The sequence below is a fragment of the Lissotriton helveticus genome, chromosome 5_1 (genome assembly GCF_964261635.1).
Source record: "Lissotriton helveticus chromosome 5_1, aLisHel1.1, whole genome shotgun sequence".
In the NCBI taxonomy this organism is placed as follows: domain Eukaryota; kingdom Metazoa; phylum Chordata; class Amphibia; order Caudata; family Salamandridae; genus Lissotriton; species Lissotriton helveticus.
In genome coordinates, this window is record NC_136065.1 from 1311517942 (window position 1) to 1311590030 (window position 72089).

Genomic DNA, 72089 nt, shown 5'->3' on the forward strand with positions numbered 1-72089 from the left:
AGGAAGCGGCTCGGGTTGGGGGGTAAATCAGCCTCACTCCCCATCAGTGCATACTCAATAGTGGTTTTAAATCATGCCGCATTGCAATTCTTATTATGCATCCCAGTTAATGCACGGAGCCAATTGTATACTTCCATCTTCCATGGTGCTGTAAGGTGTTTAGGCATGTGGGGGCATATTACCAACAACTAGCGATAATTATCGCTATGTTGGCTTAGCGGCAATATTTTCATCGCCGAGCTGCGGCGATTTTTATCACTTAGGAACCTTGCTATTATCAAGGTTTATCTCCTAAGCGATAAAAATCGGCCGAAATGCATGAATATCGCTGAAAAGTCAGCGATATTCATGCATTACTGAGCTAATGCTCTTAGCCATGTTATCCACCTACCATTGGATAACATGGCTAAGAACTGCTCAGGGGCAGGTGTTAGCTTTTGGAGATATTCACGCTTAGCGCGAATATCTCCAAAAGTTGGTAATAGGAGATAGCGATGTTAGCGACTGTTTCCAGTCGCTAACATCTTGGCACGCCCACTTTGCATGTCATTAGTGATAAATTTCACTGACATGCAAAGCGGGGCCCAAGATGGTCGCTATCTCCTACTAGCTGTCGCTAACTGGTGTTAGCGACAGCTAGGTAATAGGGAGATAATTTTATCTCCGCTTTCTTGGCTTTTAAAGCCAAAAAAGCAGAGATAAACCCCCTTGATAATATGCCCCGTGGTTCCTCCCTTCGGCCAAGTTTCCTGGTTTCCTATTCGCCAACAGTGTTGATATTAAGGGCAAACCTTTGTTGGGATGTTTGTCACATTATTTTCACGTGCAACCACACAGCGCCTGCACTCAGGCAGTACAGCAACTAGAGGAGGTAGCCTGAGAAGAGATTTTAACATTGCATTGTCAGGATGGTGCGCCCTTTGGGGCGACACTAGCTGGGTTGGGCCTTAGGCATACAGGTGTGTCTTAGAGCCGAAGTACATTTAGCCACAGGCAAACTGTTTGCAGCTGCCTGGCTGATGGAATCAAAACTGGGACAGACTAATGCTTGGGCACAAACTCTTCATGCGGCATGGGCATACTGCTGGGAGAAGGGGAGTGCAGTCCAAATATATTTGACCGGATACTTCGCTGCTTGGTCAACTATTGGCTTGTGCCTCGTGAGTGACCAAACCTCGCGTCATCTACTTCGTTGAAGGAATGCTGCCACTGTGCAGATGGAACAAAACTTTAATCTGCTGTGGTCAGGAGGACCTGGTGAGAAGGGATGAATGTTTCTTGCAGTTGTGGTTATGACCCGTGATCAGGATTTGTGAAAGGATTAGGTTCAGACCCTTAATTTTATTTCAAGTAACACTGGCCTGGTAAGAAGGGATGAATGTTTTTTGGAGTTGTGGTTCTGACTGGCGATCAGGATTTGTGGAAGGATTAGTTTCAGACCCTTAATTTTATTTCAAGTAACATCAGTTTTAGCGATATTCAAGAGCACAGAAGTTAATAACTACTTTCCTCTTTCCATCAAAAGGACTGCAGAGTCCTTATGATGGTTACCTGGGCCTGACCCTACCAGTTTATGAGTCAGTTAGGTTAAACCCCAGGTTGTGTTACTAGGCGGGCAATACTGGTGCATAGGGAAACCCAGATAGAGCATGTGTAGATTAGTTGTCAGTAGGTCCACAGCTCTCCACCAGTCTGCACCCTAGCAATTTTAGTAAGTTAACACAAAGAACCCTCTGGGTTGTTGTTTGATACGATAGCGAGACAACATTATAGTAATTTCAAACGCAAGAGAAATGGTATGTATGGCCTCTAAACTCCAAGTCCAAGCAGGCAGCGTGTGCACACCTGGGGGCACTGTGCTCATTTCTGGCCCCACAATAGGAACATGGCTGGGCTAAGCCAATAGTTGGTATCTCACATAGCTGCGAAACCAAGCCATGACTAGATGTCTCCTTTATGCTGAAGCAACTGCAGAAAAGTCATAAAGGGTCCTGGCCATCGAAATGATAGCGCCAGGTGCAACAGGTTGTAGCCTCTCCTAGCTGCAGTGCTTCAAATGGTTGCTAGGTGTCTTTCTTGAGTGACAACCCATCCACATCAAGCTGATTGTTTCAGTTCATATACACAACACAGGGTTTCTTACCACAAATTACCACTAAGGGGGAGCAATTTAGGTACCCCAGCTAGCAGATCTGGCCAGCTACCAAAGCTGTAGAGGTCGAAGGGGAGTACATGCCCAGACAATTACTGCTTTAAATTTAATTTAATTTTAACATTAGGACTACAGCTGCTAACTCCGTTCATGGTACAGTCAGAGAAGGAAAAGGAAGTGTGTAGATACCGCAAGTTTTAATGTGGTTAAACTAAGGAAGGGACTGACTTGGTGATGCCCAAAAGGCAAGTACCCACTGGTACTGGATTATGACACAACATTGGTTCAACAGAGGTATCAATAATTCGGATGAGGTGCAAACCTACTGGCCAGTTAACGTGAATGTGCTCTCAGCCAACTCAGGGTACCACAGGACGCTTCACTTATAGTTGGAGACTGCCTGACCTATGGCTGGTCCAGCCAGGTGGGTAGGTGGGTAGGAGTGGTTGCCCTGTAAAGGGGGCAGGGTTCTCAAAGTGTGAGACATGAAAAGAAGCAGAAGTCTGTAAAGATGTCTGTGTCAGTCAGTCAGTCAGTCAAATCACTTTATTCGATTCATTAATATCATAAAATTACTGTACACATTGCAGAATATAATAAAATCATGTAACCCAATAAGACATATAAGTTATAAAAAAATAAAAAAGAATTAATACAGGAAGAATAATTTTCTAATACAAAAGAGCTTAAAACACAAGTAAGAATAATTTCATAAAACAATAAAGCAGAGGTTATCTATATGCTATAAGGTAATACAGATTTTAACATAGGCTTCCTTTTTTTTATTAAGACGAACCGCTGCCACTAGAAAACTGGCAATGTTAAAAATCACCCAAGGATCGTTAAGCAGTTGAAGATTAAGTAAGGCAGATCTGACCTGTTAGAAACCCTTTCCCCTTAACAGAGGAATTAAAAACCTCCAACGAATCTCACTATAGTAGTCACAAAACATTATGAGATGCATTGTGTCCTGTGCTGAAAAATTATCACTGGGCCATGGGCCTATATCCTCCGGTTTGCATCAGCCTTGCAGATTACCTAAGGAGAAATTGATTAAGATAAAACGGAATCTAGTTAAAAGCCAATGATGAAAGGGCTTGGTAACAATTCTTAGGGGCTCAATCAATAGGGAGGTTTTATCAGAAAGTGAGCCCTAACTGAGGGTTTCAATAACTCCCTCTCCTCACACTCTATCCTCAATAAATTCAAAAGTTGGGATTTAACCCATTTAACATCCTCTTTTATAATCATATCCGGAAAATCAAAAAGATCTGAGCGCCCCAATTAAAAAAAACTATGCTTGACGTAGTGCAGCCTCAGGATACTACTGGCTTTCTTCAGGTTAACACAGTCCTGAATGATCTGATGATTCAGGGTTAAGTCTGGGTTAAGCCATGTCCTAAGCCAGCATACTACCGGGGCCAACCTCATCGAGTCTGACATGTATCCGAGCCCCATTCCCTAATGAATAACAAAAGTTGGGGTTGATTGGGGGACCGACAAAAGGGTACGCAGAACTTTATTTTCAGCTATCTGCACCCCTTCCACATGCTTGTAGCCCCAGATGTCAGAGCCATAGAGAGCAATAGGCAAGCATTTAGATCTGTAAATATTAAGCATGGCTCGAAAGACCTAGCCCCAACATGCGGTGTGAATCCTTGAATAGCAGCCATTGATCATACCACTGCATTTCTTTTGATTTTCTGTAGGGGGACCCAGGAACCTCTTTCATCAAATAGAACCCCCAGATAGGTAAAAGAGGACACCATAGACACCTCAGCTCCATTGCAATAAAATGATTTTACTTTTCTATTTCTTCAACCCATAGACATAACGTGGGATTTTGCTACGTTCACTATTAAGTCCAAGGACTTCATATAGGCCCCAAAGGCATCCAATAGCCTCTGAAGGCCTATGGCTGTACGGGCTACTGACACAACGTCATCCACGTATAGGAGAACAGGAATACCCCTTTCTCCTACTTGCGGGATGTCCAAACTTGCCAAGTCTAAACACTTTTCTAAATTATTAATATAAAATGAAAAAAGAAGTGGCGCCCAAATACATCCTTGGCGGACACCTCTACCACATTTAAAGTTCCTTGTGCATTTTCCTTCACGAGTAACCCTAACTGTAGCTGAGAGATCCCTGTATAAATACACCAGGAAATAGACTAAACTTGGGTTAATGCCCATATCCAGCAGAATGGACCACAACTTTGATCTGTAAACCAGATCAAAAGCTGAGGAGAGTTCCATAAAGGCCAACTGTAAAGTGCCTTCTTTAGCTATGGTATGTTTACCTATTAATAAATGTAAGTTAAGGCACTGATCAATAGTACTCCTACCTTGTCTAAAACCATATTGTAGGTTCGATAAAACCTAATTTTCGTTCACCCAGTCCGTGACTTTGACTAGGATCACTCTAGCTAGGAATTTCACAGCAGAATGAATTAGAGATATCAGTCTATAACAACGTGGATCCCCTCTCTGGCCCTTTTTAAAAACTGGGATGATCATAGATAAAGACCATGATGTAGGGAAACCCTGGGAACTTGAGACATTAAAAACATCAGTTAGTATTTTGGCCCAAGATTTTCGATTGCGTTTATACAGATGAGCAGGGACAGCATCAGGGCCAGGAACTTTATTGCTATACATCTCTTTTATCGCCCTTTCTTCATCATCCTCCTTAAAGACCACTGGAGAAAAAACCCTATCAGCTTCTACGCTAGCGGGAGCAACCACAGTAACATTAGACTCATAAATTGTTTCAAAATGGGAAAGCCACTGGTCTTCTGTAATATTACATTCTAGAGAGCCATTCTCTGTACCAGAAAAAAAAAGTTTATTTGACAATGGCCCAAAATCTAGAACTGTCCTTAAGAACTTCAACTGTTAGAAGTGCGTTCCAAGCCTCCTCTTTAATCTTGTTTTTCCATGTAGAAACAGCAATCTTATACTGCTTCCTTAACATGGCTATTCTGCGATGTCTGTGAGTAAAGGGTTACTGTAATTAAGCGCGAAAAAAATTACTCTTTAGCCAAGTGGCTTGCGTTAATTTGTCATTCCAAAAGTGTGCTGTGGCTTCAGGAATGCTGAGAAATATGTGTTTGGAGCACTAATGCGAACAATGACAAGAACACACTTGCACTCTTATTTAGGAAGGGGCAGGCAAATTTGTTGTAGGTTTTAATCCAGGTTTTCAATATCCAAAAGCTTTGGCATCTGTTTGGCACACTGGTATACCTTTAGCAAGAGTAGGGTTATGGGCTACATACGCAAGCCACCAGTCAGCCAGGTCAGTTGCGTTGGTGTGTAATTCCGAAATGTGGGCTGTTACTCGAATAGTGTTGAAAATATAGGTTTGGGGCGCAAATGCTTACAATTAACAGAACACATTTTGAAGTCAAGTTTAAGAAGGTGCAGGTATATTTACTCACATGTTTTACTCCATGTCTTCAGAGACAAAAGCAAGGCAAACCTTTTTTGGCTCTCTGGTATACCTTTAGCGTAAGCTGTTAATGGGCTACATACGCTGGGGTGGGGACACCAGTATGTTGACACAGCACCTGAAGATAGCAGTCACACTGATGGGTTTTGCAGGCCATAAGGATATGAAATGTGGCAGAATATTAGGAGTAACCTTAAAGGACCTCAGGCCTCATACCGGGTGGTTAGATCTACCTTTGTCTTGGTTTAGGTGAGGAGGTCACCGGACATCTTCATAAGGACATGAAACTGTTTAATTTGAGACATGTCACACAACTCCTTTGATGCAAAGGTTCTGATGAGGCACATGGTTATCAGTTTGAACCCTCGAATTGGTCGAAGGGCATGGTTCAACTCCAATTCAAGTTAAAATAAGAAGAGCTGGCTAAATTAGTTGTGGCCTCTTAGTATAACACCACATGGTATTGATGCGACGGGGTACACCTGTCAAAAGTAGATAAGGAATTGGTCTACCTACTAGGGCTAACGGTAGGTTGCAGGTGGTTACGGAGCACGCCCTGGTGGGGCCACATCCTGGGCATTGGCGGAGATATAGGGTGATCCGGAGGTGGAAGGGTACCAAAGGGTACCTCTTTAGGAGCACAATAGGGGTGCCTGCACCAAACCCCTGGAGTCTTCACGGCAGGACCCTGGAGAAAAAATTGTCAGTGCCCCACTAGTCCTTTGGGCGGTTGGAAGCCTGAGCAACCGGGGGCTTGCCTTGCAATGCTCTGCCCTAGAAAGGGCATGAGTAAAGTGGTGGACCAATGGTTCATGGTAGTCAAGGGGGGAATCTCCTCATAACTGGTAGCACCGATTGGATTGGCCATGGTCCAATTTGGCTCTTCAGGCAGGCAGGGCAGCGTATGTCAGTCACCGCTGCCTGCCCTTGGATCACCTGTAAGTTGACCTACCACGTTGCATACTTTTGTATAGAATAAACCTACAGCAAACATTTCCCAACAAAATTGTATTGTGATGTATTTATTCCAATTGCATGTTAGGTTCTGCAAAGGTGGGGGAGGGTTGCCTCTATAGGCACTATGAGGCGTCCCGCGGCTCACGCAGTGGGCACCTAAAAGAACAGCCACCTTAATGCCACTTAGGCACATCGCCACCCCTCTAGTTGAGGGGACCCCATGGAGGTGTCCCCCAACCCAGGTTGCCAGCTGTGTCACTTACGGTACGCAGAGGGTAGGGGCAAGGTATTTATACTTGCCCCTACCCATCTGGTGCCCCCTTTGGCACTGGACACGCCGTCTCCCACCTTACCACATACCTGGCATGTCGGCTGGTGAGCACGGCTAGGTAGGACTGTTTAATGTTTTTCATTTGTGTTGCAGGCGGATTTACGGGCGATCCGGAGGTGGAAGGGTACGGAAGTGTACCTCATCAGGAGCAAAATAGGGGTGCCTGTGCCAAATCACAGGAGTCTTTACGGCAGGACCCTGGAGAAAAAATCATCATCCCCCCCACTAGTCCTTCGGGTGGTTGGAAGCCTGAGCAACTGGGGGCTTGCCTTGCAACGCTCCACCCTAAAAAGGGCGTGAGTAAAGTGGTGGATGCAAAAAACAGTAGAGGGACCCTGAGAACCTAAAGTTGATAAAGGCAAGGGGAACAACCCACCAGGGAGAATTAAATATTCAACAACATGAAAAGGGGCATCCCCAATAGTATAAAGCCAACCAAAAACACCCACAGAACAGCTGTTTTACTTTTCAGAATTTATTTTTAAAGTCATTTTAAGTAATACTCACATTATGACAAACACAGAAAAATTCATTTTGATCATCTTATTACATATAAAATTTCATTAGGTTAAATGGGTACAATAGGAAAAGAACATCAGCCCAGAACCATATTAAGCAATAAAAAAATGACGCACAAATCAATCAACCACTAACTCACTACCACATAATGCATACACTCAAACTCAAACAGAGCATCATTTCATCATACATGTGAAGAAAAGCGCCTAAAGTGGTGAACCAGTGGTTCACTGTAGTCATGGGGGGAATCCCCTCATAACTGGTAGCACCGATTGGATTGACGACAGTGCAATTTGGATCTTCAGGCGAGTAGGGCAGCATAGGTTAGTCACCTCTGCCTGACCTTGGATCGCCCGTAAGTTAACCCACTACATTGCATACTTTTGTATGGAATAAACCTGCAACAAACTTTTCCCAACAAAATTGTGTTTTGTGATTTATTTATTCCAATTGCATGCTAGATTCTGCAAAAGTAGGGAGGGTTGCTTATATAGGCACTATAGTCATCACATTTTGGAGTAGCATTTAGCACAGAGGTACCAGAACCAAGAGCAGGAATAAGTGGTTTCTGATAACCCCTTCATGTGGTGTGGATCTGTTTTCGATGAATTAGCGCCTGCCCACAACACACATGTGTGCTGCTCAAGAGGGCGGACACCTTAGTGCTGCATTCAGGCACATCTCCATGCACCATTCACTGGGACCTTATCCCACGGTGTCCCCAATGTCCGGTGCCTCGGCAGGGTCATTTCCGGTGCTAAGTGGGCTGGGGACAGGTATTTATACCTGCCTCCACCCACTGGCCATCCTCTTTGTTCCCCGCTGGACACACAGCCAGCACACCTTGTTCCTCGCTGGACACGCAGTCAGCCGTGTTGCATCGTGTTCCCTGGACCAAGTGGCGTTCATCGTTTTATTGCAGTGAGTTTTGAGGATGAGCAAGCCTTGCGGGCCTGTTTTGGCTGCTGTCCCTCATCTTTGGGAATGGTTGCACGGCCTCCAGCCTGGCGGTGGGAGGGGTGGTGCCCGTTGCTGCTGGCTGCTCTCCCTCATCTTTGGGGCTTGTTGCTTGACCTACAGGCTGGTGGTGTTAGGGGCGGTGCGTTCAGGGGTAGCAATTGAACAGGATTGTGGGTGGCTTGTGGCCCATCAGGTGCACAGGCACGATGCAGTCACAGGTTTGACCTGTGCAGGCATCAGGCCATCATTGAGGGTGGGAGCCGCATTGAGCAGAGAACGGGTATGGCCACAGAGTGTCATGAATAACTATTCTATATGCACATCCTGATTCTGCACGTCTAAAAAGAGCACAGGAATCAATATTCTTATTGATAACGAAAACCCACCCCTTTCCCGTGCACCAGCACTCCTTAATGTTAGTGTGTTTAGTGGTGTATAATTTGATGTGTAATTCGCTTGTAAGAACCATTCTAAATACTCAGCATGTTTTGTATTCGGTGAATTTACTTTATGCTTTTACTTCTGAACCTCTCATACGCACATAGCGCTGCGCGTTAGAAGCGGGCTGCTACCGCCTATTTGCAATTTTAAACCGCCCGTTTTGTCGTTTGCTTTGTTTTACCTTGTCCGCTTCTCCCCTGGTTTTAAATTTAGCTAGAACTGTTAAATATTTGTATAGTCCCCCCTACCTGTGTCCTTCTGCCACGGATCGCATTCCTGCACTGTGGCACCTTGCCACTCTCACTGCCACTTGGGCAGCCTGGTCCCAGCGCTCTGTTGACCTGGGGGCCATTTTGGGTGGGGCGAGCTAGTCGCTCTTCAGCTATTGGCTGAAGCATAGCACGTGGACTTGTTAGAGCCCTCTATAAATTGTAAGGATATGACGCGCAGCGTGTACGCGCATCGTGGGCGCCGCAGTGACGCCGGAGTCACGCCAGAGTCCAGCCCGTCTGCGCCCGTCCGCGCTGAGGACGCGCTGGGCGGCTGGACTCTGAACCATGACTCTTACAGACCTCCCCCCCATAGTTATTCCCTTCAGGAAATGCTGCGCCTAAAACCTCGCATTTTGGGATGTATGCATACTTTTGAACCTGCTGACTTTCTCACCCCTCTACATTGTGGCTGTTATCTTAACCCTAGGTCCATCAATCCCCTCCAACACTCTTCCTCTGATCACTTGGACTCTAGCAGACCTAGGAGCAAGGGAGTAGAAGGCATTCTGATTAATGCCCGCTCCCTTGTTAAAAATAAGATACTGTTTAGGGAGATGGTTTCGGATAGAACGCCTGACCTTGTTTTTGTCACCGAAACATGGGCTAAGGAGTCGTCTGGTCCTGATTTAATTGAAGCAGTCCCGGAGGGGTACTGCTTGGCTAGACTTGATAGACAGGGCCGAGTGGGAGGGGGCATAGCGATCCTTTATAAAGATCATCTACAATGTCATATTGTACCCATCCCTGACTTCCCAGAGTGTTTTCAAGCACTTCATTTTACTATCAAGGAAGTACAGCGCCCTTTCCTCAATGGTATTCTATTATATCGACCACCAGGCCCGCGAACTGGCTTTATTTCCAGTCTCCTGCAGGTTCTGGAACCATACTTTGGTCGGGAGAATTTTACCATCCTTGGCGATTTTAATTATCACCTAGAACGACATGATGTTTCCGATACTTTAAATCTTACTGAAGGGCTGGCATCCTGTGGACTTGTGCAGTTAGTCCAAGGGGCTACTCATCGGGCGGGCCATTTGTTGGACGGAATTTTTTCAAATGACGTCCGCCTTACCACGAAGGATCCACTGCACTTGTCCTGGTCTGACCATCTTGCAGTACCATTTCACCTGCAGTATGATGGGGAGGAAGGAGGCAAAAAGGGAAATCACGTTGTGGAAACGGCGAGAAACTTCAGGAATATTCACAGTCACTCGTTTGAGCCCTGGGCTGTTAACCTTTCCACCACCGGCATGGATAATGTACAGACCGCAGTTGGTCATTTTGAGTATGTTATCACTGAGGCTCTGAATGAACTGGCCCCTATACTGACCCGCCGTCGAGCTAGGAAGAAGCCATCCGCCCCGTGGTTCTCCGACTCCCTCAGGCTTCTCAGACAAGAGGTAAGGAGGAAGGAGAGGCTGTGGCACTCCAGCTGGGACCTTAAAAATAAGGAGGCCCACAAACTCCTTATTAAGAAATATAAGGCTGAGATTGTGCAGGCTAAACAGGATTACTTTGTGACCCTGACAGCCTCACTTTCCTCACCAAAGGAGCTTTTTAAAATTGTTGATTCCCTCGTCAATTTACAGGCCCCTGACCCTGTCGTACCTTCGCAGGACTTATGCGATAGGATTGCCTCTTTTTTCCATACGAAGATAGAGGACATCCACCTAGCTCTTGAAAAACAAAGAGCCTGCATCAGTGTGTCTACTGTTACGGCTGAGATAAACACGCCAACCCCTGACTCCTCCTCATTGGGTTCCTTGGATTCTTTTCCACCTCTTATTCTTGAGGATCTTGAATTCTTGACCAATAAAATCAAATCCGGTTCCCCTATGGATACTTGCCCACTAAAAATCATTAAGCAGTGTCAGGAGACCCTTTTACCACCGCTGCTGGAGATAATGAATCTAGCTATAAGAAATGGTGTCTTCCCGTTGGAGTGGAAGAAGGCAGTGGTAAAACCACTGCTAAAAAAGGCCTCCCTTGACCCGGAGGTCTTAAAAAACTTCCGCCCAATTTCGCTGCTCCCCGCTCCGGCTAAGATGCTTGAAGTTCATCTGAACAAGCACCTTGCGGCCTTCGTGGAATGTTCGGGCTGTTTGGACTCCTCTCAGCATGGATTCAGGAGGGAACATAGTACCGAGTCGGCCCTCACCATTGTCCTCGATAACATCCGTAGGACGGTGGACGGGGGTCAGACCACCCTCCTGGTCCTTTTGGATCTGACTGCGGCCTTCGACACCCTCTCTCCCTCAGTACTTACATCTCGTCTGAGGGATGCGGGGGTGGGGGGGGCTGCTTTGGATCTACTGACCTCCTTCCTTGCTGGGAGGGAGCAAAGAGTCAAACTGGGTGAGTTTCTATCTCCATCCCGACCTGTGCTATGTGGGGTCCCTCAAGGGTCGGCTCTTAGTCCGACCCTATTTAACATCTATGTGACTCCACTGGCCAGACTTATAAGATCTTTCGGGATGGAGGTAGTTTCCTACGCTGATGACACCCAAATCCTCGTCTCTCTCTCCCATTCAGATGTGCAGACCGCCTCCAAGTTTAGATCTTGTATGGAGGCGGTTGGTCACTGGATGATCCAGAACTCCCTTAAACTGAATGGAGAGAAGACTGAGGTAATGGTGTTTGGAGGGAACAACAACATCTGGTCAGATAGTTGGTGGCCTAACTCACTTGGAGCTTGTCCTTCCCCCACCATTTCGGCCAAGAACTTGGGGGTGATGATTGATCCAGCTCTGGACATGAATGGACAGGTGAGCAGAACCATCTCCACCTGTTGGGGCCTAATACACACCCTGCGGAGGATCAGGAAATATCTTTCGCTCCAATCCAGAAAGCAGGTAGCTGTGGCTCTAATAGGCTCGCGGCTAGACTACTGTAATGCGCTGTATGCGGGGCTGAATAAGAGCCTGCTGCAGCGCTTACAGGTGGTCCAAAACGCCACGGCAAGATTTGTCCTGGATGCCCCCAGACGTACATCGGCTACGTTAGCCAGGAAAACATTGCACTGGCTTCCGGTAGAACACCGTGTACGGTTTAAGGTCCTGTGTATGACATATAGAGCCATCACAAATAACAGTGACCTGGGAGTAAGCTCCATCGTTTCCAACTACATCCCTGGAAGGAACTTGCGTTCCTCCGGGAAACTGCTTCTGTCAGCCCCTCGCATAAGAAAAGCCAAATGGGGTGGCAGGGCTTTTTCCACCCTTGCCCCCAAATGGTGGAATGAACTCCCTCTCGACCTTAGGTCCCTACCCACTTTACAGGCATTTCGTGGTGCACTTAAAACTCGCCTCTTTCTGCAAGCTTATGTGTAGTGGATGAATGGTTTTATTTTCTGATTTTATTGTTAGGCGCCTTGATACCTTCGGGTTATTGTTTTGCGCGTTATAAATTATTTTCATTCATTCATTCATTCATTCTGATTGAGGAACTTGTGTCACCTATTTATTCATGGTCATGTGGCATAGAATATGTATTCGGTTTTGAAACTTGAAGAGCTGCAAAGGACAAACACAGAACTTGAAAGTTCACCGCAGTGGATCTCTGCGGTGCTTTGTTGACATCTAATCCTAAGCGCCTATTCACGCACCGTCCCGTTAATACATGACGGTATGTGTTAGGCTTTTCCGGGTGTGGTCGGTCATAAAGACAGCACCCACCTTCGAGAAGACTCTTTGCCTTCAGCCTGTTTCCCGGACCAGAGCTGATTCGGGACTCACTCGACTAACCTGATTTTTCCACGCAGTATTCCTCTGTGGTTTCGATCCTCAGCATCGGAATTCTTCTCTCATCACAACCTGGAAAGGAGGAACAAGAAAAGGAGATAAGTAATATTTAAGCATTTAGGCGCCCTCCACAAGAAAGGTCAAGAAACTAAAAGGCACATTTTTGGAACTTCTGCAAAATAAGAAGGACTTTACCTTTCAAGTTATTTTTGGATGCCACAACTAAAGTCAGAAAATCGGACTTGCAAGTTTGTTACCAAGACTAATTGTGTTTGTTAATGCAAAAATTACCAATTAACAAGTAAAGGGAAAGCATTAGTGATTTAGTGTATAATTTCTGAAGCTGTCATATCAGAATTGTTTATTAGGATGGTTTTGGAGTATATTTCTTTTCTTCTAAAAGTAGGTAAAGTGTATAAAGAAGCGCAAGAAAAGTCACAACACTTCAAAAGTAAGTTTCTTAGTTAAATTGCAGAAATAAGGTGTGAAAAAACTTAAAGGGACAGTGAAACTTACTTATTTCTATTTTTGTAGCTGACTTTGCGCAACATAAGACTTCTGACATGTTATCAATCAAAAAATCAACACAAAAAATGAGAGGGCGCACGACGCGTTTGACAAGATGGCCGCTCCCCCTTGAGGTCCGCGATTTCGGCGGCGCTTCCTTTAAGAAGGACCCGTTTTCAGCTAGGGTTTCTGGGCAGAAACGGCTGTTTTCGGCATTGGAACTACCCCCCTGCTGATGGGTGTGTTTGTAGATTGCAAACTGCATTTTTTCATGTAGAAAAATGCGAAAACGATGAATCTTCAAGAACGGCCGCCATTTTGTTTTTCCTTTTTCACTCGTTTAAAAAAAATATATATATATATCGCCTCTGCTCCCTGGACTTGGCCTTCTATTCATCTTTTCTTCAATAATCATTGCTTTTATGAGGCATTTTCCCTATTATTCTTCCATGGCTGTGTCCTGAACTCATTTTTTACCTCAGGCTTCTCTCTTCCATTGTTAGTCACTGGCTTCAGGACTCATTTTGCGACCCTCCTATATGTGACATCATCTCTACGCTGTTTCCTGCCTCCTGATGCATTTCACCCTTTTTTAAGGTATTTTTGCTTCATTGTTGTGGACTTCATAGCCCAAGCCTCAGGCCGAGCTGTCTTTTCTCTTACACCACGCTGGTCTTTTCAGCATTGCAGCAATGGAACACGCACATAACTCGAAAGCCTCAAACGCAGCTTCTGCCACACGCAAAGACCCGGCCTCTGCTGGTAAACACCTCAAGAAAGACCCCCCCTTCCCCTTCAAAATCTCCACCTCCTGTTACCCTAGAAGATATTATGGAGGAATTACGCCTCATTCGCCCTTTTATGGCGAATACTACCACCACCTTACAGAGATTGGATGATAAATGGTCTAACCTGGACAAAAGGGTATCGGATGTTGAACAAAAAATTAGTGATGCTCAAGATGTTGCTGCCAAGGTTGATAGCCTCACTAAGGCTGTGGAAATGCTCAAGAAAACCTCTGACGATTTGGAAAACCAAAATAGGCGCAATAATTTGCGCATTTATGGTGTTCCAGAGAATTCAGAGGGGTCGGACATTATCCAATTTTTGAAGTCTCAAGTCGTACCTATCGTTGGGTTGCCTAAGCATGTGGATGTGAACATTCAAAGGGCGCACCGTCTTGGCCCCAAAAATTCTTCTCCCTCTTCAAAGCCCAGAGGCATCATTGCTTATTTTCTTCTTTATTCCGACCTCATGGCTATCCTACATTCTGCCAAACAGCACAAGCAGCTATTATTGTCGGGCCACAAACTCTTTTTCTCTCAGGATGTTTCAAAGCAGACTACTGCACGCCGCAAGGAATTTTTGGACTTACGACCTACGCTTCGATCCATGAACGCTAGATACAGCCTCATTCATCCTTGTTTTTTCAAGGTTACATATAAAGACAGATCATTTATCTTCGACGACCCGGCTGATCTTCGCAAATTCATCCACTCTCATAGAGAAGACTCCATGGATCACAGCAGTTCTTAATCTCTCAATGTCTTTTGTTTACTGTAATTCGTTTCTTGTTTTCTAATTTCACGTCTTACTGTTCCTCCTTGTAATCTTCCTTTGTTCTGCTACCTTGCTTTCTAGGTCTCCTCTTCAAGTGTGTTGGTTCTCTGCTCTCCCCAATGTACTATGCTGTTGTTCGTCTTAGTCCCCCCAGTTCGCTGCCTTCCCTTCACAAATGTTTGGTAAGTCTCCTTCATTTATTTTATATCGTTGTGTTTGGTCTCCCATCCTATTTGTATCTTATTTTTCATTCTTTTATTTCATGTTTTTGTGGCCATGCATTTGACATCATCTTCTTTTATTGAGCGGTCGTCTTCTTCTGTTGCACCCGCTCTCACTCTGCTGATCTTCACTTTATTTGTCGTGTATGGCTGGAACCTTTCTGTTTTTTTGCCATCCTTCTCTCGTCTTTCTTTCTCAGGGGAGCTGTCATCTCCCAGTCCTCTTTTTCTCCGCCATCTCTTTCTTCTTTTCTTTTTCTCTCTTCATAGCATTTTTCATGTACTTATGCTTCCCTTTCCTCTCTTATATTTTCCATATGTTCTCTCTCCGTATATTGTGGTAATGGCTTATTATCTCCTATTCGGTTTCCCTTTCTCCTTTCAGATTTTTCTTTTCTGCTCCGTTCTAGACTATCTCTCTATTGCTCATGTCTATCTTCTCTTTCCTCAATTTTTTCTATCTTTATGCTTACTTTTATTTATTTTTATTTTTAAATGAATAGTCTTCGTGTGATTTCTTGGAATGTCAAAGGTCTTCGTAATCCGATTAAAAAACAACGGGTTTTATCCCATTTAGCCAGACTGAAATGTCAAGTTGCTCTGTTGCAAGAAACCCACCTCTCCCAAAAAGACCTCTCCTCTCTGCGTAAACAATGGGTGGGTGATGTTTTCTGTTCACGTCTGTTAATAATAAGAATGGTGTTCTTATTTAGTTCCATAAGTCGTTGTCTATTCAGTTATAAAATGAGGTTTAGACTCCGATGGTAGATGGTTATACTTAGATGTTAATGTTAATAATACTGATTTATCCTTTTGTAATGTTTATGGTACAAATTGTATTGACCCTACTTTTTGGACTGATTTTTCCATGCTCCTTTCCTCTCATACTAGTGTTGATTTAATTGTTGGAGGTGATTGTAATCAGTTAATGGACCCTTTTCTGGATCGTAAATCTCAGACCAGGTATATTCCCAATAAAATGCAAAAATCCTTTTACCGAGCAATTTCCTCTAGAGGCTTACTTGACTCCTGGAGACTTTCTCACCCTGATACCTTGGAATTTTCCTTTATTTCCCCTGTCCACGCTTCACACTCCCGGATAGATTACATCTTTCTCACTCAACACACTTTTCAATTTATGACTAATGTTGAAATTGGCTCTATTCTCATCTCAGATCATGCCCCTGTCATCCTAGACATTGATTTACCCTCACCTGCTCCCAGTTCTCGCCAGTGGCGTTTCAATAATTCTCTTCTTTTGGACCCTCAGTTCGTCGATCAATTCACTCTTTTTATGGATGATTTCTTTCATACTAATCTTAATTCCACTTCCCAATTCCATTTTGTTTGGGACACTTTTAAAGCTTCGGCCAGAGGCTTTATTATTGATTTTGTTTCGCGTAAAAAGAAACTGACCCTTTCCAAATCCTCTCTTTTTCTCAAACAAATTAAGGATCTAGAACACATTTTTTATACCTCCAACTATCCTGAAGCTCTCTCTTCTCTCATCAAGGCTAAACTTCAATTTAATAAATTTCCTGCGACTCCGCCTGCAATCATCTTTTAAAATTCAACTCCAAGATATATGGGGCGTAATAAAGCGGGTAGGTCTCTTGCAAATTATCTTAAAATTAAGAAACAAAAATTTAAGATAGCTGTTATTTCTGACGCCGCTGGGATCTGTCACTGCACGGACGATAAGATTCTTGATTGTTTTGTTCAGTATTACTCCTCTTTATACACCCCTGAATCTACCCCAACTCCTTCTCAAATAGATTCCTTTTTTTCAATATACCCAAATCCTCATCCGTTGACCTCGATTTCTCTTCTTTGGATGCTCCCATTTCTGAGAAAGAGATATTACAAGCTATTACTCTCCTGCCCAAGGACAAATCTCCCGGTCCAGACGGTTTTACTGTTCTTTTTTATTTTCAGTTCAAAAATTGTCTAATACCACATTTATCCTTCTTGATATCTTCTTTTCTTTCCGCGGGCAAATCTAAAGGCTCTTTTACCCAAGCTATGTTATGTTTACTCCCCAAAAAAGATAAAGATCCTTCCCTTTGTAAGAATTATCGGCCCATTTCCTTAATCAATACAGACTGCAAAATTTATGCAAAAATCTTAGCTTCCCGTTTACCTACTTTTGTTCCGGACCTCATCAACATTTATCAGTCCGGCTTTGTTAAGGGCAGGTCTATCACGAATAATTCTAGAGCTCTCCTTAATATTATTCACTTAGCTTCTAAAATGACAACCCCTCTCGCTGTTATCACCCTTGATTCTGAGAAAGCTTTCGATAGGGTTAATTGGGATTTCATGTTTGGGGCCCTTCGCTGGCATGGTTTTAGTCCTCATATTATTAAACTTATCCAATTATTATATTCGTCCCCCTCTACTTCTATTTGGGTTAATGGTGCTCAGTCATCTTATTTTCCTCTACACAGAGGCACTAGACAAGGTTGTCCCCTGTCTCCCCTTCTTTTTATTTTAGCATTAGAACCTTTCCGGTTTTGTTTATAAATCATTAGACATCAAATTCACAGCATATGCGGACGATATTTTACTTTATATCTCCAACCCTTCTACCTCTTTACCGGCACTTTTTTCTTTACTTACTGAATATTCTTCAGTCTCTGGCTACAAGTTAAATATCGATAAATCTGAAGTCTTACCTCTTAATAAATACTGTCTTACGCATATGTTTCAAGGTTCTGGTTTTGCATGGAATCCTCACAGCATTAAATGTTTGGGTGTCCTATATTCTTCTTCCATTAAGGACACCGTTAAAATTAATCATAAAGATATTCTCTCCGAGCTTTCTGCCCTGATAGAGCGATGGTCCCCCTTATTCCTATCCTGGTGGGGTCAATTGGCAACTGTTAAGATGATGCTTCTCCCCATTATTAACTTTTACCTTTCTATGTTACCTATTTCTCTTCCTGCCTATTTTTTTACTCAGATTAATCATATCTTCACTCGTTTCCTCTGGAATAACCGCAAATCCAGGATATCCATATCTCACCTTCAGCAACCAAAGAATTTAGGTGGCGTTAATTTTCCCAACCTTGTCCGTTTTCACTCTTCTTTTACTTTAAAGCAAATCTGGCCTTTCCTTGCAGATTCGCCTCCTCCCTCTCCCACTGCGTGGAGTGCTGTGGAGCAAGCCCAGCTTTTGCCTTTAACTTTTCTCGCTGCTATCCATTTATCTCAACCCCCAACACATTTTCTTTCCCCCACTTTTAAGCTCTCTAGGGCACTTTCCCTCTCATTGTTTCGCTCCTCTTATTCTCAAGCACATTTACACTCCCTTATCCCGTTATGGTACAATCACTCTCTGAAGATTAACAACAAGGCTCTTTTCTTGAAGGAATGCATTGACAAGGGCATTATGTATATCGATGAGCTCTTTGTTGATGGTTCCTTATCGGATTTCCCTACCATATGCTCCTCGTTTCAAATTTCCAATATACATTCTCCCCAGTTTCCTGCTCTCAAAATGGCCCTCTCTACCCTCTTCTCATACCACACTACCTTATCCGATGATGTTCCACCTGATTCCATTCCCTTAGCTTTTACCACCCCACACAAAGCGGCTACCATTTATAAGATCCTCTCCCGCTCTATTTCTGATCGCCCCAAATCCAAACCTGAACTTGCATGGGAAAAGGATCTAGCACAGGATTTTTCCTTTCCTATTTGGGAATCCATCTGGTCTAAAATTCACACCGTTTCTCGTTCATCTAGCACCACTCAGACTCTTTATTTCTTTTATAATTGACTTTTTCTTACCCCAAATGACCTTTTTAAGTTCAAAGTCCTAGACTCCAGACATTTTTGGTCATGCTCTCATCCTGATGCACTTTGGGCTAGATGTAGGTAATTCTATTTTACCGACTCATAAATACCGAATTTTACCGATTCGGTATTTATGAATCGGTAAAATAGAAGGAGGGAGATTTAGGTAAATTCGGTAATTGAATTGCCGAATCTGTAAAAATCGGTATTTACCGAATTGGTAAATACCGATTCGGTATTGCCCATTGATTCCTATGGGCCTTGAAGCCCATAGGAATCAATGGGCAATACCGAATCGGTATTTACCGATTCGGTAAATACCGATTTCAGCAAGGGTGCAGGGGGTGTCACTTTGACACCCTCTAGCACCCCAAATACAGGCAGACATGCCCTAGGGGCATGTCTGTCTGTCATATGGCATAGGTGTGCATGCACACATGTGCATGCACACCTGGATTCGGTATTTTACCACTCAATTGGATTAGGTAGTAAAATACCGAATCTGTAAGGCCTTTGGGACTCAGAAGAGTCCCACCTACATCTAGAATTTACCGAATTGGTAAAAATACCGATTCGGTATTTTACAGATTCGGTAATTTTACCGAATCGGTAAAATAGGGCCCCTACATCACAAATACCCATTTACCGGTCGGTAATGGCCGAAATTGGCCGTTAGCGGTCGGTAAATGGCCACCTACATCTGGCCCTTTGTTTCATATGTTTTTTCAATGTCCCTTGGTAGCATCCCTTTGGCAACATATATGGTGCAAGCTGAATGAGATTTTAAACTCTAATCATATCTTTGATATTGTTCACATTTTTCTAGGTGGTTCCTCTCCTATTTGGAATGTTTCACGCAATGTTCGTAATTTTATAGATTTGTTTATAGCCATTTCTTTGCAGATTATTACTTCAAACTGGAAAGATACCTCAAAGATCTCTTCTACTGCCTGGTGGAATTGATTATGTCATCATCACAGACTTGATCGTGCACATGCTACGTCTACCTCTCTTTTAATTAAAAGAGATTTGTTATGGTTACCCTTAACCGATTTTCTTTCCAGACATCTGCCCTAATTTGCAACATCCTTCTCTTTTATCTTTCTTTCCTTCCCTCTACCTTCTTACTTTCTGTTCCCCTTTCTTCTACCTTTCTTTCACTCTTTTTCTTTTTCTTTTCGTTTTCCCCTACTTCTCTCCTTTCCCAACTCCATAAAACTTTAAAAAAGCATTTTCTCTCAGTATATTCTTTATATTTCCCCTTTTGGGGTTCTTGTTTTTTGTATTTCACATTCATATTGTATTATCCCATTTCCCCCCTTATTTTTCTTTCTCTTATTGATTGTGTTTCTGTACTGATGTTTTACTTGGCATATTTGATTCAATAAAGCTTTCTAAACTCAACAAAAAAAAAACAACACAAGGAATACTGGAACATAGGCCTTTCAACCACTGATCGCAGGTAGGCTAATTGTCAAAACCTATATTAAGAATCCTAATTGTGTAATAATTCTTGTAGCTTGTTTGAATTACTAGGAGTTACTTTTGATCAAAACCTTCACTTATTGCCTCGCAGGTCGACAGCAAGAATCCAGTCATGTCCAGTTTCTGGCCCTCCTCCCTAATTGCTAGTTTTAACTTAGTAGTGAGTTTTAAATCACAAGTTACTAATAGTGATTTGGGAAGTTGGTCCCTTGCATCCCTTCGAAATTCCTACGCCATCACAAGCAAGACAAGGTAAGGGACGGCGTAGTCCTTGACAGAAGGCAAAGCCCACGTAGATCATTTCGCCTGGACGCAATAGATGCTACTTCACAAATTTCTCTACAGGACATTGCCACTATGCTAAATGACATAAAAGCAGAAAATGTGGCCTTACGTAGAGATTTGTTGACTCTACAAGGAGTAATACAAAACCAGTTCTCAAACCAGCAACCTTCCCGAGTCCTGCATCTTCTTCTTCAACAAGTAACCCAATGCAAATTCAGGTAATCACTCCAGTACCAGTCCCTCTTTCCCAACTAGAAAGGTTTTATGGTGACTGTAGCAAGTTCACCATTTTCATGAGCCAATGTCACTTAAATATTTGGCAAAGACATCAGCCTTTCCAGACGACTCATCCAAAGTGGCCTTTATTTTGTCATATTTAGAAGGAGAAGCGGCTCTCTGGTCAGTCCCTCTTGTAGAAAGAGACAATCCAATTTGATATAATTTCAGAGAATTTGAATGTTGTATGAAGAAGATATTTGCAAAGCACGTATTCGTGCAATCAGCAGATAATGAACTGCTGAATCTATAACAGGGGTCTTCTGTCTTACTTCATTACATTTCTGTTTTCAATCGTCTGGTCTTAGAAGCTCGTTGGCCTTATAACAAAAGAGTTTCAATCTTTTATAGAGGACTAAGAGAGGATTTAAAAGACATGGTTATGCAGATTCTAGAACCCCCAGAAGATATTAATGAGTTTATTGATCAGATTGTAAAACAAAATCATAGATTGTCAAAACGAAAAGGACAGCGAGGAAAATCAGACCATAAACTACTATTGTTTAAAGATAAACCCTATACTCACAAAGAAGTAACTATAAAAATAGATGCAGTAGAACCTATGCAAATTGACACAATTCAAGGTCTTCTTTCAAAAGAAGAGTAAGAGAAAAGACGAAAGCTAATTCAATGCCTCTATTGTGGCAAGACTGTGCACTTTGTTGAGGAATGCCCAACGCGTCCAAATAAAATCAAACAAAAGACTTCAAAAGTAGCTATCACACAAGCTGAATCTGACAACTAGAATACTCGATAAAAGATGAGGTCAGTTTGTCGAGTGCTTATTTTAGTTTGGCCTCCATAGTCCCACCCATAGGGTGTAGGCACTTAAGTATTCAAGTAAAACTAAAAGCCTCTATCGGTCCTATGCTCCCTTGGATAGATGATGCTCTCATTGATTCAGGAGCCGCAGGCAATTTTATTGATACCCAATTTTCGAGTACTTTAGGTTTAAAGACTGAGATCAAGAGTCATCCTGAAATTGTAAGCGCGGTCGATGGAAAAGAACTTACGTCCGGAACCATACGAAGGCAGACAGAATCTTTAGAACTGGATTGTTCACCTATCCATAGAGAACACATAACCTTTGATGTCATTGATGCTCCTCAGTTTAGGCTGATTTTAGAATTCCATGGTTAATACATCATAATCCTAGTATAGATTGGAAAACTATAACATTTAATTCTTCTCAGTGCCATACCCAATGTTTTCAGGAACAAATAACAGAAAACATAGTTCAAGGATTCAATTTTCCAAAAGAATTACAGGGTGTTTTACTGCTTGAAGGAGTTCCAATTGGATATTCAGATTTAACAGATGTTTTTGACAAGAAAAGAGCAAATACTCTTCCCCCCTCATAGGGATTTTGATTTTAGAAAATATCTAGTTCCTGGCGCAACCTTGTCGTGCAGTAGAATATACGCACTCACAGAAAAAGAAAACGAACACCTAAGAACCTATCTGGATGAATATCGTGCAAACGGGTTTATTCATCACTCTAAGTCTCCAGTCTCATCTTCTTTATTTTTTATACCGAAGAAGGGAGCAGAATTGCGCTCATGTATAGATTATAGCGCCTTAAACAACGGTCCAATTAAAAATAGGTATCCTTTGCCACTCATACCTACATTATTGGATCAAGTCAAAGGAGCTACCATTTATCTAAAATTGGATTTGCGCAGAGCATACCATCTTCTGAGAGTTTGTGAGGGCGACGAGTGGAAGACGGCATTTCGAACCAAATTTGATCTTTTTGAATATCAAGTAATGCTCCTGCTGGTTTCCAATTTTTAGGTCTCGCCTGATGCAGCGCATGCGCTGGCCTGGCCGAGACATTTAGTAGGTGAGTTTTCATAGTGCAACTGGTTGGCTACTCGCTTGCGTTCACGCGAGCGTGCACGCGCGCAGCCACCATCTGTCTCCTCCGTCACGGGTCATTAAGTTGCTTGTTTTTATTTCCTGTGCTTTCCCCTCTGCCTCCGTCTGATCACTTTCAATTTCATTTGAATCCAAATGTGAATTATCATGGTGTGCAAACTTTTTCGAGTTGCATCAAAATAGTCTTATTATTATTAGTCTTATGAATAAACTTATTGGTTGCAAACTTTGTAGTCTCTTCCGTGCACAACCACGTATTTACTCTGCTCGTCAATGCCTAGCAACTATACAAATTGGTATCGGCCCTAATTTAATTGCTCCCAACATGCAACTTGCATGAATTATAGTACGCACACACACACACACAACCACACACACACAACACACACACAACAACACACACACAATCATACCCACACACACAACCACACACACAGCCACAGACACACAACCACACAAAACCACACACACAACCCCACCCACAACCACACACACATCCACACACAACCACACAAAACCACACACACACACAACCACACACCCACAACCACACACACAACCACAACCACACACACAACCACAATCACACACAACCGCACACATACAACTACACACACACAACCACACACACAACTACAACCACACACACACACACACAACTACACAACCACACACACAAACACAACCACACACACAATCACACACACCACACACAACCACACACATACAACCACACGCACAACCACACAAACACACAACCACGCACACAACCACATACCCACACAACCACACACACACACAACCACACACACAACCACACACAAACACAATGACACACACACAAACACACACACACACAATCACACACACAACCACACTCAACCACACAACCACACACACAACAACACACACAATTACACTCAAACACAATCACACATACAACCACATACACAACCATGCTGAACCACACACACATACACAACCACACACACACACAACCACACACACACCCACAACCACACAAAATCACACACAACCACACACACAACCACACACACACAACCAGACACAACCACACACCCACAACCACACACACGACACCCAAACCTGCAATCACACAAACACACACACAACCACACACACACAACCACACACACAATACCACACACACTCAACCACACACACACACAACCACACACAACCAACCACACACACACAACCACACACAACAACAGCCGCACACACACACACAGCCACACACATAACCACACACACTTAACCACACATACAACCACAACCACATACACACAACCACACACACACAACCAACACCACACACACAAACACACAACCACAACCACCACCACAAACACAACCACACACACACAACCACACACACACAACCACACACACACACAACCACACCCGCAACCACACACACAACCACACACACCACCAAACAACCACACACACAACCTCATACACACAACCACCCACACCCACAACCACACCCACACACATAACCACACCCAAACCCACAACCACACACACACAACCACACACACACACAGCCACACACACACCCACACACACACACAGCTACACACACAACAGCCACACACACACAACCACACACAACCACGTACACACAACCACACACACACACACACAACCACACACACACACATCCACAGGCATACAACCTCACATACAACTACAACCACACACACAACCACACACACACACAACCACACCCACACAACCACAACCACACACACATCCACATACACAACCACACACATGCACACAACCACATGCACAACCACACACACAACACACACATCCACACACAAAACCACACACACAACCACACACACAATCACACACACAGAAATAACCACACACACACACAAAACCACACACAACGACACCTACAACCACACACACAACCACACACAACCACACATACAACCACCCACACGACAACACACAACCACACACACGCACACACACACACCACACAACCACACACACACACACACAACCACACACACATACACAACCCCACCCCACACACACAACCACACCCACACAACTACACACACAAACTCACATACACACACAACCACACCCACTACCACACACAAATAATCACACACAACCCCACCCACACCCACAACAACACGCACAACCACACACACCCACAACCACACACAACGACACCCAAACCCACAACCATACACAACCACACACACACACACAACCACACACACAACCACAAACACACACCCACACACACTCAACCACACACACACACACAGCCACACACACACAACCACACACACATAGCCACACACACAACCACACACACAACAGCCGCACACACAAAACCACACACACACTTAACCACACCTACAACCACATACACATACACACACACACAACCACACAGACACAACTAAAACCACACACACACACACACACAAACACACACACAACCACAACCACACACACAACCACGCACACACACAAAAGCACACACACATAACCACACACACACATAATCACACACAAACCACACACACAACTACAGCCGCCCACACAACCACACACACACTTAACCACACATACAACCACATACACATACACACAACCACACACACACAACCAAATCCACACACACAATTACAACCACACACACAACCACGCACACACACAAAACCACACACCCACAACCACACACACACAACCATACACATACAACCACATACACACACAACCACACCCACAACCACACACACACACACAACCACACACACACACAACCACACACACACACAACCACACACACACAATCACACACATACATAACCACACACAGACAACCACACACACAACAGCCGCACATGCACAGCCACACACACAACCACACACACTTAACCACACATACAACCACAACCACATACACATACACACACACAACCAAAACCACACACACACAAACACACATACACACACAAAACCACACAAACACAACCACACACTCACAACCACACACACACAACCACACACACACACAACCACACCCACAACCACACACACAACTACACCCACACGCACAACCACACCCAAACCCACAACCACACACACAACCACACAACCACACACACGCACACCCACACAACCACACACACAACAGCTGCACACACACAACCACACACACTTAACCACACATACAACCACAACAACACACACAAACACAACCACACACAACCACACTCACACAACCACACTCACACAACCACACACACACAACCACACACAGACAACCACAGCCACACAACAGAGCCACCTACCCAAACACACACACACAACCACACACCCACAACCACAAACACACAACCACACACACACAACAACACACACACCCACACACACCACCACACCCACACAACCACTTACACAACCACATACACACACAACCGCACACACAACCACACACATACAACCACACCCAACCACACCCAACCACACAACCACACACAAAACTACAACCACATACATACACAACCACACACACAACCACACACACAACCACACCTATACACATACACAACCACACACACACACAACCACACACACCCACAACCACACCCACACAACCACAACCACACCCCCAACCACACACACACAACCACACTCAACCATACCTGCAACAACACACACACAACCACACACTCAACCTCATACACACAACCCCCCCTCACACACACACACACACAATCACACACACAGCCACAACCACAACAACACACACAACCACACACACATAACCACAACCACACACACACCGACCACAACCACACACACACAACCATACACACAACCACACACACACACACAACTACACAATCACACACACAAACACAACCACACACACAACCACACACACAACCACACACACAACCACACACATACAACCACACGCACAACCACACAAACACAACCACGCACACAACCACATACCCACACAACCACACACACACACAACCACACACACAACCACACACAAACACAATGACACACACACAAACACACACACACACAATCACACACACAACCACACCCAACCACACAACCACACACACAACAACACACACAATTACACTCAAACACAATCACACATACAACCACATACACAACCATGCTGAACCACACACACATACACAACCACACACACACACAACCACACACACACCCACAACCACACAAAATCACACACAACCACACACACAACCACACACACACAACCAGACACAACCACACACCCACAACCACACACACGACACCCAAACCTGCAATCACACAAACACACACACAACCACACACACACAACCACACACACAATACCACACACACTCAACCACACGCACACACACAACCACACACAACCAACCACACACACACAACCACACACAACAACAGCCGCACACACACACAGCCACACACATAACCACACACACTTAACCACACATACAACCACAACCACATACACACAACCACATACACACAACCAACACCACACACACACAAACACACAACCACCGCCAGAAACACAACCACACACACACAACCACACACACACAACCACACACACACACAACCACACCCGCAACCACACACAACCACACACACCACCAAACAACCACACACACAACCTCATACACACAACCACCCACACCCACAACCACACCCACACACATAACCACACCCAAACCCACAACCACACACACACAACCACACACACACACAGCCACACACACACCCACACACACACACAACTACACACACAACAGCCACACACACACAACCACACACAACCACGTACACACACCCACACACACACACACACAACCACACACACATCCACAGGCATACAACCTCACATACAACTACAACCACACACACAACCACACACACACACAACCACACCCACACAACCACAACCACACACACATCCACATACACAACCACACACATGCACACAACCACATGCACAACCACACACACAACACACACATCCACACACAAAACCACACACACAACCACACACACAATCACACACACAGAAATAACCACACACACACACAAAACCACACACAACGACACCTACAACCACACACACAACCACACACAACCACACATACAACCACCCACACGACAACACACAACCACACACACGCACACACACACACCACACAACCACACACACACACACACAACCACACACACATACACAACCCCACCCCACACACACAACCACACCCACACAACTACACACACAAACTCACATACACACACAACCACACCCACTACCACACACAAATAATCACACACAACCCCACCCACACCCACAACAACACGCACAACCACACACACCCACAACCACACACAACGACACCCAAACCCACAACCATACACAACCACACACACACACACACAACCACACACACAACCACAAACACACACCCACACACACTCAACCACACACACACACACAGCCACACACACACAACCACACACACATAGCCACACACACAACCACACACACAACAGCCGCACACACAAAACCACACACACACTTAACCACACCTACAACCACATACACATACACACACACACAACCACACAGACACAACTAAAACCACACACACACACACACACAAACACACACACAACCACAACCACACACACAACCACGCACACACACAAAAGCACACACACATAACCACACACACACATAATCACACACAAACCACACACACAACTACAGCCGCCCACACAACCACACACACACTTAACCACACATACAACCACATACACATACACACAACCACACACACACAACCAAATCCACACACACAATTACAACCACACACACAACCACGCACACACACAAAACCACACACCCACAACCACACACACACAACCACACACATACAACCACATACACACACAACCACACCCACAACCACACACACACACACAACCACACACACACACAACCACACACACACACAACCACACACACACAATCACACACATACATAACCACACACAGACAACCACACACACAACAGCCGCACATGCACAGCCACACACACAACCACACACACTTAACCACACATACAACCACAACCACATACACATACACACACACAACCAAAACCACACACACACAAACACACACACACACACAAAACCACACAAACACAACCACACACTCACAACCACACACACACAACCACACACACACACAACCACACCCACAACCACACACACAACTACACCCACACGCACAACCACACCCAAACCCACAACCACACACACAACCACACAACCACACACACGCACACCCACAAAACCACACACACAACAGCTGCACACACACAACCACACACACTTAACCACACATACAACCACAACAACACACACAAACACAACCACACACAACCACACTCACACAACCACACTCACACAACCACACACACACAACCACACACAGACAACCACAGCCACACAACAGAGCCACCTACCCAAACACACACACACAACCACACACCCACAACCACACACACACAACCACACACACACAACAACACACACACCCACACACACCACCACACCCACACAACCACTTACACAACCACATACACACACAACCGCACACACAACCACACACATACAACCACACCCAACCACACCCAACCACACAACCACACACAAAACTACAACCACATACATACACAACCACACACACAACCACACACACAACCACACCTATACACATACACAACCACACACACACACAACCACACACACCCACAACCACACCCACACAACCACAACCACACCCCCAACCACACACACACAACCACACTCAACCATACCTGCAACAACACACACACAACCACACACTCAACCTCATACACACAACCCCCCCTCACACACACACACACACAATCACACACACAGCCACAACCACAACAACACACACAACCACACACACATAACCACAACCACACACACACCGACCACAACCACACACACACAACCATACACACAACCACACACACACACACAACTACACAACCACACACACAAACACAACCACACACACAACCACACACACAACCACACACACAACCACACACATATAACCACACGCACAACCACACAAACACACAACCACGCACACAACCACATACCCACACAACCACACACACATACAACCACACACACAACCACACACAAACACAATGACACACACACAAACACACACACACACAATCACACACACAACCACACCCAACCACACAACCACACACACAACAACACACACAATTACACTCAAACACAATCACACATACAACCACATACACAACCATGCTGAACCACACACACATACACAACCACACACACACACAACCACACACACACCCACAACCACACAAAATCACACACAACCACACACACAACCACACACACACAACCAGACACAACCACACACCCACAACCACACACACGACACCCAAACCTGCAATCACACAAACACACACACAACCACACACACACAACCACACACACAATACCACACACACTCAACCACACACACACACACAACCACACACAACCAACCACACACACACAACCACACACAACAACAGCCGCACACACACACAGCCACACACATAACCACACACACTTAACCACACATACAACCACAACCACATACACACAACCACATACACACAACCAACACCACACACACACAAACACACAACCACCACCACAAACACAACCACACACACACAACCACACACACACAACCACACACACACACAACCACACCCGCAACCACACACAACCACACACACCACCAAACAACCACACACACAACCTCATACACACAACCACCCACACCCACAACCACACCCACACACATAACCACACCCAAACCCACAACCACACACACACAACCACACACACACACAGCCACACACACACCCACACACACAACTACACACACAACAGCCACACACACACAACCACACACAACCACGTACACACACCCACACACACACACACACACACAACCACACACACACACACACATCCACAGGCATACAACCTCACATACAACTACAACCACACACACAACCACACACACACACACAACCACACCCACACAACCACAACCACACACACATCCACATACACAACCACACACATGCACACAACCACATGCACAACCACACACACAACACACACATCCACACACAAAACCACACACACAACCACACACACAATCACACACACAGAAATAACCACACACACACACAAAACCACACACAACGACACCTACAACCACACACACAACCACACACAACCACACATACAACCACCCACACGACAACACACAACCACACACACGCACACACACACACCACACAACCACACACACACACAACCACACACACATACACAACCCCACCCCACACACACAACCACACCCACACAACTACACACACAAACTCACATACACACACAACCACACCCACTACCACACACAAATAATCACACACAACCCCACCCACACCCACAACAACACGCACAACCACACACACCCACAACCACACACAACGACACCCAAACCCACAACCATACACAACCACACACACACACACAACCACACACACAACCACAAACACACACCCACACACACTCAACCACACACACACACACAGCCACACACACACAACCACACACACATAGCCACACACACAACCACACACACAACAGCCGCACACACAAAACCACACACACACTTAACCACACCTACAACCACATACACATACACACACACACAACCACACAGACACAACTAAAACCACACACACACACACACACACAAACACACACACAACCACAACCACACACACAACCACGCACACACACAAAAGCACACACATATAACCACACACACACAAAACCACACACACATAATCACACACAAACCACACACACAACTACAGCCGCCCACACAACCACACACACACTTAACCACACATACAACCACATACACATACACACACACAACCACACACACACAACCAAATCCACACACACAACCACAACCACACACACAACCACGCACACACACAAAACCACACACACAACCACACACCCACAACCACACACACACAACCACACACATACAACCACATACACACACAACCACACCCACAACCACACACACACACACAACTACACACACACACACACAACCACACACACACACAACCACACACACACAAGCACACACATACATAACCACACACAGACAACCACACACACAACAGCCGCACACGCACAGCCACACACACAACCACACACACTTAACCACACAAACAACCACAACCACATACACATACACACACACAACCAAAACCACACACACACAAACACACACACACACACAAAACCACACAAACACAACCACACACTCACAACCACACACACACAACCACACACATACACAACCACACCCACAACCACACACACAACTACACACATTACCACACAACCACACACACACAACCACAACCACAACCACACCCACACGCACAACCACACCCAAACCCACAACCACACACACAACCACACAACCACACACACGCACACCCACACAACCACACACACAACAGCTGCACACACACAACCACACACACTTAACCACACATACAACCACAACAACACACACAAACACAACCACACACAACCACACTCACACAACCACACTCACACAACCACACACACACAACCACACACAGACAACCACAGCCACACACACAGCCACCTACCCAACCACACACACACAACCACACACCCACAACCACACACACACAACCACACACACACAACAACACACACACCCACACACACCACCACACCCACACAACCACTTACACAACCACATACGCACACAACCGCACACACAACCACACACATACAACCACACCCAACCACACCCAACCACACAACCACACACAAAACTACAACCACACACATACACAACCACACACACAACCACACACACAACCACACCTATACACATACACAACCACACACACACACAACCACACACACCCACAACCACACCCACACAACCACAACCACACCCCCAACCACACACACACAACCACACTCAACCATACCTGCAACAACACACACACAACCACACACTCAACCTCATACACACAACCCCCCTCACACACACACACACACAATCACACACACAGCCACAACCACAACAACACACACAACCACACACACATAACCACAACCACACACACACCGACCACAACCACACACACACAACCATACACACAACCACACACACACACAACTACACAACCACACACACAAACACAACCACACACACAACCACACACACAACCACACACATACAACCACACGCACAACCACACCTAACCACACAACCACACACACAAAGCCACAACCAGACACACAACCACAAGCACCCACAACCACACACACAACCACACCAGAATCCTAGTCCTCCACAACACCCTGTTTTTTTGGCTGTCAGCTGTGAAAAGGAGACCAATATAGCCCCCATTTTTATTATTCTGCATCCTCCGTTCAATTCTGGGGTGCTTTTTTAACTTGTCTCTAGTACGTTGCAAATCTTACCATTACTAATTCAAATTGTGTTAGCTTTGGCTTATTTGCAATGCAAACTTTGTCTCAAAAAGTTGCTGTAACAAGCTACAAGTCCGCTACGGAAGCCCATTCATTTGCTAATTATTTTCCACAAAAGGTTGTAAGACCTTAAAGTGGAGTATTCAGGATTTTTAATAGTTTCTTGTTTGAAGATGTTACTCTCTCCTGTGCACCCCACTACTGTACTAAGGGTACGAGTGACCTGGCACCCGCCTTTCAGAGGTTCTTGCATCCATCCAAGTCTGGCCTGGCACTGGTGCATCCCAACCTGGCACACACTGGGTGATGATCTCCACACCTCCTTCTAGACCCCAGCTCACTACTGTTTGCAGTCTGTCACTCACCCCTCACCTCCCTGGCACTCACCCTTCACCCCTCAGGCCTGGCTGTCACTCCATGCACCTGGCACTCACCTTTCTCCCTCTCTGGCACACAGCATTGACACTCAACTGTCACCTTCCTGACACTTACCCATGTCCCTCCTGGCATTCACTACTCAACCCCTTGGCACTCACCCTTCACCTCCATGGCACAAGCCCTTCATCCCCCTGGCCTGGCAGCTACCCTTCACCCCTTGCACTCACCCTTCCCCTCCCTGGCACTCACCCTTGACCCTCCTGACTCTTACATCTCACCTCCATGGCACTCAACCTTCATCTCCCTGGCACTCACCCTTCATCCCCCTGACCTGGCACTCAACCTTCACCTGCATGGCACTAGCCCTTCACCCCCCTGGCCTGGCAGCTACCCCTCACCCCTGGCACTCATACTTCCCCCTTCTCGGCACTCACCCTTCCCCTCCCTGACACTCACCCTTGACCCTCCTGACTCTTACGTCTCATCACCCTGACACTCACTCCTCACCTCTCTGGCACTCACCCTTCACCCCCATGGCCTGACAGTCACCCTTGTCCCTCCTGGCATTCACTCCTCACCTCCCTGCCACTCACCCTTGACCCTCCTGGCACTAGCCCAGTTTCCCCAAAGAACAACAAATAACAAGCATTGGCATAGCAGATAGGTCTCGCCTTTGGGACCGTATAAGTGTTTAGCCACGCAACAGTTGATGTTGTTGCACCAAGGATATTGTGCTGCATAACTAAATACTTAGAAGGTCCCAGAAGCGAGAAATATTGGCTATGCCAATGCTTGTTTATAAATGAAGTATTGCATAAGTTCATTGATGTTTGTTATGTTGTTTATGTAAACGATATACTTATTGATTCAAATTCAAAAGAAGAGCATGTGAAACAAGTACGCGCCATCCTTCAGAAATTGCTTTTAAATTCTCTTTATGTCAAATTGGAAAAAAGCATGTTTCATGTCTCTTGGGTGGACTTTTTAGGGTATGTCATTATTCCTTCCGGAATAGAGATGGGTCCGAAGAAAATAGAAGCAGTAAGTACTTGGCTGAGCCCTGCATCTGTAAATCAAGTACAAAGTATTTTAGGTTTTGCAAACTTTTATCGGCGCTTTAATCAGAATTGTTTTACAAACAATAACTCCCATCACCAAACTCCTTCGTAAAGGGGTCAAATTTGAATGGACAGAGACTGCTGAAAAAGCCTGTCATGATTTAAAAGAGAAATTTACCTCAGCACCCATTTTAAGTCATCCTAATCCAACACAATATTTCATTGCTGAAGCAGATGCTTCTCAGTTCGCCTTAGTAGGAATCTTGTCACAAAGAAATAAAGATTCAGGTCAAAGGCACCCCATAGCTTCCTATTCAAAAACTATCTGCAGCAGAATTAAAGTATGCTATTGTAGACAAAGAATTATTGGCCATCATAGCAGTTTTTTAGGAATGGCATCATTATTTGTTAGGAGCACATCATCCAATTACTATCTATACTGACCACAGAAACTTACAAGCTCTAAGATCTGTTAAAGCTTTATCTGCCAGACAATTGCGATGATCGATATTTTTTAACAATCATAATTTTGTAATCACTTTCCGGCCCGGAAAATAAAATCAGAAAGCAGATGCTTTATCTCAAATTGGTGAAAAAGATTTTGACTATAGTGTACTTACAAAATATGTTTTACCAACAACTTGTTTTCAAGCTAGTCTTTCAATCTGTGATATATTTAAGGACATCGCAAGAGAAATTGAGTCAAAAGACATGGATGAATGGAAGAAGAAATACTCATTCTCACAAGAAAAAGAGAAACTGTTGTTCGTCATTGATCAGATCATTGTACCTTCACCAGAAATTCAGAAGACTATTATGCACTTATATGATATCTGTTATCAGCTCACCCAGGGGTCACTAAAACCTATGAAGTCATTAAGAGAAAATGTTGGTGGCCTTCCATGTTCAAAGATATCCAAACTTTTTATGAAGACTTGTGGTGTGTCTATTCAAAATAAATCATCACATCAAGCCCCTAGTGGTCTCTTACAACCCCTAACCATTCCACCTCAACCGTGGCATACCATCTCTTTAGATTTCATAGTTGAACTTCCACCAACAAAAAAGGTTTTACAGCCATTTTAACAGTAGTAGACCAATTCACACGAAAGAGCCACTGCATACCATTAAAAAACTTCCACCCGCTATGGATTTAGCACAACTTTTAATGATCAATGTTATACGTTTACATGGAATTCGATCTATTGTTATCTCAGATAGGGGTTCCCAATTTATCTCTCACGTCTGGCAAAATTTGAATAAATTATTGAACATGGAAGTACGTTTGTCATCAAGTTATCATCCACAATCTGACTGTTTAACTGAATGCACCAATCAAACTGTAGAACAATATTTACAATGCATGTTCACTAATATATATGATGAATGGTTAGATATCTTATGTGCATTAGAGTTTGCATATAACAATTTTGAACATTCTTCTATCAAAATATCTCCGTTCTTTTGTAATTATGCACGATTATATCTCTAAATTAAGTTCTATCCATCTAGAAGCTCAGTTCAACCTGGCTAGAGCAAAACAAACCCAAAAGACACTGCAGATAAGCATCGTTCAGTTCAACCTTCATATGCCAAAGGGGACAAGGTTTGGTTATGCACAGAAAATGTATGACAAAAAGGAAATAGGAAATTCAGTCCTCGTTTTATAGGTCCCTTTCCTATAGAAAAAGTGATGAACCCAGTCAGTGTAAGATTGATACTCCCAAATCGATATCGCTTCCATCCAGTCTTCCACGTGTCCTTACTGAAACCTTACAATCCTAAGACACGGATAAACCGCCCCCCTCCTCCAATTAACATTGAAGGAAGTCCTGAATTTAAAGAAAAGGCCATTTTGGATGCCAAAAGAATTCGAGAACAGCTTTTTTACTTGATTGATTAGAAAGGTTATGGTCCCGAAGAAAGGTCCTGGGAACCATTAGCCCATCTAAAAAATGCACACAGATTAGTAAGAGCTTTCCATACCAGATACCCAACTAAACCAAAACGTATCCCAAAGGTTTTAGGGGGGATCTTGAGAGGGGAGTACCGTCATGAATAACTATTCTATATGCACATCCTGATTCTGCACGTCTAAAAAGAGCACAGGAATCAATATTCTTATTGATAAGATAAAAACCCACCCCTTTCCCGTGCACCAGCACTCCTTAATGTTAGTGTGTTTAGTGGTGTATAATTTTTTGTATAATTCGCTTGTAAGAACCATTCTAAATGCTCAGCATGTTTTGTACTCAGTGAATTTACTTTATGATGTTACTTCTGATTGAGGAACTTGTGTCACCTATTTATTCATGGTTATGTGGCATAGAATATTTATTCGGTTTTGAAACTTGAAGAGCTGCAAAGGACAAACACAGAACTTGAAAGTTCACCGCTGCCGATCTCTGCGGTGCTTTGTTCACATCTAATCTTAAGCGCCTATCCACGCACCACCCCGTTAATACGTGACGGTACGTGTTAGGCATTTCCGGGTGTGGTCGGTTATGAAGACCGCACCCACCTTCAAGAAGGCGCTTTGCCTTCTGTTTTTTTCCCTTACCGGAGCTGATTGGGGACTTTCTCGACTTACCTGATTTTCCACGCAGTATTCCTCTGCCGTTTTGATCCTCAGCATCGGAATTCTTTTCTCATCACAACGGCAGGACCTGGAAGGGAGAAACAAGAAAAGGAGATAAGTAATATTTAGGCGCCGTTCACAAGAAAGGTCAAGAGACTAAAGGCACATTTTTGGAACTATTAAGAAGGACTTTAACTTTCAAGTTTTTTTCGGATGCCACAACTAAAGTCAGAAAATCGGACTTGCAAGTTTGTTACCAAGACTAATTGTGTTTGTTAATGCAAAAATTATCAATTAACAAGCAAAGGGAAAGTATTAGAGTGTATAATTTTGGAAGCCGTCATATCAGAATTGTTTATTAGGATGTTTTTTGGAGTATATTTCTTTTCTTCTAAAAGTAGGTAAAGTGTATAAAGAAGCGCAAGAAAAGCCACAACACTTCAAAAGTAAGTATTTTAGTTAGGTTTTAGAAGTAAGGTGTGAAAGAACTTAAAGGGACAGTGACATTTACATTTATTTCTATTTTTTAGCTGAATACTTTGCGGAACATAAGACTTTGCCTGATTCTTACATTTCATCAATCAAAAATCTAACACAAGAAATACGGGGACGTAGGCCTTTCAACCACTGATCGCAGGTAGGCTAATTGTCAAAACCTAAATTAAGAATTCTAATTGTGTAATAATTCTTGTAGCTTGTTTGAATTACTAGGAGTTAAGTTTGATCAAAACCTTCACTTGTTGCCTCGCAGGTCGACAGCAAGAATCCAGTCACGTCCAGTATCCGGCCCTCCTCCCTAATTGCTAGTTTTAACTTAGTAGTGAGTTTTAAATCACAAGTTACTAATAGTGATTTGGGAAGTTGGTCCCTTGCGTCCCTGCAAAATTCCTATGCCATCACAAGCAAGACAAGGTAAGGGACGGCGTAGTCCTTGACACAGACTGGTTGTGTTGGCAGTTGTGTGAGGTATTCTGGTTGCACTGCCATGGGTTCACTAGTGGGAGAATTTCCCAGCCTGGCAGACGGGAACAGCAAACATAGACTAGGATGGACGCCCTGTTTGCGCCTCTCACTCTTCTCAACTTAATATTGCGCGGCATATGGTTGTGACCGGTGCAGATTGTGCCCCAGTGTGGGACAGTACGGACTTGCCTTCCTATGTTGGAGATTGGATTGTAGACGCAGGCCCCATCCTACAAGGTGCCGGATGGGCATGCAGGGGTTGTTCGGCCCAACAAAGCACTCCAGGTTGTGCGCGCCCTCTGCCTACATGGAGAAGGTTTAGGCTGACTGTTAAGAACCTGGTTGCTTTAACAGAGTGGAAATAGTGCCCGAGCGCCAGCTTCAGGATATGCATCTTATGTCCATCGTTTACGCTGCGGATACTGACGCTCTGTAAAGGTAAAAGCAAAAGAAGTATAGCTCTTAATAACGAAAAGGAAAAAATTATTATTTAAAGGAGTTAAACGTATTGTTTCTTTAAAACAGGCTGCCTCTAATATGAACAGCTGTGTGCTTCAGTGACGAACCGACGAAACCTCTTTAAAGTCATTTCTAAAGAATAAAGATTGGGCAATCCAGAACTAAAATTATGTGCGTTTTATATATAAAAATATTAAAGCAAGCATTAGAGTTGGCTATGTTTCAAACATGTTAACAAGTATCTTTAGCTAATGGCTGATTAAACCTCATTTCAGAACCATTTGTGTATAAAGAATACTGCCAGGAAGACTATCGAAGGTGGAAGTGAGATGGAAGCAGTGAATTATGTTTGAACAGGTAAAAAAACACGGGATTATGCAAATGAGGCATGTATAGAATAGGAAATGAGGCTCGCGAAAACGCTATCGTGATATAATAGAATAATATCTTTCTCGCCACAGAGATTTCACATACCTACTACAAAATATAAAGAAAGGTGCCTCACTCCCTCCAACCAAGCTTTTAAGTGTGTTTAGAAAATAACCAATCTAGGTAAAACATGTTTCTGTCATTAAAGCTATAAATGAACAAAGGGTAAAATGACAATCAGTTTAAAGATAGAGAGTACCATACTATGTAAATCCTGACAAAAAAGGTTTTCACCTTCTATTTAGTTTAGGCAACAAAGTTTGAAGATAAAGTTTATCGCAAGCTGTTTCAAATTAGACTATAAGCGAATCAAAAATCCCCACTTAAGCATTTAAGATGAAGAAACGAAAAATATAAGATGTGGTCTGTGATTAGGCTAATAAAGAAAAATATAGATAATCCTTTTTGTTTTTCCAGCCAGCCCCACCAGAGAGCTAAGCTGTTAGAAAGGCGAACCCGGGGGAGGCAGAAGGTGTCTGACTGACCACCCCTAGGTCTACCCCTCCTTCAGAGAAGGGACCGAGCGAGGTCGAGAGGCCTCCGATGGGAGGGCCCTCTCCTAGAATCGTACAGCAGAGTAACCACACCACTACAAATATACACCACACGTAGATAGAGTTTTCAATCTTTTTCTGGCAATAAGTATCGTTTCAATCTATACAGCAGATCCCGAGATCTGGAAAGTCTCGTGACAAAGGGGCAAGGTAGCGGGACAGTCTTATAGATGGTCGGTTGCAAGGAGACTCTACGCACAGCTCTCAATCCTCGAGCTGGGGAGTTCCGGGAGGTTGGGCCGCGCCAGCAGGCTCCAAGATGGTTCAGCGAGTGTGGACCGCGGCAGCGCCAGCAGGTTCCAAGATGGTTCAGCGAGTGTGGACCGCGGCAGCGCCAGCAGGTTCCAAGATGGTTCAGCGAGTGTGGACCGCGGCAGCGCCAGCAGGTTCCAAGATGGTTCAGCGAGTGTGGACCGCGACAGCGCCAGCAGGCTCCAAGATGGTTACAGCAAAGATGGACCGCGGCAGCGCCAGCAGGCTCCAAACTGGTTACAGCGAAGATGGACCGCGGCAGCGCCAGCAGGTTCCAGGTAGAACAGCAAGGGGAGTTTGTCTCAGGGTCAGCCGCGACAGCATCAGCAGGGCTTCTCGACTCCGGGATACAACTGCCGTCCTACTCCGGGGCTGGCCCAGATATAGGTCTGGAGTCCTTTGATGTCCGGACCCTCTCGCCTGGGGGTCAGAGGGGCCGGGATGATGGTGTCCAGACACCCAGCAGGGGGGTGGAGCCAGAGCCCAGGGAGGCCGGAGGGCGATCGAAACCAGGCATCCGGGGACGGTTGGAGAGCCATCGAAACTCCCCTCTCCTTGTCTCTGGTGGAGTGGCCACTCTACCACCCGGAGGGTTCTTGGTGCCTCGATGGCGGGCTCGCTGGGGCCGTGGCCGCGGCTGGTCCAGGACCACATGTCTGTGACGTGATGGGCCCAAGATGGCGTCGGGCCTGGAATGAGGGTCCGGGGTGGGCACCGGACCGGTAATGCTGGGGCGGCCCGAGGGTGCCGTGTCAGTGGTTGTGGGCCGCCGGGTGGCGGATCTGGTGGTTTGGAGGGCGTGCAGAGGTGTGCCCGAGGCCGACCTGGGCTGGATGGAGGGCCGATGTCGTCCGGGGCCCGCCATGCGGGAGGGGTAGGACCACGCCACGAGGCCGGGTCCAACATAAGCTTTGGCTTTTTCTATACTACAGAAACATATAGAAATTTGTTTTACTCGGTTGATTTGAGGTAAGTGATAGCTATTAGGCTAAATAATTAGAGTAAATATATGGAGAACGCACTGAGCTTAGGGGAAAAGTGAGTGACTTACTTGAGCGATAAAATTCTGTAAATTGAACAAAAAACAATGCGTATGCAGATAGATAGCTCACTAAAGAATGTGTAATATAACCAATGAATAGATAAATAGGAAACTAATTTAGAAAAAGAAAAGAAAATAATAAAAATGAAGTTACTTTAAAGGTAACTTAAAATGTTACGCCTGTATCTACATGAAAGCATATCTATATGTGTTTTATCTTTTATTCGCTCTCCTATGTTTTAGAATTATCATGAATTATCTAAACATCCATTTTTAAGAAACTACTGAATGAAATAGAAAACTGAACATATCACAATAAATACATTGGTTGAAGATATTTTAATAGTAATCTTGTACTATAGGCAAGATAAAAAGAAAATGTTTCCAGCTTTATAGATTTAGCAGCCCTCTCAAAAAAATGTACAAGTCTGGCTATAATGTTTTTTATTAGGGAAAAAAGGTATCTAACCAAAACTGCTGATGTATGAATTCAACAAAACGCAATGCACTGTATGCTGAATGTAAACTAAACAATGTTTTGTTCTGTTTAGAAAAGTGGCTGAATATTTATTGTCCTGATGAAGACAAAAAATATTGTCGAAACGCGTTGACAGAAACAGCCCAGTCCACCAGGATCAGGAATAATCACATTCCTGATTTTTGACCAAATTTCCCCCTTTTTTTAAAGAAATATATCAGGAACTAACAGATTTTATTGTGTAAACATATCATGTATACAGGATTATATGTATTTATTAATTTTTATTAATATAATTACAATTTATTTTATATATCATTACAGTTCATTGCGCTATTTTCTTGTTTGGTTTTGCATAATGTGTTTTTAAATAGCCAGTTCTTGTTATGTAAGTCTGCCTGGGCGTATACCTTTGCATTAAAATATGCATCTTATGTACGCACTCGCACTGGAGCTTCTTGCAGCTCGGATGCCCTGTGCTTGGTCCTCTGGGGGGCTCCTGCTGCCATCATGTCTCCCGCCCGCTCTCCCCATCGCTTGTCCGTTAATCGTGGAAATACCTGGTGGGGCAGGGGTGGTGAGCTATGGGTCGGGCACGGCTCCTGGTTTTTTTCGGGTGCCCGGGCCCTGACTGACAGGCACTCTGCCTGGTGGCTCCAGCTGCTGGGTGGGGGGGCAGAAGGATAAGGATATCCCACTGAGGTTGTACCCGGGCCTGAGTTGCAGCGGTGACTGCGGATGTCTGATCCTTTCCCTCACCAAAGACCCCAACACCGCCAAAACCAATCTTCACGAAGGCATGAAAGAAGTAGCCGTTTGGATGAAAAACAGCCGCCTAAAACTTAACTCAGACAAAACGGAAGTGCTCATCCTAGGACCATCCCCCTCTGCCTGGGACGACTCATGGTGGCCTTCGGATCTGAGCTCAGCACCCATACCCACAGACCACGCACGTAACCTTGGCTTCATCCTAGACTCCTCACTCTCGATGACCAAACAAGTCAACGCCGTCTCATCCTCCTGCTTCAACATACTTCGTATGCTCAAAAAATCTTCCATTGGATCCCCGCCGAAACAAGAAAGACTGTCACCCATGCACTGGTTACGAGTCGACTAGACTACGGAAACACCCTCTACGCCGGAATCACAGCCAAATTACAGAAAAAACTCCAACGCATCCAAAACGCATCAGCGAGACTCATTCTGGACATCCCTCGCCAAAATCACATTACCAGCCACCTGAAAGACCTCCACTGGCTTCCCGTCAACAAGAGAATAACATTCCGTCTCCTCACCCACGCACACAAGGCCCTCTACAAACTAGGATCCGAATGCCTCAACACTCGACTATCCTTCTACTCACCCAGCCGCCAACTAAGATCCTCCAATCAAGGCCTCGCCGCAGTTCCGCGTATCCAAAGATCCACCATGGGAGGTAGATCCTTCTCCTACTTGGCGGCCAAGACCTGGAACTCACTCCCCACTCACCTCCGCCTTACACAGAACCACATCCCCTTCAGAAAAGAACTCAAAACCTGGCTATTCGATAAATAATAATCCCCCTCCCCAAGCGCCTTGAGACCCTCTGGGTGAGTAGTGCGCTATATAAATCCTTGAACTTGAACATGTCTGGTGAGGCGAGCTCCAGGCATCGGTCATGGGGCATGGGCGAGGGTCCTTCCTGAGGCGTTCCCAGGGGGCTCGGTTGCTTGGCTACGTGGTTGAAGGCACATCCGGATTGGTGGGCTGGCCTAGCAAAAGTAGGCTGAAGCATTGCTGCCGTGTGGGCGGGTCAAGCCACCTGAGGGACTTCCGGCCTTGCAGTTTCATGAGTGCAGGCTAGGCTTTACAGAGCCAGTTCTGAAAAGTGCTGCACGTATAAAAGTCAATGAAAATTAGGAATGCATTCAGAAACCACAAAGGACAAATGGCCTCTCTAATGCAATGAATGGTTATATGCAGGTTTAATTAATTCAACATAGAATGATCATGGCATTCACATTCTCACACATCAGCTCAGGTTTGTTGAGGCATGTGAAATGTTATACTTTTCCACATTTTTACCACAGCTGGCAGCACAATGGCAATAGGAGGCCAACTGGACAGATATTTGGGGCCGCAAGTCACATCAGTGGTCCGAGCAGGTATGATCTAGAGGCCACAAGGTGGCACTGCCGCATAACCGAGTGGGGATCAATTATAACACCAAGGCACTTAGGGGTCAATTAGGATGGCGGGTGGACTTACGTCCGCACGCCACCCTTGCGGTGCTGGAACCGGCCACCAGTGGTGTGGCGGTCCCGCACTGGCAATTAGGATGCCACCACCAAGGTGGCATCCCCCATCCACATCATTGTGGTGGGTGGTGCACACAGCACCGCCCGCCACAATGCTGTGGCGGCACTGTGTGCATTGGCATGCACTACATGGCAGGCACCGTGCGGTGCCTGCCATGTTATGCAAATGCTGGGGGGTACCATATGTACTCCCCGTGTGCACCCCCAAACTCCCTAATACCCTAGGGGCCCGCAACAGGCCCCCAACAGCGTAATCCGCATGACTTTCCGGGGCGGCAACACCACCATGGAAAGGCAGATCCCCGCATGCATAGTAATATGGATGGCGGTGTCGAACAGACACCGCCACCATATTGAAGCCTTTTCCGCCCGGTCGACTCATCGACCGGGCAAAAAAGCGGCGGATGGTCTTCCCATGCGCCGCAGTACCCCCGCCAACATAATCAGGCAGGGGTAAATTGCTGTGGGCGGAGGAGAATGTCGGGCCGATCGCCACTACCATGCGGGCGGTGGCGATCCACCCGACATTTTACCAGACCCCTCAGTGTGGGAAAGGGTCCCGTAGATGTTAAAATAAGGGCAAAACTGATATGCAACTGTCTAACCTCACAATGAATTGTTTTCTTTACTATGCAGGGGTCTACAGGGCATTCTGACTGATGACTGAGAGGGATAAGGTGTGTTTGGGGGACAACACCATGGGGCATTGGGAGGTACATTATACTGCCAGATGGTGGGTAGTTAGGAGGTTTGAGAGCAAACTAGATTTGGGTAATGCGAAGAGGGCTGCAGAGCATGGGTTGTCAGGACTAAGAGCATGAGACCTACGCAATAACAGCATGGCAGGCCGCTTGGTGGGGCAGGCCAAAGTAAGGGGCATAATTAAGGCTCTGCAAGGACCTATTGAGGCACAGGTCCGGTACTTACAGCTGTCTCATACCCCATCCAACCTTTTTTCCAGGGTTACCACGCTGTCTTATGGATAGTCTGAGATTGGCCACGCTGCCTCATGACACAGCTGGTTTTGGAAGAGGAGCCCAAGGGTAAGTCATGAGGGCACGTGCAGGAGCCCAGGGTACCAGGTAGCATGCAGGGAAAGAGTCCAGGGTAGCCGGCAGTGTCCAGTTGATGGCTTTGTATAGCCAGCGTCTTTCTTTCAGTATGCAAGTTTGAGCTGTAAAGTAACCACGTTCTTGGAGCATTGGGCCTGGCGGCAGCGACCAGAGTCAAGATATCTTATCAAGCGTACGCTGTGTCATGCACTGTTTAAGTAAATATAACAGAGGACGTGGTCAGCAGCCGGTGGACCAGAATAAGGAAACATGGGCAGGAGCAGCAGTTAATTTCAAACACATTTCCTTCCTTCTACAGGGCCGAGCTAGAAGGCTTGATTCAACGGCAAGGCATGGATAGCCAGGGCATGCCTTCCCTTTCTCTCAGATGACAACAGTCGGTGATTCTCAGCCCAGCACATCTCAGGATGCTGACTGGGTGGCGTTCATGGACATGGCCAAAGAAAGAGGATTAGAGTGGGCATCGGTAACTATGAATGTGCAAGAGCCCAAGCACTCTGGGGTTAAAGAGAACCGACCCGGTGTCCAACCGCCTGTGCCAGCAGATGTAGAGCCTACAAGGCTGAAGAGGGCCCGCAGTCCCCCGAACAGGGAAGTCCCAGCTGAAGCTCCGGTGAGAAAAGCTAGAGCCTCAGTGAGACAGCACAAGATAGCACTAGTGGCGCCGACAACTGACAATAGCAATGTGGTGCCAGCTAGTTCAGAAGCCTGGGACAGAATGGGTAAGCTAATGGATACTATAGTGAGCTTCATGGTGGACTTTAAAACCATGTTTGCCAGCTCAAGTGCACAGCACCATCACGAGGATACAACCAATGGGGAGTGAGCTGAACCGGCAACAGAAAGGGTGTGGGGGGAACAAGTGGGCAACAAGCAGGCAACCGGTGCTGCCAACACCCCACCCACGGGGACCCTAACTCCAACAGAGAGTCAGTCTCTGGGGGGCCAGGCTGCAGGCAATAACGCCGCTAGGAGCAGTAGGGCACCTAACAACCAGGTCCCTACCATGGGGGACACAACCCCACAACCCTCAATGGCAAAGGACAACCCACCAAGCATGAGCTTAGAGCTTCCCCCCAAAGGGGGTGAGGCACTGAAGGAAATGTTTCAGGTGGCGGACAAGCTGCCACTGATCACAGTTCCACTTTGGTATCTAGTCGATGCTCGCTGGTGTGGCAGGTGCCATTAGCTGCGAAGGAGGGACATATTTACACTGCTTATGCATGGGAAGGATGGAGTGGACACTAGGCGGATGGGCAATAAGAAGGAGGACTAGAAAGGGAGATACCATGCATGGCCAGAGATGACAATTGAAAACTGGCTGGTTTTGTGTCTTAAACTTGTGGTTTTCCCTGCCCATGATTGTTTGCATTTAACGCGTTGAATTGTGAGATTTGCAGCCCAACCTCTGTAGTTTGTCCCTCTCATTCCTTGGTGACAAATCTGTTTTCCCTCCAAATTTCTCCTTTGCTCTGTGCTAAGACCTGTGTGTTAAAACAGTGCACCCCCAGCCACCATTTTGTGTTCACAAGCCAGTGAGGCTAGCCCCCCTGCCCCCTCCCCCCCAGCAACAGGGATATTCTACATCAGATGGTACTTCTGTGAGCTGTTTAAACTGTATTTACTGGGGCCTGTGCACTTCGTTTTTTGGCCAGCAGGGGGAGTAAAGTTTTATTCAAACAGTATTGTTAGATTTCGAGTTAGTGAAGCCTTTACCTGCAGAAGTCCAAAGTGTGGATTGACCCTGTCTGTCTCCTAGGAGATTCTGAACAGGAGAAGCAGCTTCCAACTCCCTGGCCAGCAAACCTTGTCTGAGGTCGCTGGGACCTTATATAGTCTGCTAGTGGTTGGCACATGTGTAAGTATGGGCGCAAAATATGTTCCGCTCGCGACATTTGCTAATTTTCGGCAATTTCACGATCCGTGAATCTCGCGAAATTGCCGAAAAATTCGCAAATTCGCTCGCGGGCGGATTTGTTTGCACATGCCACAGTTGAAGCTCAAATAATCAGCCCAAACAACTAGTGAGCACGGTCTAGGCTAGGCAGGTGTGCTTCCTCCCCAAATCTACCACCTACAATTAGCATCCACGAGTTTCTCGAGCGCAATCCCCATGTACTTCCAGTGACCAGGAGGCTGCTTTCTCCTCATCTGGTGCTCAGATCAGTCTCTGACCCTTTATAAACAAGAGGCATGTGAACTCGCATAGAAGCCCCGCCCCACACACACTAGGGTATGCAACGTTTTCCCGCCCTTTCCTCACTATGATGGACAGCTCACTCGAGGGACCTCGGCGCCCAAACAACTAGTGAGCACGGTCGAGGCTAGGCAGGTGTGCTTCCTTCCCATATCTACCACCTACAATTAGATGTAATCCTTGATGGGGGTCTTTGCATCCACAAGTTTCCCTAGCGCAATCCCCGTGTACTTCCAGTGACCACGAGGCTGCTTTCTCCTCATCTGGTGCTCTGATCGGTCTCTGACTCTTTATAAACAAGAGGCATGTGAACTCGCATAGAAGCCCCGCCCCACACACACTAGGGTATGCAATGTTTTCCCGCCCTTTCCTCACTATGATGGACAGCTCACTCGAGGGACCTCGACGCCTTTCGGCGCGGTGGCAAAGTTATAGGCACACGTGGTCAAATTTGTGCAAATAGCAAAAAAATCCGCAAGTTCGCGGGAAAATCCGCGAACTCGCAGATTTTTTTGCCATTACGCGCAAATTCGCGGACGGCGAATCCGCAAAATTCGCCCATACTTACACATGTGTAACTGATTGATGGTTGTATCTGCTGTTTCTATTGGGTTAGGGTTAATGTCCTCATTGGTTGGGTATTTGTGGGTTCTTATTGGTTTCTGGGTCTGTGATTCAATCATTGTAGGGATGGGACTAGGGCTAGGGTTAGACCTTTAATTGGAAGTAGCTATTTAGGGTTTCTGGTGTGATTGGTTGTTGGACTAGTTGTGGGACTAAGAGTAGGATTAGGCTTTCATTGGAAGTAGGTACTAGGGCTACCTGTACCATTGGCTGCTTGGACTTGGGTTGGGACTACTGGCAGGGCTAAGTCCTTTATTGGACGTAGAGATCAGGGTTTTTGAACTGATTGGGTGCTTGGACTAGGGCTAAGATTGGCTGTAAGGTCCTGGTCTCCTATTGGTTCTAGATTTTAGGGCTAGTGTTGTGATTGGATAATGTTAGGGCTAGGGTTCCCATTGGCTGAAAGGGTCACCTGATTACTAGTACTATAAAAGGCCAGGCTTAGGGCGTCTCAGCCCGGGCGTCGAGGCTAAGGGTGGAGAGGACAAGGGTAGTTGCCTGTTTGAGACTGGTCGGGACAAGGGCCAGAAATGCTGCCCTTTTTCACATTTAGCAATACCCAGCCCACACCATCCACATCCAAAAACAAAGCAATACACTCACACCAAATGTACACCACGCACAACACTATGCACAGATTAATGTACCAGCATGCACCACCAACCAAACCACATCTACACACCCTACTGTCCCAACTACCACACATATCCACCATCACCCACAAACAGTACACAACTCTATCCTATACCACTAACTAATACACTCATCACTAGCACAACGCCAATCAACACCATACATAACTACATCCCATTCAGACACACTCTCCCCGCTGTAATTACACCTAGCAGACCACCTTGTATCTCCTACTCTACACCTCCTTGCATCATCTGACACCGCTTTTACTATACCGGTCCCCTAAAACAAACCTTTCTAAACACTTTCCTCTGAGTCCTCCCCTCCAAAACTCCTTTTTACTCATCCAAAAGCCTCCTCCTATTGCTAAGACCTAAAAAAAAAAAATCTTTCACTCTTTTAACCCTCCACTATCCTTTTCAATTGAAATTAACAGACTAACATGTTCACTTCTCAAATTCCATAATAAACTATACTAATATACTACCCAAATAACTGAATATCATATCCACTACTCAAATTACTTCATATTTTTTACTATACTAATTTTCAACAGTAATCCTTTATGGGTTCCGGAGTGGCGTGCTACTCCCCAGAAAAGCGCTTCAACACCCTTCAGGGGTAACAAGTGCTATATGAATGCAAATCTTTCTTCCTCTTTTATCCCTCCGTTATCCTTCTCACTCCAAGTAACAGACTAATATCCACCACTGAAATTACCTCATATTTCACCATATTAATTCACCACTAATCCTTTATAGGCTTCCTGAATAGCGTGCGTCAACAAGCGATAAATACATACAGACCTTTGTCCTCCTCTATCCTTCTACTATCATTCCAAATCCAAATAACTGACTAACCTATCCACCACTTAAAATGTACTTGCATGTTTCACTATACTAATTCAACACTAATCCTCTATGGGTCCCGGCGTAGCGTGCTACCCGCTGAAAAAGCGCTTTGACGCCTCGTCAGGGGTAGTAAGCGCTATATAAATGCAATTACAATACAATACAATACAATGACAAGGCTATCAAATCAGGGGGCATTGGCTGATATAACTTTAATAAGGAATTCAGAAAAAAGATGGCCAGGTGCCCCTAATTGGGCTGTGACCAGAAAGAGGTCCACTTTGGATGCAGCACATGTGCAAATTTACCCTCCCCAGAAGGATTCATTCAACAGGAATATGAACTGGAATGCATTTAATTCACAGAGCCTGCAAGGGAGTCTCCCTTATTGTCAGCCCTTTCGAGGGGTGTGGGGGATCAGGAGATCTCCTCTGGGTACATGCAGACTATTCAATGCATGGTCCTGCTACTGAGGGAAAGCATGCAAATTCGACAACAACTGTGGCAAGTGTGGTAGATCACACCCAGCAGCTTCATGCACAGGAACACACAGGGCCACACCCTCTCCCAACAAAGGTAGGAGAATTGAGAACCTATAAGCCCACAAGGCCCTCCCCCTTGAACCTATCCCACCCAACCCAGATAATAGCGCAGTAGCCACCAGGACAAGGAAGGGCCCATCACCGTTAATCCTCCACACACTTCTCCTTCGCTCAGGAAATACCCCAACACCAAAGACAGACTACTGCTAGCGAATGGATTTGTGGAAGGCTTCAGGATATCCTACGCAGGTCCCCTGGTAAGAAAGGATGCAGAAAACCTAAGGTCTACCCGGAAGCTTCTGTTAGAGGTTCAGGCAAACATTTTGAAGGAACTAGCATTGGGTGTGGTGGTGGACCCATTTCTCCCCCTCGCTGGATAATTTTGTCATCTCACCCCTGGAAGTGGTCCCTAAAGAGGAACCGGGCAAATTTACACCTATCCACCACTTTGCATACCTCCAGGGTAATTCAGTTAACCATTGGTTGGAAGGGGGCATTTCTTCATTCACATACTGCTTCTTTCATTTGGCGGTGGACATGGTAGGGAGAGCTGGGAAATGGGTGGTTGGCAAAGGTGGATATTGAATCAACCTTCCGCCTGCTGCCAGTGCATGCATGGAGACAGCCACCACTAATTAGGTTTCAAGTGGTAGGCCAAGTTCTATTATGACATGTGCATACCTATGGGCTGCTCATTGTCTTGCGCCTACTTTGAAGCCTTCAGCTGTTTTCTGCAATGGGCACTGCAATGGTCACATGGTGTGAAGGAGGTGACACGCTACTTGGATGATTTCCTGTTTATTGGGGGGGGGGGGTGGGACACAGAACTACATGGTGGCAATACAAAGTTTTCCGGGCCTGATTGGCCAGCTTGTTGATCCACGGGCGACCTGCAAGATGGAGGGCTCTGCGCAGGTTCTGACATTTCTGGGCATAGAACTAGATACTTTGAAAGGCATGTTCAGACTCCCGTTGGACAAGGGTGGGCACTGATTCAGGATATTCAGACAGTGTTGGTGAAAGACTAAGCCACCTTGGGCACCATTCAGAGTCTCCAGGGCAAACTGAATTTTGCAGTGAGGGTGATACCAGCAGGTAGGGTGTTTGCCAGAAGGCTGGTCAGGGCTACAGCTAATGTGACAAGGAAACTACACATAGTCAGACTCAGCAAAGGATTAAAACAAGACCTCAAAATGTGGGCAGACTTTTTGGCCAACTTCAATGGGGCATTACTAAGATTACTAAGGAGATCCCCTGAGGGGGGCATCCCGGAACTGTACCTTTTCACTGACACATCAGGCAAGGAGAGTTTTGGCGCTATAATGGGGAGTGAGTGGTGTGCACAGAAATGGCCCAACTCTTGACAGAAGAGAAAGATCACAGCCAATGTCAGAGTCTTGGAATTATTTCCCATAATAGCAGCATTGAACCTATGGCCAGGGTCATTGTCTGCAAAAAGGGTTTTTGTTTTGGTCGGACAACATGGCGGTGGTGCAGGCCATAAATTTGCAATCCGCACAATGCCCACTGGTGCTCTGTCTGCTGAGGGAACTAATGCCAGCTTGCTTGCAGAACAATGTGGAATTTCAGGCATGGCACATTCCAGGGGTAAAGAATATGGTCGCTGACACACACTCATTTTCAGTGGCTCCGATTCTGGAAAGCATGGCCGCTTGCGAGAGCCGAGATGACACCATTCCACCCGCACCTTTGGTACCTATTGCAGTGAACCAATGAATAATGGACCTGGCTGAACTGTTGCTCGCCCCGGGACAAAGAGAGGGTACAGCACCTGCGTCTCAACATTCTGCAAGGTGGCAGGGGCATGAGGTGGGGAAACAGGACCACTTGAACACAAGGTTGTCATGTAGCGGCGTCTTGCCATTCCAGGGTGGCCACTGAACACATACAGGAGATCGGGATACTCACTTCCGGGCGGAAGTCGAGTCCCGGTCTAGTCTTCTGTGACCCGCCTCCCTCCACCGAAGCGCTTCCGGGGGAGACGCTTAAACGCTGCGTTTCCCGACGGCTCTGCGCTTCGGATTCTTCCCCGATTCCTGGATACGCCTGGTACCTGTCGGAGCCCCAACAACAGGTAGATTACGGACGCCATCACCCTTCGTTCCGGTGTTTCCGGGTAAGCAGAACCCTAAACCGTGCAGGACTGCTACCAGTTTCCTGCGTGTGGTTTCCCGTATTATGCCCGCAGGAGTGCTTGCAGCCGCAGAACATTAGGCAATGCATGAAACGCTGTTGTTGGGTCTGTGTCCGTGCAGGAGCGCTATTCTTTGTTTGTTCATTTCTGCGCAGGAGCGCTATTCCTTGTTCGTTCATTTCCGCGCAGGAGCGCTATTCTTTGTTGTTCATTTTCAGCAGGAGCGCTACTTGGATTACTTTAGTACAGCGCTGGGGCGCTATTCATGACTTGGTTGTGGCAGCGCAGGAGTGCTTGTGGTTGTTTCCTTAGTAGCGCAGGAGCGCTACACTTGCATGACAGTTTGGCATCGGAGCACTACTTATGCTTTGGCTGTGTTCACGCAGGAGCGCTTACCTTGGTTTCCTTTCCTTCATCGGAGCACCCATGATTTCCTTGGTTCAGAGGTCTACATGAACCCTGGTGAGTTTGTAAATAAGGACATTCTTTCTGTATGTGTTTGGGGGTCTACCCTGGAAGCGGGAGGTGTGGTCTCTTTCTAATTGGGTCTTTCTTGTCTCCCCAGTTCGGTACCAAAGATCCTACCCAAGCTCGACTACCACCAGTGCCTCTCCATTCCTTTTCTGGCTCCCTTCCCTGGTTCCATCTCATCCCTGCTGGGTGCACTCTCCGCACGGGTCAGGTGGGTACAGGGGCGGTGGCTCTTGTCGTCTCTGCGGAATCGCTTCACAAGCAAAGGTAAGACCTGTGGGGCATCCGACAAGGGTGCAACAATTTATAACACGAACCAGGGATCAGGGCAAGAGTCACTCATGGATCACGGGACACTTAGCAGCAGTCAGCTACCATACTAGAATGGGAGGTCACCATGTCCTGACCAGAGTGTTCCCCCTAAGAGCTGCACTTAAACGCTGTGCCAGAGGAGAAGCATGGGCACCAGACAACAGGGCACACATTGAATTCCACATCCTACAAGGGATGATAAACTGGTTGCACAGGGCAACATTTTCTGTTTATGAGGCCACCCTGTTTGTGACAGCTTTCAGCTTGGCATTGTTTGGGGCCTTCAGAGTCAGCGAGTTGGTAGCTAGGTCAAAGAGGGATGAGTCAATGGATGCCATAAGCATACAGGATACCAGCAGAATAGGGGGTGCCTTAAGAATAGTGTTAAGAAGATCCATGACCAACCAGGTAGGGCTCAGAAAAAGCTTGGAGCTCCAGCCCCTGGGCAGTAAGAAGTGCTGTCTGGTCGGGTTGGTCACAGACTGCATGGCGCTAAGCCCCAACATGGGTGGGTTACCTGCTACTACACGCAGATTGCATGCCTCTCACAAGATACCAGTTTGAGCAGGTGATGTGGTCTTGTTTAGGACTGTCAGGCAATTTAGGGGCAGGCAGCCGAAACTCTCGCCATTCATTCCGCATCAGAGAGGCTACCCCAGTCTTCAAGTTGGACCTCCACTCTGATCACATTAAGATGGTATGGCGGCGGGATTTGCAATGCTACAGGTGTTACATTTAGCCTTAAAGTGGCAGGAAGGTACATTGGCAGAAAACTGTGTAAATAAAATGTGGTTTTAACCCATTCCCTGCGCCGCGAATTCTGCCGCGACGCGGGGGGGCTAGGCGGTGAGCGCGGCTCTATGGAGCTCATGTTGGCTTCACACCTTCATGAGTCATGGGTGGCGTGAGCTTATGACGGCGTGGTGCCGTTATGATCCTGCCCACTCATTAATTAGCCCGACCAGGCAGGGAATTAGTGACGCGTGGGCAGAGCGGCAGCGGCATGATGGCTCCACGCCGTCATGAGCACACGCCTACCGTGACTCATGATGGCGTGGAGCTGTCATGAGCACCCAAGGGGTTAAATATGTTTTCCTTGTTTGGTTTGTGTATTTCATCCAATTGTTGGTGTTTTGCTGATGTAGAACTTGGAAGGGAATAGCTCAGAGTTTGTGGTAGTGTTGGAGTGTGCAACAATTAAACAGAGTGTACAAATGCACATGTGTTCATCTTGTCAGGGTTCATGGTGTGGGTGATTGGCCACTGTTTCATCGCCAGGGTGGCACAATGGGCCAAGACTAGGACCTGGAGGCACGTTTTCAACCATAGACAGATAATATTGCAGGGTTTCCTGGGCATGCGGTGGCACAGCTTGCTCAATAAGCTGCGCCACAGACTAGCCTGGGAGGGGGGCTCTCCCCACTTGATGGTTATCCACTTTGTGGGCAACAACCTCATGACCATGGGACACTGTGCACTATTAAAGGCATTGAAATCTACCAGGGGTGAGATTAGCAAGTGTTTGTGGCACCGCGAGTTATGCTGGTCAGAGATTATCCTGCGTAGGATATGGCATTAGGCCAAGTCAGGGGAGGCCATCGAACATTGCAGCAGGAGGGTGAACAGAGCCATGCGTAAGTTTACAGAGCAGAGGAGCTTGGGTTTCATAAGTCTTGACCTATTGAATGCCAGCACCAAGTGGTACTTCAAGGAGGACGGGCTACACCTCTCAGAGGTTGGCATGGACATGTTCCTGTTGGATTTGGGGGAAGCACTGGTAATGGTGGGTTGTAAATGAGTAAAGTTGCCTGCCTTGGTGGAGAACCCCTGCATATGACGGGAGTCACATCCAGAGCAATGGCAGAGTTACAGGGCGATCCTGAGGCAGATTAGTACATAGGGTTACCCGCTTTAGGAGCACAACAGGGGTGCCCAATGCCAAACCCCAGGAACCTTTGCGGCAGGACCCTGTATGAAAACAACGGTCCCCTTCTAGTCCTTTGGGCGGTTGTAAGCGCTGCCCCTAGAAAGGCATGAGTAAAGTCATGGACTGGTGGTCCACACTAATTAAGGGGGAAGTCCCCCAGAAAAGGGTAGCACCGATTGGGCTGGCCAAGGTGCTGTTTGGCTCATCAGGTGGGCAGGCAGCTTAGGTTACTCACAGCTGCCTGCCCTCGGATTGCCCGTAAGTAAACCCACCACGTTGGCATTCTTCATGTATTAAATCAAAAGGGGGAGAGAGAAGCTGAGATCCATTCAGCTTCTGTGCAAAAATCAATAATCAAGAGAGAATGGATCACTTGGACCTGCGTAACCAGGGTCAGGTATGGTGGCCGTCTTAAAAATCCTCATTCATGTACACAGACGGTCGGGCGGTATATCTGCCTAGTTTATCAATGTGACACCATCATCATTGTTTTTTTTTAGTATGCTATCCTCCACCCGGAGGTAGACCAACTGGTAGTACAGTAGTGATCTGTGATAAAAAGTGGTTAAGTGAGATAAGTTAAAAGTACCAACTTCTTCAACCTGGAAAAAACTTTATTCAGTTGGAGAAGTGACAAAATAAAATCAAGGTGGTGCTTATGAATAAAAAGTTACTGATCTGACTCACTTGGACAAAAGCGCTCATAATAAGCCCAGCTTCTGTCCCATCTACCATAGTAGTATTTGAGTCTGTAGGCAGGACTACATTATATAAGGCAAGATTTACGTACAATGCATGTAGTACAAGTGGTTGCAACTTGAGCACTGAATTATGCTGAATTCATAGATATTTTCAGAACCAACCCATGTACCAATAGATTGGTTCACAAAATACTGAATCAGCATGAGTCATAAATTCAACCTACCTCATTAATATTAATGCGAAGGTCACTAATTATGACTCACTATAATTTTTTTGGCACAACAGAATGGTGGTCTGCTGAGGTCAGCAAACCACCATATCTGTGGCTGCTTTTGAATAAGGCAATGTGTTATTTTAAATGTAGCTAATTTTTCTTAAAGGAAAATAGAATGCATTAAAAAAAATACATAAAATGTTTGACAAACTTTTTTTAGGAGAAAGGCGTAGTGCCTAATTCTAAAAAAACGTTTTTTTCTTCACATTCGGGTGTTTTATAAATTCTAAGGAAACTATGTTAAGTTTCATGTGGCAGCGCAATTGCATTGAACTCATGAATTGTGGCTCCCTAATTTCATTCTGAGCTCCCAAACAAAGGAGGTACAAGGCTGGTCACAGACAAATACTGAACATTATTGAGTAGTCATTTGGTTTACTTAAAGGCAAATTCCACGGTCTGCCCAAAAGTAGTTTTACCCTAATGTAAGACTCAGCAACGTGATGCAATGCAGCCTAATCTAGACATCCATAAAAGACTCCCAACTGACCCTGCAAGGGATGATTCTGATGAAGATGATCTAGGAAATCCCCTCACTTAACAACTCCAGGACCTGATGCTGCCAGAGCTGCAGAGGGACATGCCCGCAGGGATGATGCCATAAACAACTGTGTTTAAGGTACATATCACAAGCACATTTCTAAATAAATACCAAAGTGTATTGGATTTCAAACAAAATTGTCTGTTTATTCACAGTTAATTTGAAGATAAAGAATATACATTGTGAACCTATTGCTCCATGTTAGAGGAGTTAAGGTGTATTTGTTTTCTGTTCTTGAAAAGGGTGAGATTGTATGTTTTACTATTTATACCTTTGACGTCCAGTAGTTGGTATTTGGTTGAACAATGAGTGGCCCATCCTTGCCCTTCTCCTCTCCGGCTTCTAGCGTTGTTTGAGGTTGCTGGCTCACCAACTGAAATACTGCTCACACTTGAGCCCCCTTCCGTTTCCCCAACTACCTTACTGCCCTATATCCTGTATTAGCAGTTTGCATTTCTTCTGAGGTATTTATTATTTGGGCTAAGCTCCTTGCTGCTTCGCCACTGTGGTGTACTAACTCTCTTTGGCCGTTAGCAATTCCTCAACATATAGTTGAGGTGGCTGTAGCCAGATTTTCAACACAATTCTCAAATTTTTGTACGCCATGGTCATGTGTTTCTTATTTATGCCTACGTGATAAACAGTCTTGAGCCATTTGTGTGGCCAGTTATTTCTTCGAAGATCGATCAAATGGCTTCATTACCTTCAGAAATGTTTCTACCTGAATTTGATATTCAAATAGAGTCAGCCCCGTACTTTCATTTGATTTTAAAAATGAATTGTTGACGTTCAAGAAGCAGAGCAAAGTAGGTGAGGGATCACTGACAGAATATCGAGAAGGAAAATATCGACCAGCCAAAATATCGTGGACAAAATATAGAATGCAAAAATATCAAATTCCTATCTACAAACAGGTAAGTACAAAAATATCGAATCCAAAATATTGTTGTAAAAAATATAGTTTGTTAAAATATCAAATGTTTAAAATGTATTAAAAGTAATGTAAAATTAATAAAATAATAAATATAGTTATATAAAACGTACTTAAAAAACTTAAATAACCATACAATTAAAAAATAATTAATATAAGTAAAAAAATAAACAGGCAATTTTTTAATACACATATATATTAACTTAATATTAAAAAATAAATATTCAATATTTTTAGCATAGGATAGCAGGAGGGTAAAAATTACTATTCCCTCTCCAGTGAGTGCAACAGAAGGGAAAGTGTTGGATAGTGTAGGGGTAAAAATTACTATTCCCACTCAAGAGAGTGCAACAGTAGGGAAAGCGTTGGATAGCGTAGGGGTAAACGTTACTATTCCCACTCCAGAGAGTGCAACAGTAGGGAAAGCATTGGATAGCGTAGGGATAAAAATTACTATTCCCAATCCAGAGAGTGCAACAGTAGGGAAATCGTTGGATAGCGGGAGGGTAAACATTACTATTCCCACTCCAGAGTGCAACAGTAGGGAAAGTGTTGGATAGCGCAGGGGTAGAAATTACTATTCCCACTCCAGATTGTGCAACAGTAGGGAAAGCATTGGATAGCGGGAGGGTAAAAATTACTATATTCACTCCAGAGAGTGCAACAGTAGGGAAAGCGGTGGATAGCGTAGGGGTAAAAATTACTATTCCCACTCCAGTGAGTGCAACAGTAGGGTAAGAGTTGGAAAGCGTAGGGGTAAATCTGCCTCAAAATCTTTAAATGAGGAGTAGATGGCGATTTCTGTTGGTGAATGATCTTATTGCAGTGGATTATGGGGCCTCTGAGTCAGTTGCACTAGACATCATAAATTCAATGTCGGTTCCTGCAGAATTTTTGTTAGGGAGTTACATTCGTATAATTCCTAAATTTGGCATTACTCAATAAGTGCACCATATGCATGCTTTTGCCTATGGGAGACTGGCTTTAACAGAAAATGTCAAACAGAGCCACATTATCTGCTTGAAACAGTCATTTGCCACTATCTTGAGTAACAAGGTATGACCTCACCTAGAAAAGTCACGCAAGGCACTGGACCCAAAATGTGTGTCATCTTTTTTTTTTTTTGCTTATTTTTTTTTTTGTTTTTTTGTTTTCCCTCATTTGCCACCTCGCCACCCATAACTTCTATCTGGAGCTACCACTGGGCTTTTTATCTCATAAGCCTGATTTAGAGTGGTGAGGCATAGACATCACTTATTTTTGAATCCGGCCTTTCTCTAAACGGTCCATCTTGGCCACCTGACTCAACAAGTATGTCCTCCTCCTGCTCTATTTTCGGACCTGGAATACCATAAATCAGCGAGATAGGCATGGGCTTAATCATCGGAAATCATAGCAAAAAATATTCAACCAAAACACAAAAGGAAGGGTACCCAAAATCCTCGGTTTCTCTTAGAATGATCTGCAATATCAAGCTTAGCCATATACCTCATGGCTAGAATCCAGTCCATTAAATTAGGACTGAGTGGTGAGACCCATAACTTACATATTTCTCTACGCGCTAGCAACATAGCATAAAAAATGAGTCTAACATTATTATTCATGTTTTTGTTTTCTAAATCATATCTTCCTGTAATAATTAATTCGGGGCTTACCTCAATATGTTGATTCAAAGATTTGGATAGGGAATTACTTACATCCAGCCAGAATTGGATAATATTTGGACAAGAAACGAACATGTGCAAGTCATCCACATTTGGGGCTTTACATTTCGGACTCCCAACAATTCCGCCAGGTTTAAATTTGGAAAGTCTATAAGGAGACCAATATGCCCTGTGGATAGTAAACAAAAGATTTCGCCTTAGGTTTGCAGGTTTGACAATACTATAAAGCATAGACATTGTTACTTGCCATTGCTCTTCTGTTGCGATCCTTGGCAAGCTATCCATCCACAGGGTCTCTGGTAGAACAAATGGTCCATCTTCCATTTCCAATATTGCCCAGTACCAAAAGGCCACTTCCTTCTTAAAAGTCCCTATCTCCAACTTCAACTCAAAATCATTTTTAGTTCCAATCACGGTTCCGAATCTTTAGCCCAACTTTGTATCTGTAAGTACTTGTATCTTGAAAAAACCAATCCCCACATTTGTTGGGAGAGGCCCCATGATATGAGTTGACCATCCTGGAACAAATCTTTCCATCTTTGCAAAGCGGGTTCCTTTTTCAGGTGTAATGCTAGCGCATCTTTTGCCCAGAATGGAGCACCCGGAGACTCCCATATTGGAGCCATATAACTAAAATAAGGTAGTTTTAATAACTTTCTTATTTTGTACCATGTCTCAGCCAAATCCCGCAAAATCTTAAGCCTCACCTTTTTAAAGAATTTAGGGTCCGCAAACTTATATAGAAAACCAAATTCATGATATCCAGAACTTTTCACCAAGATTCCAAATATTTCTCCAATTGTAGATTTGAGTAGGGTACCCAACAACATCCTACAATTTTTTAAGTAAAAAGCCCATGCATAAATTTGAATGTCTGGGGCCGCCAATCCTCCTTTATTAATTCTCCTCCTTAATTTTTTCCATGATATCCGAGAGCCCTTTGACGCCCAAATAAATGATGTTAACTCGCTCTGTAATTTAACCAGCCATTCTTTTTTGAAACCAAGTGGAATAGTCTCGAACAAAAATGTGATTTTTGGTACTATCACCATTTTTACAAGGTTAGTCCGGCCATATATCGAGAGAGGTAAATTCATCCATCCTTTTAATGTGGCCACGACTTCTTTTTTAATCCTATCAAAATTATTTTTAGTTAATTCTTCAATATTTTGTGTAATCCTAACTCCCAGATATCTCATTTCTGATTTGGTGTTTACCCCCTCCGTATTGAGATTCCAGGCCATTATTTCGGTCTTATCCTGATTAATCTGATAACCAGAGATCTTACCAAATTCTTTTGTTATTTTAACTAGATTCTCCAAAGAAGACTTCAAATTAGAAGAATAAATGATAATATCATCTGCATATAAGCCAAGTTTGTTTGACCAATCCTTAACCACAAAAGGGGGTATATCTTCTGAGGCTCTAATTCTGCTAGCAAGAGGCTCTATATACAAATTGAAGAGCAAGGGTGATAAAGGACACGCTTGTCTAGTGCCCCGCATTACTTTAATGGGATGTGTAAGAATTCCATTAACTAAAACACGCGATACTGGTGAGCAGTACAATGACAAAAGAGATTGTGTAAAATTCCCTCCTAGGTTGAGATATTGCAATAATATTTTCAGATATGTAAAATTAACTCGGTCAAAAGCCTTGGCAGCGTCTAAAGCGATCACTGCCAAGGGGTACTCAAAAGTAGAGGCCATATCTATCATGCCAATCAGCGTATAAGTCAAGTCTTTTAGATATCTCCCCTTGATAAAACCTCTTTGGTCTTCGTGGATCAGTTTATGGATAACTTTACTAAGTCTATCAGCTAAAATTTTTGAATAAAGTTTGTAATCACAATTCAAGAGTGAAATAGGTCTGTAGGCATCTAAACTGCTGGGGGATTTTCCTGGTTTGAGAATTAAAGTGATTATTGCCTCATTCCATGTACTTGGTATTATTACTTCCCCTCTAAAAACTTTATTAAATAGTTGACATAGAGTGGGAGAAATTATATCCCCCAACACTTTATATACCTCACCTGGGAGGCCATCCGGACCGGGAGCTTTCCCTCTTTTGCACTCCTTTATCACTTTAAGCACTTCATCTTGCGTGATTTCCTTATTTAACTCCCCCACCCAATTGTCTGAAAGTGGTTTCACCAGGGGTAGCCAGCTTTCTATCTCTGTTTTACTTGGGCAGAGATCTTCTGTATAAACATTTACAAAGTGATCATAAAATGCTTCTGCGATTTTTTTACTTTCTGTTATGACTTCTCCTGAGTCCACTTTTTTGATCTCTTTTATTTGGTTACGTATAAGATCTTTCTTGGCTTTCCACGCTAGTAGTTTACCACAACCTTCCCCATATGAAAAGTGGGCCAGCTGACTTGCTTCCCATCTTTCTTTAACTCTTTGTGCGAGTACTGCTGTAAGTTCTATTTTTAGATCAAGAAGTTTATTTTTAGCTACCTCTTCAGATATATTTCCCCCCTGTGCAGTTTGACCAGTTTCCCAAACTCGAATTTCTTTCTCCAAATTAGTAATTATGTTATGATATAGCCTCCGCTTCTTTGCCCCCTGAGCTCCCAATCTCCCTCTCAGGAATGCCTTGCATGTCTCCCAAACTATGTCCTCCTTAGCTGATCCTTCATTCACATCCAGGAAGACTCGTAACTCACCCTTTAAGGATTCTAAGTACTCTTCATCCGCTAAGATAGTGCGATCCAGCCTCCAGACAGAGCTCATATCATCTGTTACTAGTTCTAGATTTAGGCACACAGCTGAATGATCTGATAGATGCACCCCTATATGTACCACTTTCGTGACACGATCTCTCAACCTAATATCTACTAAAAAAAATCTATTCGGGAACTATGATTATATTTTTTATTGTGGAAGGTAAATCCTGTTTGCTGTACTGCTTTCAATCTCCATAAATCGCATAAACCTTGCTGTGCCATAATCATCCTTAACTTGGCTGCCATTTTACCATTTACTATAGCTCTGTTGTTTCCAGTTCTATCTAGTTTGCAGTCTAAAACTGTATTAAAGTCTCCGGCCATGATTATCTTTCCTGAAAATTCCATAAGTTCAGCCTCAATTTTATCTAATATTGTTGAATCATCCACATTCGGGCCATAATATCCAACTATTACAAAGGCTTCCCCTGCCAATCTTAGCTTAACAATCACCCATCTTCCCCTTCTGTCTACTGATTTATCCTCAATAACAATGTTAGCCCCTTTCCTAATCAAAATTGCCACCCCCTTTGTTACTATATCTTGAGATGTAAAGATGGCATTAGCAATCCACTTTTGGGCACTAAAAATCTCCTTACTTTCTTTCTCAGTTAAGTGGGTCTCCTGTAGAATAATCACATGAGCAAGGGAGTCTTCTAAAATATTTCAATATCGATAATCTCCTCATTTTAACCCTGAGACCGTTCACATTCCATGTAAGGAACCATAGCTCCTTATTCTTAGCCCCACTCATAATAGCTCGCCCGTATTTCCCTTTTTCTCCTTTGGCTGCGAGAAAGCTCCTGAGGAATATTTTTCATATTTTCTCCCCTTACCCTCCCCCTCCCCTCCTTCCCCCTACCTCTACTCCTAATCCTGCCCCAACCCCAAAGCCTACTAACATTACCCCCCACCCCTCTTCCCTCCCTGGATAACCCAACCAAAACTCCCAAGGCCTAGGCCAGTGGATGTCACAATGGCGATGCCTCTATTTGTCCATTTTACTATTAATCTTGAGAGTGGTCCAGAAAGGAATCTACCTGTTCCACTGTACGGAACGTGTGCATCTTATTTTGCCACATTACTTTCAAGAAAGCAGGGAATTTCAACTGGGCCGTTGCCCCCATTGCCCTAAGGGGTGCCAATCGTTTTCCCAATTCCCACTGTCTACTAGCTGTAGCAGGTGACAGATCTGACCTGATATCAACTGAGATTCCGTCCACCATTATATTCTTTTTCTTAAGAGCTGCTGTCAGGATCTTCTCTTTTAGAGTATATGTTAAAAAATTAATCAAAATTTTTCTTGGTTTAGTGCGATTTGGGTTAAGCCGAAAGGGGTCTCGATGTATTCTCTGAATATCACATAGCAACATTTCTTCTGTCTCTACTATCTGTAATTCCTTCTTCAACAGTTGCACTACAAAACTTTTTATGTCTGACCCCTCCTTCCCTTCAGGCACTTTTAAAATTTTCAGGTTGTTGCGCCTTTGCATATTCTCCAACCTCTCAATTCTCTCATCAGATTCTCTGTCTCTGAATTTAATAATCTCAATTTCTTTGCTATTATCCAGTATTCTTCCTTGCATGACTTTCATCTCTGTTTCCATAACTTCCGTACGAGTATTTAGTTTATCAATTTTATCCTCTAGTAACGTGCAGGTAGCACTTATACGTTCCTGGTTTCTTCTGGAGGCTTCAAACCCTAAATGAATATCTTTTTCCAATTTCCTTAGCAATGCCAATACTGACGAATCTGGTGTATCCAAAGATAGTGGAGGAAGTGGGAAAATATGGCGGCCGGCTAGTCAGCGGGTCGCGGGTGTCTGGAGCAGTGGCGGTGCCGGGATGAGATAGCAGTCAGCGGCGTGGTTCCAGGAGGAAGTTTACTAACTTGGAGAGCGGGCTTCGCCTGCGGAGGCTTCACGACGAGCTATCGGGCAATATTGGAGGCTGTTTGTCGGCCGATTGCTGGCGTTTCAAAGCGCATGGCGGAGACCTCAGCCCAGCCGGGTTCTGAGAGCGAGGAGGCTGAGTCGCGTACTTTGGTGGATTCACCGACTGGGAGCTGGGGGAGAGCAGCTCAGGGTATCGGCAGAGGACGCCGTATTCTAGCTAAGATTGGAACGCCGACTTGTGGAGGCCGAGGGAGAGGAGAAGAAGATCTTAGTAACTCACCCCCTGCCCCTCCGTTGGTAAGAGGCACTGAAGGTTTACTAGTGCAAACACAGACACAGGCAGTGGCGGCGGATCCAAAGCAAGTAAGGAGAGGGGCAGGTGAGAAGGGGCACCCCAGGTATCTATTAAGGAGCAACAAACCTGATAATTTTAATATTTCTGACAACAAGAAATTTACTCTGGGGAAGCCCAAAGCTCTACAAACACAAAAAAAAACGTTAAAAAGTGCTCTGAAACAGAAATTAATCCCATCAGATCTGGGGAGGGCTTGTTAAGAAAGAAAAAAGAAAAGAGGCAAAAGGGGGCAGGATATAAGCTCTCAACAACCCCTTCGCTAAATTCATACTTCAAACCAGTTCCAAAGATATTGGTTTTGAAGCCACATCCCATATCTCAAGATCAAGACTCCATCTGTGAGTTAGTGCAGTCCCCATCGGAGTTTATAGAAAAAGAACAAGATTGGTCGACTCTTCTAACCCCAAATCCGTTCCAGATACTTGCAATTGAGATGGAAACAGATAAGGGGGGAAGCACTAAAATGTCTGCAGAAGTGGTCAATGAGGATACAATAGGAGTTGAAGGCTTAAAAGTCTCAGAAGAAATTTTGGAGACAGTAAAAGATATGGGAGATGTTACACCCTCAATGACAATAGACAGTTTAAATAATGGAAAAGCGTCGATACCCTTGGAAGAACCCGAAATAGGGCAGTTTTTGGCTCAGCAAGATACTTTGGATACACCAAAATGTGTGTCATCTTGCACAGTTTCACATAGGTTTAGCAAAATTCCAGAAATATAATTACACAAATATGCGCACAGATCTTGTTCAAGTTTGAGCAATTGCAGATTTAGTTTCAGGTTGGTTTTCTGACACAATCAGAGACAGCTTTTACCTCCACCTCGAAATCGTTATCCCAGGAGCACTTAATTTCCAGACTACTTTTTTCCTCATACTACTTTCCAAAATCCTTGAAATTAATTCCCCATTTGTTTTGATTGTTGACAGGATTCCATTGAGAGGGTAGAAATGACTGCCTCAGTAGACTTCATAGATTATTGGCAGGACTGCATGGACATGGAAATAAGGGGCTCTGCCTTGGGAGACTTTACACTAGATACAGTTTTCGAAACAGCATGTTGGAATAACCTGAGAATATATGACGTTACAATAAAAACAATTACAACGCCTACCTTTACAACTTGGTGTTTACATCGCAACTGCCATTACATCACATGATTTTACAACGCATGCCATTGCAACGCATACCATTACAACGCATACCATTACAATGCATACAATTACAACGCATAATACTTTTAGGGTAACAGTGGGGTAAGTGTTGGATAGTGTAGGGGGTAAAAATCACTATTGCCACTCCAGTGAGTTCAACAGTGGGGTAAGTGTTGGATAGTGTAGGAGTTAAAATTACTATTCCCATGTACCCCATAACCCATACCCTCCCTAAAAGAAAAAAATAAATCATTACTTACCTTATATTACGTTGTTAAGGTAATGCGTTGTAATGACTGCTTTGTAATGGTTGTTTCCCTAACCTGGGAGCAGCATAGCATCTCTATGACATGGCAGTTCTAAATTGATCACACTTGATAATTTGACAATACCAGTCATGTCTCGAATATGTGTTTGCTATAAACTTTCCTCTAGGATAGATCAATAGAGTAGCAGGGGCATAGGACCACAATGCATCATAGCAGCAGTGAGGCACGCTAAACATTTGACATAAAATCAAGACAAATGAGCAAGGAAGGAAGGAAAGTAGTGCAGGAATGATAGTGCAATCTTGTGCCCCATATAACAAATTTGCTTATGGAAGGCCTTGCCTGGTAACTCAATCAACTTTCCTCCTGCAGCCCTTAAGAAGGTGTTATTCAACTTGACTCTTTTTCATCATTTTATCGAATGTAGTTGCACATTTCGCATCTGGTGACCCCAGCAACAAACACTTCCAACAATGGTCTGAGCACAGCGAGAGAAAAGGACAGACAAACACCATCAAGGAGAATTGGAGTCCAGAAGCCAGAGAAAAGGGCTCAGCTACAAACGAAAGGCTTGTTCCTCTGTGCTGCCTACTGTATGTCATATACCTCTCATCTTAACCTGTTGTAATCATTTCCTCAGCACTTGGCGCATAACATTCTGCTGAGAGTAAAGAGGTGACCTGATATTCTGGCTCACAGAGTTGTTTTTATAACAAATGTGGCTAGCAGGTGCAGCCTGACCCAAAAGCCACCCTCCTCTAGTGCAGCACCAGAAAACGTGGAGGAAACAACCCAAATTTAGATGCATCTTTCTTATTGTACATCTCTGTCCCATGGTAACTAGACATTCCCTAATGAGCAGTGCTTTTCAGTATCCATGGTGATGATTATAATCCCAGAAAACAATCAGGAGATTTGAATTCACTGTAGATAGTCCTAAATACAGTCAGACGCTAGTGCTGGAGCTTCATCACTCTTTCTAAGCTTGACCGTAGGGCAGAGGGGAGGAGCAGGGAGCACATTCCATTGTCATAGGTGAGAGCAAATGTCATGACCCTAGTTCCTTCTTTATTGTGTTATGCAGGTGATCTAAAGTGCATGTTCTAAGCTATTGGCTGTGTGTGCTGCTCGATCTGGTCATATCTGGGACCATTTGTTTCCCCAAGTGTGAGTGGCATATGGGAAAAGTGATTGTGTGGGGTCTCTGTTCACGTTGTTTTATTCATCCTCACTCCTTCAGTATTTGTGTATACTTTGTGCATAGATCTTATAGTTCATCTCATAGTTCATGTACCTAAAGGTCAGATTTGTCCCTTATCAAAGTGTTACATTTGACTCCAATACGGTCCAATAGCATTGATGCAACCCTTGCTAGTACATGTTAGCCAATTGCAGAGTTTCAGTAACTATAGTGTTGGAAAGGCAGGAGCACTGTTTATCTTTATCGTAGTCCTTCATTTTCAAGATACAGATAAGCAAGCAACCCAGCCCAGCCCACCTTCCAAATCACTCCCATTCTAGCAACTGCCCTTTCAAACCCACACAAACTCCTACATTCTGTTTCCATCTCAACACGTTACCTTCCATAAACACATTCCATCTGAACACTCCAACATTAATGCATTCCATCCGTTACCCATTTAAGACCACCAGATATCTTGCCCTTCACACGACATATAAATTAGGCTTGGGCGAAATGTCAATTATGCTGGAATAATCAAAGTAATTTCGGTTGTCATGTAGTTCCTGCCAATTCGTAAGACCTGCGGATTGTACGCATATAATCTAAGGTCTTGGTGTCAAGACTTATCCCAGACAGGTCTGCAGGATATGTTGGTCTATAGACCAGCTAGCTACTCTAACCTACCAGGGAGTGAATGGTTCCTGACAGTCACGAACATGACAACCCTGACCCCTCATGGATCGTGGAAACATTACATAACTTTTCGCTCAGTCATTTGTGCTTACTTATTCTCAGAGAAATATACAGATAACACACTGTGGGACATTTTCAATAATATTTATTAAACCAACTTTATTCTTTCATAAAATACTTATGCTGCAATGATTAGTTGACAGAAGAAGATAAACGTGAATACAAGCACCCACAACGTAAATAGTAGATATAGTTCCACCAGGGTGCTAAACAATTGCACATACACAGGCATATAGACAAGGCAGTAATATGGTGCACTTCTACTATGCAGACCCGACTCTGAGTGTACCTAGAGTGTGTGCAGGTGTAGAGCCAAGAATTCCCCCAAGGGACGATCTAACCACATTACCTGATGGGATAGAGTGAGGGACCCCATCTTGGTCATGAACTGAACACCCCTCACGAGATGTCAGACCACTGCATGGTGATTTCTCAGCATGCAAGGTCCCGCGGTGTCAGCGGAAGTACCTCCTCTACTAATCTATCAGAAGGCTCAACTTTTATAATAGAAAGCAGCCTCAGGATGTACGCATAGATTAGTTATGTTTGTAGATAGCCTCGTCTCCCCGTGGATGAAGATAGTGATGACATTTGTACATAGTAAGGAACAAGACCTTGTACATTATGTTCAGGGCGTGGTGATAATGTTATGCAAAGCACGATGTAAAACAAGATTAGTTTCAGAGAAACAAATTCGATATTGTCGTCCATGCAAATGTATGCAAAAGGTCAGAGCTTGGAAATGTTATTTGTTAGGATAGTGTAAGAAATAAGATGCTTCGCTACATGGGCTTAATCCAGTGATATAACACCCACTCCTCAATCCAAGGGTGATATCTAATAAGCTATCTAAAAAGCCAATGGACAGTTTTAAAAATATTAAATAAAAATAGTCTTTAAAAGCATCTTAAAGCATGCTTCCTAATAAAATATGTTCAAAAAATTGATGTCATTATAATATTTGAGATCCCAAGCACTCAGAAAGCCATGGTGCCAAGAAAAAGAAAAAGCTGTTTTGGCACATTTTGTTGAAAAAGAGACCAAATTGTTTCCACACGGAAAGATGCCAATTGTTTATATGTTCTACGTAGTAGATGCAAAATTGTTGTTGCCCACATCCACAGATGTTCCCAGCGGCACACCTTGTAGCATATTTATGGAGCAAAGAGAATTCCATACAGTTCCTACAGCAGCAGCTGGGGAAGGCATCCTGTCCCACAATGTTCGCAAGGTTGTTGTTCAAATTACTTGGAGCTGAAGCATTCAAGGGTGGCTCTAAGATGCGTTCATCATCAATGGAATACGCTGGAGACAGCGATATGCATGGTCCTTTAAAGGGTCCATCAGTACTTCAATATTCGGTGGAGCAACCTATTCTGATTTGAGCCATATATCCAGGACGCATTCATGGCTGGAAAGCAGGCAGTGAAAGGCAGGTTGTATGTAGTCAAGCCAGACATGCCTGAAGGGCAAGAACCAGTGCCCATTTAGTTCTTTAAGCCGAGGTGTGCAGAAGCAGTGTATCTTGCGTTCACGGCTATGCAGCACAAGCAGTGCCGGTTTCATTCCAAGTGTAACTGGGATGTCCGTTGCAGAGCCAATAGAATAAAATCAGTATTCCCGCCACAAGTAGAAAGATAATTGGGAGCCCTCCGAAAACGCTTTCCAACACAGAGTGTATGAAAGATGGTATAACTCCGAATATCGTCTGAAAGGTGCTAACCAAACCAGAATCGATATATTTTAAAAAGTGCACTATTCATTTTGTATCAGACATGCTAAAGATACGATGGACCAGCTCCTCAAAATGCAGCAGGAAGTTAGTGTGGAGTAATATCATTTATCTCAAAAGAGGGCCTTGCAACCAGGAGATCAAATGTCTCTTTGGCTGAAGTTAAGGCCACATCCTTCTGTAAAAGCATGGCTTTCAATTTGCTCAGGCAGTCAAATTCTATGTTGGAAACATTTATCGAAGGCCACCCTAAGTCTGCGGGCAGGTGGAAACAACACTTGTGTGCAACAAGTGACAATGGAATTAACCGTCACTAGATAAGTGATGCACAGTTCCATTCCGCAGCAACCTTGATCATTCAGCATCAAATAGCTCCCATTCGAGAGCAACCTGAACACAGAATGAATCACTGCAGCAGGGAAACCCTTCAGGTAACAAGACGAGTTCACCATTGAAGCATTGCATACTCCATGGAGAGAAAGGTCCTTCCAAACCAAGGAACTGCTTAAGGCACCTTCTCGTTTGAAGCCACTAAGAAAAACATCTTTGTCCCCATTCCTGCATCTAAATCTGAATGGTAACTCCCAATACTCATGCACATATCTTTCCCCTAGTGCTTCATATCTGCCTACCTGTTGGTATTGGAAACAATATTGGAATTGAATGGTCGTGATCGGTAGGGATATGTAACCATGGATTATCAAGTCAGTGAATGGTGTTTCAGCCACGATGAAAGGTAGTTGATTTTTGAATGTGCAAAATGGTATAATTCGCATCTCAATGTGCCATTGTCATCTGCCTTTCTGTTAGATCATATGCTGAAAACAGATCTGTGCTGTCGCTGTAACGCCATGGCACATGGTCAGCACGTAATGTTTGTAACGTCCAGCTCAATATTATGATTGACCGTAATTGTGACTGTCCATGTTGTAATATTGACATGTCTTGTTGTATTATGTGAATTGTGGAAGACTCTGTGTTGCCCAGTGAATATATTCTGGATGATAAAGTGGTCATATCATTGTCAACTACAACCAAAGCCTTTTCTAAATTAACCCTAACAATCTCACGCAATCTCTCAGCAGCTTCCTGTTTAGAAATGTTTCACAGTTCATTGTATATTCCATACAAAAAGTGCTTTTGACGTGGGTTCCAGGGCTTAGTAAAACATCCCTGAGATCCATTCCATAAGAAAGAAAGGGCAAGTGTTGATTCACCTGGGAGAGTGTTGAGGGTTTTAGCCAATCTAGGCATAACTTACCAACACTATATGTCATCAGCACCCGGAGTATTCTGTCTGTACATATTGTTGATTAGGCCTATTATTCCTAAACCCTTTGGTGTTACCCAGAAATCTAGATTGACATCCGTTCTTGTCCACAAGCCAAACCAACCAAGCCTTCCAATTGGGGTCCGAAGAATTGAATGAACCATTACGTAGCATGTGTCTAATGTATCCTAACTGCACTGTGTAAAGTGCTGCCAGTTGTCAAAATGTGAGAAGGCAGGAATTTGAGGTGTGTTCAAATCCTTTGTTTTTACTATTTCCAGACATGAAGTTTGTTACACTGTCTTGTTCAGGAAAATCATTTGGTTTGATATGTGGCATGCTCTAATTAAGGCCTCCATCCCTTGAACCTTCCAATCATTTGTTCCCCAGATAGACTTTGTGTCTATTGTGTCTTTCCAAAAGTAAAAAAAAACGTGTGTAGACATTTAGGAAATAAAGGAAGCAGTGTATATCAGCTTGGTGTTTGTTAGCATATTTTTCTTTGCAGGTATCAGTGCAAGCCTATAGTAATATGAGGCTGGCCCTGAGGTTTCAAAACCCGAAAAAAAGCAAACTTTGGTGCAAACGCTTTTTAACTACCTTTTGGTGGTGTTGGGCAGTGTTCCCATTGTTTTTAATTATGAGCAGCACATGGGTTACTGGCTTTATGTAAAAAATAACTACCATAATGCTCGTAACAGAACATGTGTCCAAAATTACTTGTACCATCATACAATTCAGAGCGTGGCTCAATGGTTAAAGCGGCAGACCCTGATGCAGAGGTCTGGCCCGGGACCAGGGTTCAATTCCCGCCTCGGCGGCTCTTGGACTCAATCTCCCTGGACCTGATAATTCTCACCTCGGTGCCTAGTCTAATCATGGGTCCCACTCTGTGACTCTGGGCAATAGCTTACTTAATCTCCACAACGGCCCCAGCAGCGCTTGGATGCCTGGCTTTACCTTTGGGGGTGCCCAGGAGTTGACATTTCACATGGAAAAGCCAGGAAGGGTTCCACAGCGGTATGAGTGCAGCGCCGAGATGCCCCGTCGCGTGGGCAGCCGTGCGCTTTACAAATACAACACATTTACATTTACAATTCAATGTTTAAAAATGCAGCTGATTGCTCTAAATCTCAAAGCAAATGATGCACATTTGAATATCCCAATCTTCAGAGAAAGTGCTAGAGGTGATGTAATTTAAAGAAACTTAGTTCACAGTATGATGATGCATGTGGCTTAAGAACCAAGTTCACAAGTTGCACTGCAGAGCATTCTGGGAGAAAGCTTCCATTCAGAAGTAAGAAAAAGACATTTACCTTACCAACCCAAAGTACCAGGAAAAGTGAGACAATTGTAATCCATAAATGTATTCAGGGTACAATGAAGTAAGTCTTTTTCAGCCAAAGATAGAAAGCATAAACTCGAAGCTTCAAAGGGAAAGGCAGTATCGGCAGCTCAGGTTAACTTGGATTTGATGAGAAATCGTCATAATGCACAAAGTAGTCAGACACCGTCCGGTCTATTCTTGGCAGCTGAGCAGGTTTTGTAGAACTGGGAGATGACTCAATCTGTGGCATGTCCACATAGACGTCATCAATTTTTTTAATGAAAATTTCTGTACCTATTTACTGTACAGTTGTAGTTGATTCAATAGGCAGAAGCATATCTCATTTTCGTTTGTCGATTCTCTTTGAAAAGCGGAGTCTTCATTCGTTATTAAAGCTTCCATCTGAACTTCCT